The sequence below is a fragment of the Larus michahellis genome, chromosome 2, assembly GCF_964199755.1.
Source record: "Larus michahellis chromosome 2, bLarMic1.1, whole genome shotgun sequence".
Lineage (NCBI taxonomy): Eukaryota > Metazoa > Chordata > Aves > Charadriiformes > Laridae > Larus > Larus michahellis.
In genome coordinates this window covers 70,133,000-70,205,088 of record NC_133897.1, presented here as the reverse complement: position 1 = coordinate 70,205,088, position 72,089 = coordinate 70,133,000, and the positions used below count along the sequence as shown (strand labels likewise).

The 72,089-nt window shown below is 41.2% G+C and overlaps 1 long non-coding RNA gene across 3 annotated transcripts; it reads right to left on the bottom strand.

Annotated features, from left to right (window-relative positions):
- Window positions 1-19,749: 19,749 nt before the first annotated feature.
- On the bottom strand, window positions 19,750-51,099 carry LOC141739129 (uncharacterized). Of its 3 annotated transcripts, none has more exons than XR_012585592.1 (5): window positions 37,212-51,099; window positions 35,784-35,834; window positions 31,326-31,483; window positions 30,556-30,654; window positions 19,750-23,386 (listed from the first exon to the last, which is right to left on the bottom strand). It is a non-coding gene; the product is annotated as an uncharacterized LOC141739129 (long non-coding RNA). The 3 variants fall into 3 exon arrangements; XR_012585591.1 differs by lacking the exon at window positions 19,750-23,386 and adding an exon at window positions 26,050-28,827; XR_012585590.1 differs by lacking the exon at window positions 19,750-23,386 and having other exon boundaries at window positions 26,050-30,654.
- Window positions 51,100-72,089: the final 20,990 nt, after the last annotated feature.

Genomic DNA, 72,089 nt, shown 5'->3' with positions numbered 1-72,089 from the left:
CAAGCCGTCTTTGAATCTGGTGCTTTCTTCCTGCAGTTGTTTACTTCCAAAGATACTGCTTACAAGATGTGTAAACTGGAGGGAATTACATTAGCAAACTGAGAAATCCATACAGTTAGCAGTGTTGTGGTTGACTGGTTTGTCGTCTTGGCTTACAGCATAATGATATTCAAACTGTCAGACACATCTAAGTTGGATTTAAATGAAAGTGACTCCAAACTGGCATGTAAAATTCAATTAAATCACCATGTCAGCTCCTGTATTTGCATTCTGAGGGTTGTGACTAAAATAGGTGTTAATGCTATATGTTATTACAGAATAATGAAATTTCTGGGGTCAGTTTCCCGGGGGAAGATAAACAACAAAGATACAAAAGTGATGAAGCCTCATTCTGAAATGCAAAGTAGGTGCTGTATCCAGCAGAAAATTAAGTTAATCAATAAACTAGTTTGATATTTTAAATTCTGAGTAGAGGCTATGCATTGGGCAAATTTAATGCAGTTTGAAAGGTAGCGTAAATTGTTAATAACATAACTGGACTGAGTATCTCTATCCATTCATTCATCCTGAAAGTGGGGGACTTCCTCCTGAATATTTAACAATACTTATAACAACTGGCTTACTTTCTTCCTTTCCAGCCTGTAGGAGGAATAACTTCATTCGTGTCAGTTTTATTTGTGTGTAGAAATGTGTTCAAAGCAATCTAGGCTGGAGAAATACATGTCAGTCATTGCTGTGGCTGCAGCTTGGTGTTGGTCACAGTACTAACAGATAATGCAAGGCAAGCCCGGAGTCTGTATAGGCCCTCTCTGCTGCATAGCCTACGTTTGGTGATGGGTTTGTTTTTATAGTGAAGCACAAGTGGTGCGGGAGACCGTGGCCACACAGTGGTGGTCCTTCAGGTAGACCTGGCACAAAATATCAGTGTTGAAACCCCATTACAGTGATGGAGAGCAGAGAGAAGGGAGCTCGCAAGGTAGGTGGAGGTGGTTCCTCGAGGTATGTGGCTTCATATAATGAGCAAGATCCTAAGTAGAGACGAGCGTGGATCAAACTGCCTTCCTACTGCTTTTGGCATGCCCATTCCTGCTTGTGACCAGGGCAGGCTCAGCTCTCTTGGTTAATGGGAGCATCCACTAAAGTCTATATTTGGTAGCACAAGGTTGCCAGAATTATTGAAGTATCCTTCTTACACCAACGTAGGAGTCAGGAGCAGTTACTAAGCCTCTTCCACCTTCCGGACTTCATGGCAAAGCAGGGTGAAAGATGCTTGGTCCACTGCATTGCAGCAATAAAACCTGGAGTTTACAGATGAGTGAAATGGGTTAGTGTGTGACTTGCAGGCTGAGAATCCATGTCTCTACAGTGGTTAAAGAATTCCTAAACTGAAGAGAGAACGTGGTCCCAATTTCTTTCTTTCTTGTATTTTTTTCTTCGCTCTGTTCTTCTGACCAGCCATTATCTACCTGAGTAGTCTTTTACTTGGCAAATAATTCTGTGTATTTACTATTCTGCAGAAAAACGTTCTTTCTTGTTAATCCCCTTACTCGCTTCTCCTTTCTTTGAAGCATTGGGTTTGTCATCCCACTGGAGTTTGAAGGTCTCAGTCTCTCCTTTCCCCATCTTGCATGTATATATGTCATTCTTTGTAAACTATTCCCAGAATAAACTATTCTGATTGCTGTGATATTTTGGAGTCTAATATCTCAGAAATATACCCAGATGGATGGTAGAAAAAGATTCAGTGAACAGGCCAAAGAATCTGCTAAGAGACAAGGTGAGAGAAAGATTAGTTGAAAAGTGATCCTGTTGGTTCAGTATACATGGGCTAAAGCCCTGAATCTTTGCTGTCATGTCTAAATGCAACTGGCTCTTCTTCTACCATCACTGCTTTTTATATAATCCTCTATTTTTCTGACCTTAGACTATATGAAGAGCACCTTTCAAATTTACCGACTTCGAGAAAATACAAGTCCAGTTTTACCAAGCTTCTCAGCTTCTTACATCATCATATGGGAAGCTGCATTTGTCATAATGTTCCAAGACCCTGTAAAACCGAAGTATTTCATCAGAGCATCATTAAGACAGATTGATCTTGTTGGCTTTTTTTGTCAGGTAAAAACTGTACAAATCTCTGCTTTGGCTCTTATGGTGTTTTTAGCCAGTCAGTCACCATATTAGTTTCTTTCCATGCACGAAATAGTTTGTGCCTCTTTAGGTGCAGAGGTCATTTTGCACACTGGGTGTAGCTCCTAAAATGAGCCAGAGAGGAGGGGATATGAGCATGGGGGAACAGCTTCAGGAACTGCTAGGGAACCACTCCCAGCTAGTTAAAAAATTATTTCCATGTGAGCTAATACTATTCCTAAAGCTCTTAGTGGAAACAGAGTTCAGTATTATCAAGCTACATCTGGAAAGGCTCTTTTACTCAGAGTGAAATTTTTATAGCATTGCTATTCTAGAAGCAAAGTGGAAGCTCTGGTTAGCTTTCAGTCTGGTTCCCAGAATGCTCTTACAGCTCTCAGGGTGTTTTCCCAGCTCCGCTAGCATCTGAATTGTAAGAACAAACCAAAGATTTAGATACATTTGTACATGCCTCGTAATTTTTAATGAATTTTCTGAATAACCATAGTGAATATGTTTCCTGCGTGGACAGTTGGTGTTTACGTGCGTGTGTTATGCTAAATGTGTTTTATGGAAAGCATTAGAGTACTGAATCCACGTATACTTCATATAAAACCCTTTCTCAAGTTGCTTATGACTTCCCAGCAATGCAGCTTGAACTGGCACTGAAAAGTTTATGAATACCTGATAAACAGGGCAAAGATAAATCTGTATCTTTGTTAAAGTGTGTGTGTGTGTGCGTGCGTGCGTGCATGCATGTGTGTGTATAATGTACATAGGCATATTGTTCAGCACAGGCACTGATTTTTGTAGGGAGCTGAGCACAATCAACTTTCACTGGAATCACTGACCACCATGGAAGACTGCTTAAAACTAAGCAGCTTATCCATTCTAAAACTTGTTTTTCTTATATTAGAATGTCTGAAAAGAGGTAAATGACAGGTGGAGAAGCATGTGGGGTTTCTTTGCCTTGTTGGCAATATTATTAATTTTAGAAATATCAGACAAATAAGAATCTGGCTTTTTTTATTTTTCTGGGGGAATTTCAGGAGGTCTGAGTGGGGTTTATTGGGAGCATATTTATCCTTATTTAATCTAATTAAAACATGTACCTTTTTCTCCAAGTCCTTTCGTTCAGTCTCTCTCTAGGTCTCCACATACCGTGGAATTTTCCAGTGCAGACAGGGCTGTTGTTTTGAATGTAAAATAGTCTGGGAAAAACACACCCCATTTTCAGTGGCTTTTCTCCATGATGAATAAATCCATAGAGGGGAACGGGCTTGTGCTTTTCCTTTCCTTACTTTTCTGAAGCATTAAATAAACTTTCAGTGCCAACAGGCAGCCAAAACCCCTGTATCTGGGTAAGTGGGATGCTTAGAAAACAGTTTTTAGAAGTGACCCTTTTGCAAAGACCTCCTGCCATTTCTGTTGTCTAAATAACAGCTATTTTTTTATTGTTCTTATCTTACATCTCTAGTCAGTGAATCTTCCTAAAGAACAGTTTATGTGCTAAACAGCTCATTTACATATATACATACTGTTAGAGTAGACGGCCACTGAACTTGGTGCTTCCAGAAACTTTGTAGGTGGCTCTGCAGAAATAATAGAGCAATAACATCATTTTGAGTAGATGTTAGGCTGAAGTACTGGATGTTTGACCTATAAAATGAGGCAAAGCCACTACTTCAGCTGAAGTTGTGCCCTTGTGTGCTTCTGCCTGAAATCAGTTCAAGCCTTCAAATAAAATAATTGACCCACTGGATGTAAAACACAGAGGGGAATTCATTCTGTGACAAGTGGATACTTCCCGAACACATCAGTAAATCCTTCATTGTTAGTAAACTGGGTTTAGTTAGAAAATGTGGAAGAACTGCATTTGGAAAGCACATGGAAGAGAGAAGCACGTTGCAAGTGTTTATTTATGTTGGTTTTTTTCCTTGCTATGCATAATTTGTAGGAAAATGATAGCAGAGTGTTGTCCTTCCCCCCTTCTCCCCCAAATTGGAGCTGAAGATTTGGTTTTGCTAACCACTAAGCAGCTGTGGTTCTGTGCTTTCCCCTGAGGCTCTGCCCTGGCCCGCGCAGGACTGGCTGGCAGCAGCAGGTACTCATCTCTCACGTACTCCCAGGAGAGAAGCAGATGTGTCATGAAGCTAGCAAACATGGGGGCAAGATCACTCTGCTAGCATTTTCTGGCACTTTTACCAGGTTTCCGAACAGGTGTAGGCTGATCGGAGTCTTAAAAAAACCCCAACAAACAAGCAAAAACCCCAAAACCAACCAAAAACAAAACCCCCCAAACAAACCGTACAGGAGTATGATGGGAGGAACAGGTCTATGTGCTGTTATAGGGGCTAGGCTTAAAACACGGTGTCGGGGAAATCCCTGATCACATTTTGTAAGCAGGGGCTTCAAAGGTGGGGGAGGCGCCAGGGTAGAGTAGTACCAAAAAGGAGTGCCTAATGTTAAAACTAAATTTAATCCTGTCTAAATATTTGGAAACATCAGATTTAATATCTCTTGCTGGCTCTATGTGCCTGCATATGTTGTAATCTCAGGCCAGCACTTGCCTATACTAGAGAGCCCATTGCTCACAGGTGTCTTTCTGTGCATGAAGAGGTACCGTTTCAGTATGTGCAAATGTGATTTTTGAAGATACAGCTTTTGTAGACAAACCTTCAATAAATGTCTTTTGAAGATGGGGCCTTTTTTTCTATGATAAACTTAAGAGAAATAGAGAAGGAAAACTGAGTTTAGCTGTCAGCTATAGACTTCAAAAATACTGTTTCTACATTGGATGTTTAAGGCTGACAGTACGACCCCAGCACTGAGGCTCATTGCTAGAATCCGAACACTGCAAACAGAAAATCAAATTGCACGTTCCATCCTATTTTTCTGCTTTCTCTTAAGCACCTTTGTTTTTTGAGAATCCTGATATGCAAAGTCTAATTCATCGATTGTTATCATGTGTGGGATTTTCTTTAAGCATGTTCTCAACAGTGTCAGGAGCATGGCCCGTTTTCTTTCAGTGTGTTCAGATACTAAGTCAAATAAAGTATGAAGCCTGGTTAAAGTTCTGATTTTGGAAATAGGGTTGGTTTTCTAGACCAAAAAATAAGTGGTTATGCTCTTGTTTCCATGATTGCTTTATGTAACACTTTCAGGTTTGCGCCATTTAAATGTTTTTAAAATTTGAAGAGAAACCAGAATGAGAAAAATTCTGAGTTACATTTTCTTTCAGCACTCTGTTTTTTGTACAAATGTTATGCGGCTGTCTAAACTGCTGTGAAGAAGGCGTGATTTCAAAGGTGGAAGATACCCCAGGAGTTTGGAAGTAGAGAAAACTACGTGGGTTAATTTTTTCCATTTCCCCACAGGAAAGCCTTCTGGAACTCAGGTCTAGACAGAGGACTTCAGTTCAGACAGAAGCTTCAGCAGTAATACAGTAGACTCTGTGTAAACTTTTTACTCCAGTTAAAACCTCCCAGTAGTACAAGTTGTATCTGTACCCAGATTCGTCGCTCAAATTCAGACCGTGGGCCACTGTTAGCCCTCCAGGGTTACACTGCCCAACATTCAGTTTAGACACAACTCCTTTAGAAAGCCTACTACCGAGCTGTGATTTAGTGCTCGGTATCATTTCTTACCCTGGAATACGTGATTAAAAGAGAAACACCTTCACTCTCTAACTAATTGGTATAAAGGATAACTCTTTATGGCCAGGAGTGGAATTTCAGAAAAGGCGAGGGGAAAAACAAGGACTCATTTAGTTTTCCATTAAGAAAACACGTCATTATATTCAGAGGGGAAGACATAACAGTTCCTATAGGCAATGAAAGTAAGAAAAAGCAACAACAAAAACATAGTGTTATGTTTTGTCGCAGCTCTGTCGATACCACCTTTGTTGTGATCTGCAAATACAGACAATGTTATCGTGTAAATGTGCCTTTGCATTATCACCACTCGTTCTGGATCATTTACCTAAAGCGTCTGTGGAGGAGAGGTTCTGCAGGCTTCTGGGCTGGTTTTGGTGTAGCTGGTTTGCATGGATTTTAAGGGGAAGGGATGACGTAAAAAACCCCAGCGTATGCAAAATGCGAATATTTGGAGGAAATGGCAAAGTGTGACTCTGTGGGACATCAGACTCCTTAGGGGAACTGAGTTAGCCCCATCTGTGCAAGCGGGCAGTTCACTAGAAGGTTTGAGCGACAGTAAAGACAGAGGTTTTTCAGGCTGGTGATGGCAGGTTCAACACATCCAGTGTTCCAGTCGATGCTGGTATTTTTCAGCCTGAGAGAAAATGCAGCCTGATGCAAACCGTGTTAGGGTTGAGGCACTCAAACGGGAAGCATTTTTATAATCAGTCTATTTCATGGGATGAAAGGAGAAGACCCACTGTGACATGCTGGGATATATGTTAATTGCTGGTCATAACAACTCTGTTTCTTCAGTAAGATCTCTCTTTTCTCTTACTTCCTCTCCCTATGAAATGATCTTGTCAATACGGAGAAAGCAACCCTAAGGAATCTATAATTTAATGAAAAATTGCTGTTGCCATGGCATAGGAGAGTTCTGATTTTATACTGAAAGAATTTCTCAGTCTTCATTTGCATTCCCTGACTCTCTAAACAGCTCTATCAGCTGTTAGGATTCAAACAATTAAAAATGCTCTTATTATTAGGAAGAAATTAAAAGAAGTAATCAGCTTAACACAATTCCATCTCAAAAACCCCTTCTCTGGCAGCTCACAGGAAAAGCATGTTTGTATGCTGTTAACATCCCAAATTGGCTTAAGTTAAAATACGCTGGGGCAAGATTAAACCAAAGCAAAGACAGTGGAAAAAGAACTAATGTTTTCTTTTCACTGTGAACAATGTGACATTTCATCAGTTGTTGTTGTTAGTATGTCATATGAAAATACTGTGCTGAAGCCTACTATGCAGGCTGTTACAATATCCTAAGTGAGACTCTTTAATATGCATTTCTTGGCATCTACTGAATTCCCCTGTTTATTTGACTGAAATGTTTGTACCAGCCTTGCTCTTGTTCCATCCTCAGTGTTTGAACAAGAGAGAATTTTTCCCGTCCTTTTTTTTAAAATTCCTTGGTTTTGTGGGTGAGTGTAATAAAGTTTTATAATCCTGATGAGCTAATAGTAACTGGATTGAATTTAACACAAGACGAGGCAGATGGTACCTACACCTCCTTTGCTATTCCTAAGACACCTATTGTCATCTTCAGCAGCCTCTGCTGTTATCATCTTGGATGTCTGCAGGATAGGTGCTGCAAACTGCACTGCAGCTCACCAGATGCTTTTGTGGCACATGGGGTGGTGCAATCTGTTGTACAACCACCGAGAGCATTGGCCAGCTTTCGTGCCCCAGGTTAAAAAAGCCTAAAACCGTAAAAGTTTGGCTCCTGCCCCTTTAAATATCTTGAGCCAAACTTCAGGGAAGTGCAGCTCAGGAGTAAGAGTTTGGATTTCCTTTTTATTTCCGTCACTAAAGATTTTAGCTCAGAGTCCCAGACACAGGCAAGAGATCCAGGCCTTCCTGGGATACCCAACTTCAAAGCTTAAAGTCATGCAGGCTCCGTGCCCTACCTCGTGCTTTCTTTGGTGTCCTCTCTCCCTGCTTTCCTGTACGCTAGTAGTATTTCTGTCTTTTCCTCCCTCTTCCCTCCCCTTTCCAGAATATCCATTTCACTCTATATTTGACCCTTGATCATTTTCACATCTGTGGTTGAAATTTACCTCTAGAAGAAAGTCCAAGCGCCAGCTCGGGGACCGAGCGCTTCCAGGCACTCCTAAACTTTAAGAGAAGCTAGTCATGCCTGTGCTTTGTGGTCTGGGGCTGTCCCGAATGACATCATCGACCTTGGTTTGATGATTTCACTCCTGTGTGGGTGAACCTTGAAACCACTGTTTTGAAAATGCAGCTCATTTTGCTCAGAAAGAGGCTTTTCACGCTTAGCACGTGGCATACCACATAGCGTCCATAAACCAGGGTTAACATGGATTTCCTGTTTGGTCCAATAGAAACATAAATTATTCTTGGATTAGCATATACGGACAGCTACAACTAATAACTCTGTGCATGTACGTGTCACATATATATCTCTTGTAGACATATACCAGAGACGAACTTGAGGTTGGATTTTTGGTTCTGGTTAGAGAAAAGAGACTTCCCTAGGGAATCAGCTCCTTGGTGAAAGAAGTCTTTTTGTAGAAGGCATTTTAAGTGGGATTATTGCTGTCCTTTGTAACGCTGATGAAATCCTCCCAGGAATTAGGTGACAATGTTTGGCAGTAAGAACACCCAAGTTGTGTCCAAGACTTTTGATCTCTGAGAATTATCTTCTGAGAGCCCTTCTTGATTACCTCTGCAAAACCAGATTTCACTTTATGTTCTGCCTCCAAAGTCCTTCCCACCTTCTGCTATATGAGTAAATAAAATGATTTTAGATAGGAAAATAGCACCCTTTAATAATAACAAGAAAAAAAAAAAAGCAGACTGTTGTGAGCGTCTGACCCTCCTTTTAGTCTTTTTTCCATTTCTCAGTGAAGCAAACAAAACCATGTGAATCTCAAATACTCATGGGAGGGGAGAAAGAGGGAGAGGCTGTTGCTTCTTTTTTTTGGATCAAGGAGTATGCCCAGAGACACTGAACAGAAAGAGGCTCCCATTGTGCACAAGCTGCACAGACATGTAAAAAAAAGGCAGTCTGTTCTTTTAATATTACTCTAATAAATATGTGCATATATTTGGTAAGTCTATAATATGCTGCTGTAAATTTGTTGTTTGTCTCCCAGAAGCCTTCCAGGAAATGTGTTAGTGCATTTGCATCTCTTGTGCACATCGCTCAAGCTCAGAGCTGTTGCCTTATTAAGTAGAGGAACATGAGGGTGAGCTTAGATTTGTTTGGGAAGTTGACTCCGATGTGTCTTCCTCCTGTTTGTCTGATATCATTTCTTGCTGACAGCGTTCTGAAGGGAATTTCCCTTAGGAAGTAAGGTTTTTATTGGACTAGTGCTTCTCTGAAGTATGTCTAGAGGAAAATAACACTGGTACAGACAGGCAGGAAAAAATAACTCCTTAAGAGCTCCAGCAGGCCACCCTAAATATTATCACATGTTGTATAATACAAGGAACAATAAAAGTAAGTAGTGATTATAGAGAAACACATTTTATATACGCTTTTGTTATCCACAAAGCCAGTATTATATTTGAAAAAAAGACCCTTGCATGCAAAGTCAATTTTATCTTTGTACCTTTTATACGAGAGCACCAAATTTCATAGCTGTGTAATGCAGAAATGTGGTACTCAGCTGCTTAAATATTTAAATAACAGAAAGCTATTGATAACATGTCAAGCAATGTTCAAATACTATATGAAAAGTAGCAGAAAATCTGCAGGAAATGTATAATTACACAATTTGTTAAACCATTGTATTTTGCATTGACGAGACATCATCTTGTGTATATATATGTTTGCAAACGAAATCAGATGTTCATCATTTGATGCTTCATTTGCTAATTGTAATGTGGGATCCAATACAGCAGTAAGCCTCTACAGTGAATAGAGGCTGACTGTAGCTCAAGAGTAAGCTTTTTCCATGTGTGAATCTCACTTCTAGGTGGACACGCTCCCATTTTTCTTTATTCTCTCTCCAAAATTTTTGACTCCCTGTTAGAGTTCCAGCTGTCGGCCAAGCAATCGTTCTTAACTCTTGTAGCAAGCAATCGTTCTTAACTCTTGTAGCTTAGATCTGAAACTTACCCCCTTAGGAGTGTCAGGCTCTATCCTAGCTGTTAAGCCACAGTCTATTTTAGTGAGATGTGGAGGGTGAAAGTTGGAAGGGTACTTCAGATCTCCTGCTTCAGATTTTGACTGATAGGGACAGGCAATAAGGAGAGAAATCTCCCTCTCACCTTCTGTCTCTGCTCGTGGATTAGCTCCATACAAAACTCCATCCCTTGGGCTGCCTATGCCTTTTCTCTGTACTTCCTCTGAAGGGCTCTTCCCTCTGCCATCCTTAATGTTGTTTTTCAGTCCCTGCATTTAGAAAGGTTAGCAGCCCAGATATTGTTTTTTATCCTGTTAGCAGGGATGCAAAGGGAAGGAAACATTCATTTTTTCATTCTCTTACCTCCTTCAAAGTCCATTTAAAATGATGTTTGTAATGTGGGGGTGCTACACTTTTTTTCTTCTTTCCCCTGTCATTTCCTCACTAATTTTTTAATGTAACAAGCCTCCTGCAGGTATTTCTTCTTCGTGTTTTCAGCGGGGAGGTTCCAGTACTCCTGGAAATGGAGGTACCCATGTTAATATGAAAGTGACTGAACAACTATCCACACATTCGGATTCCTGGACTGCTGTGGAGAATTTGGTCAAACTTGTGGCTTTGTAAGCAAAAGAACAGTTACTTTAGCCGGACAATCCAATGCAGGGGGGAGAGTAGAGCGAACTTTTGGTTATTTTATTAACATGCTCTCAGTTTAGGTCCTCAGGAAACCTCTGACCACTATTTATTTCAACATGTCTCTGTCCAGGATACTGTGATTAGAAACAAAGGAAGCAGGAAAAAAAAAAAAAAAGAGGTTTTCTTACTAAAACAAAGTGTAGGACACTTTTTATTTCCCCAGCCTAAAGAATCTCTGGAAGAGTAACCCAAGATAGGTCTTGGCAAGTACTTATTATGCCCTCTGCCAAATAATGGCTAGAGATCTAGCAAATCTAGTTATTAAATGAGCTGAGCAGGAAGAGCCTGTTTAAAACTGCTTAGAAATACTAGCACTATGTTCGTCAGAGGACAAAAGACACGGGGATTATGAACTGCGGTCGCCGAGGCCTCATGTCAACTGAGTACGATCAGAGTCAACAGTGGGCAGAGCGGTGCGGGAGAAGCAGGAGAGGGGAGGCGGGTGCTGCTCAGGATCGTATGCTGCTCTTGGCACTCGACCTACTCTCATTATTGTTACTTTGCTTTGCTTTTAGCTGATAAATAAAATATGGAGTAGTGTCTAGAAACACAGACGGAAGAGAGCCCAACTACTGCCTAACTGCTCTGTGGTGCGGTTGCCGCATAAGAGCTATCTTTTTGGAATTAAAACGGGAACTGGTGGCATTTTATGGCATTTTATTAGACTGGGACTAGTAGTAATGCTTTACAGTAATAGGCCATGAATATGGTGGTTGAGGGAAGTATAAAGGCTTTATTCCTAGGCAAATCCAGGGAATGGAATTTAGACAGTCCAGAGAGTCTGGTCTGCAGCTAGACTGAACTGGCACCAGTTGCTAGAGCAGATTGCATAAGTGACCCAAAAGGGATGGCGGAGAATAACTTTCCAAATCCCAAGAGCAGAGGGATCCTATTCAGGGAAGCTGTCTCAGCTGTCAGGGCAGTGCTTCCCTGTCAGTCGACTGAAAAATATCCATATTTTTCCCTTCGCAACAGAAAGCAAAAGCTAGCTTTTGGAAGACTATTTTAAAAGTAGAAGAGCTTCAGGCTTCCGAGGGCTTAATCTTCCAAAATTTTAATGATGGTTCATAAAAGCTAGTATTCTGCAAAGAGACACTGTACAATTTCTGTCTTGTATCCTTCTCAAAGGTGAATGCTGAACTTGATACGGAGGGCAAATCGCTCACTATTTTAAAGCTGGGGAAGGTGCAACTTCATTTTATTCTGTAACCGTATCATCTCTCTCTTTCAGTACTGAGGGGGAAGTGTTGCTTCTTCATGTGGAAATCCTGGATAGGTGCGACGGCCGGAAAGCTTTACCAGGAGCAGTGTGGCTGGGCTTCTCTGGGTAGGTGTTCAGCAGCTTCTCTACCAGGTCTTCCCAGAAGACATTAATTTTCTGGCAGCGTGCTTGGCAAAGGGGGTGAGCCCTGACTGACTCAGCTGTGCTGTGGCTTGAAGAAAAGAGGGGAGAGGAGCAGCTTGTATTCTTTATGGTTTCTGGGGCAGTAGACCAGGAGAGGTCTCCCATATCTTTTTACAGCCTGCCTTGGCTTCCCTTTCTTGCCTGGTGAAGGAGGGCCTCCACGTGCTTGGGGCTTGACTGCAAGCTCAGAGGCTGGGTTTGCGAATGGCTTTCAAACGTTAGCCAAGAATATTCGTCTGTGCATGTGTATGTGGAGGCGTGGGGGAGGGAGCGTTGCTCCCTTGTGCAGTCGCACAGAACAAGCCACAATCTGGCGTGCTCTTGGTTATTAATAGCTAGAATATGGAAGTAGGGCAAATATCCATCCTGATTTATCCTGACCTGAATAATCCATATAGTCTCCAGGCCATAGACTAGCGACTCTGTCTCTAGCTGTCACATTCCTGAATTTTAGGAAGTGATATCTGTGACCATTTTGTGTCATGATGATCAATGTCACATTAAAGAGAGAAGCCTGCAGGCAGGCGTGTGAGCTGTGCGAGCGCTGCTTGATTAGGGAAGCGCTGAGGTAGGGATGCTGCTCGCTGTCACTCCGCGCTGTCAGGGGTGGCCAGACAAAAGGTTCCGAGGGAGATGTCACCCTGGCCTGGGGCTGGTCTGCTGGGGAGGGGGAAGCACGAAAGATGCTCCAGGAGGCAGGCCACAGGCAGAGGAGAGGAGTGGAAGAGCCGTGAAGCAACACTGACGGAGGCAGGAGATGTTTGATTCAGGAGCGGGGAGGAGGGGGAGAGAAAGAGGGAGAGATGTGCAAAACCCTGTATCCCTGTGGCTAACCATTCCTAAGCAGGATCAGGGTGTTCTGCAGCAGTGCAAGTTGATCCAGAAATATCAGGCTGTTGAGATTCAAGGAATTAAAATTGAAATAGAGAGTGATGAGACTTAGGAAAGGCTCCGCGTTGTTGCTGAAAGTTGGGCTTTTTTTCTCCTTTCTCTTTCTAAAAATCACCAATACACCGAATCCTGAATTTTTATTCTCCTCTCAGCTTGCAATATGGTGTTTTTCACACCTATTTTTGAAATCACAGCAGCTTTTTTGACCAAATGTGCAGATTTGCCATTGTAGCCTACTTACATTCCTAGAATGTGAAGAGACACAAACAAAAGGGCATTAGCTGTGATAAATCCAGCAAAAAGATGCCTAGGACACAAATCCGAAGTCCTCATTTGGTCAGGTTTCCCACTGACTTCCACACAAACTGGCATGATTCTGAAGTAAAGCATGCAAGCTGGAAGAACAGGGCGCACATTTTCGTCCTGTTATTGTTCTGAGTGTTATTCTGGTAACAATTTTCTTTTTCTGGATGGGCACACAAAAAAGCAATAAATATTACTGCTGATTGCATTTTAGAAACTGCAAGCATTAGTTGGAATGTAGGCCTATTTACTAGGAGTAGAACAAGTATACAGGGAAACAAATCTTTGCCCAGAAGTATTTAAAGCCTAATATTAAATCAAGGCACAATGTAAGAAACAAGAGTAGCATGAAATGAAGATGGCTGTGCTAACAGTCTGCTGTTATTTAAGCTAGCTAATGAACAATTTGATAGCTTCAAATCATCTGACATTTTGTACATGTTGTGATATGTTTCTGTTCTGCTTTAACACAGATAAGTAAATACGAGAGTGGTTTCTAGCAAGCTTATTTCTGCAATTGCGGTGTTTGAGTAGTACCTAGGGCTGATCAGTCCATTTGTAAATGCTGTGTTTCAGTGTGGCAATGCTTTTTTTGGACCATAAATGTCAGTATGAAGCCTCCCTCCATGCTACAGTGAAGACGCTGCGGTTACACGCCTCCTCCTTGTGCCTCCCTTCCTGAGCCACAGCGGGTGAGGAAGCACTGCAGGTCCCCTGGCTCTTGCCTCCAGATCTCACGCTCTTCCCCCACCAAGCACGAGCCTCCATTCACCCCCGCTGCCTCGCAGAAAGCTCTCAGCCAGAACCAATGCGGCACAGCAAGACGAACATCCATCTCCTAGCGCCAACGACCACCTTGGTGCTCCCGCAGAAGGGAATGGCACCCTCACGTTGCCAGAGAGACGAAGGTGGGCAGGTGACGGCAGCCCCAGACACCCTCTCCTCTCTCCAGTGCCCAGCCCTTGCCTGGGGGCAGAGGGCAGCTACGGCAGCGTTCCCTGTCCTCTCACCCCCGAGGAAACCGCAGGGCCCCAGGTCCTCACCCGGACAGGGAGGCTGAGATTCCCACAAGTGGGGAAGAGAGAGCATGCCGGGATTGTCCTGTTTGCTTTTGAAACACGGAGGCCGGGTGTCTCCGTGTGTGTCTGATGGGAAGCGTGAGCCAGCACTCGGAGCTCTGTGGCTTGGACTTGTGGCGTTTGTGAGCCCAGTTTGTCAGCGGCAAGTTATTCTTGTCAGATTTCCAAGTAAACAGCAGACAGATACTCACCCCTTTGAGCTATTAGAGTTTGCCAAGAAAACTGTCTGAACTTTGAAATTTCTCCTTTTATTTTCTGCCTTCCTGACCCTGCCTCCGCCGACAGCGGGTCCCTCTTGTCAGGGGAGTGTCCTCCAGGCACAACACAGGGAAATGGAGGAGGGGAATTTTCACCTCCAGGAATCCTGTTTGGCAAGACGAGGGTGTCTGGGTCTGGGAGAGGGACTGCAGCAGGCAGCTCGGTGCAGCTAGGACTCGTCTGAGAGACTCTCGAAGATCGTTTCTCTGGAGAGGGGGGGCAGGGTAGGAGCGTGCACACAGTACCAGTGACTGGGTTGACGGGTGATAGCTCATTAAGCTGTCACAGCTCTGTGGTAACAGCGTGCATGGCATCCACATCTAAAGCAAGCACAGGGGCTTTGATCAAGTTTGCTCTTATTACACCAGTGGAGTTCAGCCCAGCCTGGGTTCCTCGGGAGCTGGGGACTGTGCAGCTTGCAGAACGAGCCCTGTCTCGGCCCCTACAGGGACGCTTCCATCAGGTTTCTTGTCGCTGTGCCCAGCCCCTATCCAAGGGCTAACGCGAAGGGTCAGCTTCGCCATCCTCTGAAGCTATGTGCAGGCAGCAGCCTGGGCTTTCGGTTGCCTTTTCTGCCACAACCCCCTGAATGAGGTTGCTATATGCACCTGAACACGCAGCGAGGCCTCTCTGGTCTATGGGAAGAGCAAGGTTTTAACAGCTTCCGCTGAGTTATTTTTGCACGATCCATACATGCCTTGGGCTTACGTGGGGTCTGTTTATGACTGGGGTAAAACATAAAAAAATGCTGAAGTATCTGGTACCTGTGCTTCTTTTCCTCTTTAAGATATGAAATAAATTGCATAAAGCTAATAGTCTGAATTCTGGAAGAATACAGAGCACTAGCCACGCTCCAGAGCGTACCCCCTTTTTGCTTTGTGAAATGAACAACTCTGGAATTGGTGTTTGATGCTAGTTGTGTATCATACACTTGTGATGCTGAAAGCAAGGTGTTTATTAATTACAAAATACAGTTGTTCAGTTCTGGTCTTTGGAAGGGGACAGGATTTCTGGCCTTTAGGCATTTCCTTGGGGAAGAAATGATCCAGCTCTGCTGAATCAACGGGGTTTCTTCCATTGACTTTATACATTTTGGCTAATTTCCAATCTGACCTCCCTCAGCTTCTGTCTGGGTGTCTGAACTGTTAGGTCATCTTTGGCAGCTAGTAATGTATTTTTGCATTTTTTTTTCTTTTTTTTTTTTTTATACCAAAGTGAATGTCAAAGTTCATCAGGTTATCAAAGCACAAGCTTACATTACTGCAAAGAAAGCATTGCTTTTTACTTTTCAAAGCCCAGTCTTGAATTTCTTCCTGTCTTGGGGAACAGCGCAGTAAACGATGCAGGGGAACAGAGGCATGGTTCAAATACATCCTGACAGTGAGCAGGTCTGTAAATACAGGTGTTTTAGGAAAGAATCTTTGCGAAGGATCTGTTTCACATAGGCTTCCCAAATGTTGCAGGGGTTTGAATCTTTTATATGCCATGCGGGTCACATCCTTAATAAAAGTACCGTTTTTCTTGGAATTTGTAAAACTTACAACTTCTTCCCCAAACACACGCTTTCCCTTCTTCCTGCAACCTCCTTCACCCAGGTGTATGAGGTCTCTGTGCCACAGGGGTCTTCTGCTCATGGAGCAATTCCTACTGGCTCCAAGTTAGACTTCGGTTCTGGTGCTGTCCATCTCCTGCCCTTGTCTTTTTCCTTGGCAGATGACCACGTGAGGAAGTCAGCGTGCAGCTGAAGGCCCGTAAGTGGTTGTTAGAGCTGCAGTTGCAGGCTTTAGAGTGGTTTGTCGAAGCGGGACTCAGCCAGCCTAAAGAGTGTGCTGAGCTGAACGCCTCCCAGTTCCCTGTCGTAACGTATAGTGTATACCATGCTGACAGTCATTTGGTTTTTGGCATGGGCAATCACTGATATGTTCTTTTAAGTGAGATTCATAGATGCTGATTACATTTGCTGCATAAATTACTTCATTATTAAAATCAGGTCATTTGAGCCCCAAAACCATTAACATGCGAACTATTAGCATAATTTCATAAGCTAATAAATCAAGCACAGGAAAAGAATTAAGCGGTTCCTAGTGATAAGTGTTTCTTCAGAGATTAAGAAACACAATTTTCTTATGCATATATTAACATTTTAAAAGTGAATTCATGCAAAAGCAATTTTTCTGCATATATAAAACTTATGTTTAATAATCTTTATACTCAGCCTGCAGAGCTGTTTCAAAATTAATGTTTTTTTTCTCAGATCACTGTACAGGAATGTGATGTTGAACCAGCTAGCCTGTTTTGATATACTCTACCTGTAAAATTCTTTATGCCTTTACTAAACAGTCAAAGTTAAGAAATAAAACAAGCCAAGATATGATTTAGAAGAAAAATAGCTTGGGTTCATCTTAGATAATGAACTGTTCATCCAAGGTAAATTTCGTGTTCTTAATCTTAAGCAGTACCGGTGAAATTGTAATTATCTCCATAATTGCAATCTAGAACTGTGGTTGTCGTCTTATTAAAGTGCTGCATTAAAATTGATTTAATTCCCATTTCTTATGTAATAGAATGTAATATTGGCCAGAATAATGCAGAGATAAGCTCCTCTATTCATTTTACTGACTAGATTTAAAATAATACAGTAATACAACTGTAATTATTTGGATACACAAAAGTTGCAGGGAAACAAAGAAAATTCCAATGTAAATGAAACTGTAATAAGCAACAGATGACAATGCCGAAGAATTTTACTATGTTACTAGACGTCCATGATTTATTTATGTTTAGCTGCTTTTGTTTTCCAGCTCCTAACCTACTGTTTTCGTTTGTTTAGTATATTTCTTTTTCAATATGAGGCACCCAATGATTTGCTCCAAGGAATAAGAGAATATAATGTTTTCGGAATGGTGCTCACCATAGTGGGTATTTGGGGTCTCTTGGTTCCTACAGCAATACCACAGCCTCTTTCTTTTCTAGCCCACCTGTGAAGAAACCACTCAGAGAGCTTTTAGCGATTGCTTGGGCTTGCTGCTGTTTAATGACTGACTTGGCTAAGATGACACCACCCTGAGAACTGCGTCTTGGGGGAGGGTTGGCCTGTTGTTGTCCGTCTCCCTGAACCGACTCACCCGACCACCGCCGGCACGAGGGAGGTGATGACGACAACACGCAAGAGGGGACGTGTGGGGACAGCCCTTTTCATGGCAGCCGGGCTGCTATCAGTTTCACTGCAGTTTGAAGCCCACAGCCTCAGCCGCGGGAGAACCAGTGCTGTCCCAAGCGCAGTGGTAGCGGTCACCCAAGCACAAGCGAGGTAGAAGGACAGTCAGCAGACAGCCTGTGCAGAAGAAGAGGAAAAAAAGGAACGTATTACGGTCACTGTTTTTATAGTAGTGTAGCTCATGGGGTGGATGAGTGGGGCCAGTGGCTCAGAAGACCAAGTATTAATTACCGCAATAAGGAAACGGCAGAGCACTGTTGCTGTGCAGCTTTCCACATCTGTTGTCCAAATCGTTCTTGTTCCATGCTCCTTCCTCACCTTTTTGCACATTAGGAAGTACAGGGACGTTGTAAATCCCCCAAATTACTAGTGTTCTCCTTACCTCTCCCCGGTTGGAGGATTCAGTGCCTCATTCCTCAGTCAGTCTCTTTTGCATTCTTCCTTTTAAAGCTGATATTGAGTTACTGCTCCTCCTGGCAGGTCTTCAGCTTATTTGGAGGCTGTGTGTTGCTTGTATACACATAAATCATTCGTATCTGTTGAGGATTCTCATGGGTTGTGTTTCAGGTATGTGTTGAGAAGGGTTTATCACAACTCCATTCCAGGTCATAAACTGATTTTTCAATGTTTGTATAACTAATTGCAGGGAGGAGATGATGTATCTAACACAGGGCAGGTGACAGCACCCTGTGAAATGATATTTATGGGAATTTTCTAATAAAAATGTGAGTAATTGCAATAGAATGGTTATGGAATATTTGGCAGCATTGCTTTCCATATTGCTGAAGCTGAATATTGAAATGGAGATTTGAAATCTTGTCTGGACAAATTGGCATGATTTGGAAGTTTTTACAACATAACAATCCCACTTGAAGTCAAATGGAGGGTGCTGTGCAAATGCAAAACCTGACCTGATTGCTTTGTATTGTAGAAGCCTGTTGAAGTCAAAGGCAGATTACTCACCTGAATAAAATTTCTGGGTCAGGTTCCACATTTGCATGAATGAATATGTGTAAGAAGAAGAATTTGAATTTCCAGGATTCTGTAATAATTATTCTCAGGTAACATTGATATCTTCCCTTTTAAAATGGTAACGAATCTTTTTAATGTGGAACACCCAACATGAAGTACTTCGCTTAGCCAGGCAGCATCCTAATTTTCAACAGTGTGTGAAGAGGAAGGTTCCTCCAGGCAGTGTTCGTCACACCTACCCCAGGCTTCTGCTCTCACTGCCTCTCAGAGGACTCTGTTCCTCTCCACGTGCTAGAGGGGAAACTTCAGAAGACATTTAGCGGGCAAAACCAAAGGCATCTCTGCCCAGGTTCAATGAGTCCTCCTCCAAGAGAACAGAGTAATTAATTTGAACCACAGAATTTGTGTTTCATAGGTGTTTTTTTTCCCCACTGTTGTTGTTCACACTGCCATCTTTTCTCTTTCAACCTATTTATCTGCTTTCTCTGTAAACTGCGACTCCCTGATGATGAAGTCGTAAATTCAGCTTGGAAGTAATTTCTAGTATAAACTAGTTTCTGGTATGCCTGTTTATCAAGGCTCACTGAGTACTGGAAAAGGCTATTTTTAAAAAAACAGTCTTTGAATGATGTCTTATTCATTGCATTAAAAGCCTATTCATTCACCAATCTGACCACTTCTAAACTAGCACATTATACGCACTTTCGGACTCATGAAGGAAGAAAATGGAGACAAGTGTTGTCTGTGCCTGGCAATTACAGTGCTCATCAGAGGCAGGAGGATGAATGAAAGTTCAAATCCACCTCTAATGGAGTCCCTCCGTTCAAAAAACTGCTCTATATGAAAGTGCATATAGGGCTGCACTTCACACCCACAGTTCAGAGATGGGAAGGCCAGGAAGAGCCTGGCTGAGGCATTCAGTTGGAGATGTACCCAGTTTTCTTTCTGCATGTCCGCAGCAGCTGCTGTGCTACCATGTACCTCTGTAGCCCATCCCAGGAAACGTGCCTGTCCTCCATGGCTGCTTCTCAAGCACCACTAGCAGAAGGGGGACAGGCCGCCAACTGGCTTCTTGCTCCCTGTCTCCTCTGCAAGTGCATGGGAGGGAATATTCTCCTGCGTTTGAAGAAGGGTGCTAGGAAATCAGCGTTCCTGCTCTGAGATACTTGTAACCATAACAAACCCAACAACTTTCCCCCTTCTTTCCCAGGAATCCAAAATGCTTACGGAAATCCTGAGCTATTGCAGATTTTCTTCCAGGAAAATGATATTGTCACCAAGATCTTTCCGATGGCAAGAATGGCTGCTGTTTTGGTTTGGGTTTTTTTGGGTTTGGGTTTGGTTTGTTTTTTTTTTTAAAAAAAGGTCTCTGTCTACAACACAAAATGAATTATTTTCCTCCAGCACAGAAAATTCTGGTGAGAAGGGAATGCTGTGTAATAAGCAGTGCTATACTACTCCCCTGAGACGTTCCAAAGTAGGCTCAAAATTGCAATTTGCCTCTTTTTAAGATTATTATTCTCCCAGTTAACCACCACATACAGCTTTTTATTTAGAAGTAAGTAACTTTAGATGGTTGAGGTGGAAACTGGACGATTCACCAGTCTCTGTGGCCATTTTGGTGACTTTGTTACCAAATCCACTCATTTATTAAACTACCTACCCAGCTCAACCATTGCTCCATTTCAGAATTGGCAAATATTTCTTTAAGAACAAAACAGATCATAGAGTCATAGAATGATTTGGGTTGGAAGGGACCTTAAAGATCGTCTAGTTCCAACCCATCATCTGTATCATCTAGTTCCAAGAATATGTATAGTACCTGTCCCTTAAAAAAAAAATAAAAATCTACAAACACCAGGTGAACGTTTGCTGAGCACCAAAGCTTCTGTGTCATAAAAGGGTTCAAGAAAACGAGGGTACACATAGTACTCTTGCTTTGTCGTAGGTCCTCTGCTGCAAATTTGAAATTACAGCGTTGAAGGTGACTGTGGAGTTTGTGTAAGTGCCTGCTGAAGGTCTCTGATCTGATGTAAATGGTTTTGGATTATCAAAATCTGACCCTCATGCATTGCGTTGCTCCCGTTTTCATTATTGAGAGTATATGAACTGTGTGCACTGTTGAAGAATAAGAACCAGTTCATGCAAATGGTTCTCCCTTAGTTTCACATCAAGAGTCATGTTTTTTCTCCATTTTCTTATATAACCTTAGATGGGGCAATCAACTTCAAATTTTTATGAATGTATTTGAACTTCTCAGTGGTGGGAGGGGTGTCTTAAATGTCAAGATATCTGAAAAATTATGAGACTAAGAACATAGTTGGGTTTTTTGAGGTTGATTTTATTTAAATGGAATTCAGATGCTTACTCGAGACCTTAAGAATTTCTGTGAAAATTTATGCAGAACAATGCGATTCAATATTTTTAAGGTATCATAACAGTCTGCTTGTGCTTTATTTGCTGTTCTGTGAACCACTCACTGCGGCTGGTGGAAAACCTTTTTCCTTTTTATTGCAGATGACCTGTGATTCCAGGTTCTTCCTCAAGAAAAAATTTAAGTTGTTAATTGGAAGATTTTAAGGTAAACTGCAAAGGACAAAGAGATTTGTTCCACTAAGGCCAGAAATTGAGCCCATGGGAATTATCTGAATGGCTGTAATATATCTCCCACAGAAGACTGGCAGTGTTGGTTATTCTTCATTTTTATGTGATGCATGTTAGGTCCCATTTGTTTATTCATCCGTCGTGAACACTGTAGAGGGGAATTATGCATAACAGTATATATTTAGGACATTCTGGAAGTATGATTTCCTTTCAGAAATGAGCCTCCAAAACTTATATAAAAATCTGTATGTGGCTTGTATTTCAAATAAACAGATCCTTTGAAATTACTCTGACACTGCAGAATGTTTATAAACTGACCAAAGTTTACAATTAGCTCATTTGTTAGCATGCCATCCTCTTGTTTCAGCTGGCTCTCCGAGCAGTTCGGGCCCATTTTTGAACCAAGGCACGTCCTCCTCACTTTCCCAACACCGCTGGAATATTCCAGGGGTGTCATCCAGAATGTGGCGACGGTCAGGTCTTAACACTGTGGCTTGGCTCGGTGCTGGCTGACCCTGGTCACTGAACTGTTTCGGTGTGCTAAGCCGACAGGAATGTGACCCAGCAGAGAGAGACCTGGTGGTTTTCTGGTAGGCAACCATGCAGAAATGTCTCGATGGCGAATGTCGAAGGTGGTGCAAAGATGAAGGCAGGACAACTCTACCAGCGGGGTGGAGGGAGCTGGCTTGTCACCTGGCAGTTAAGTCACCTGAAGAGGGACATGGAACTGCAACCTTGTGGGGGTAGCTACTGCATGGTTTTCCACACCCAGCTTAGGTATGTACTGCTGGTAATATGAGCTTCATGCTGTCTGTTGAGAAACTTGTTTATCAGCACGGGATATCAACTTTGAAAGATTTAATGCTTAAATGAAAATATTAGATGTCTTTGTCATGACATCTTATGATGGCATTACCATGACAGGGAAAGTCTGGTTTTGCACTATGGGCAAATATTACTGCAACATAGAACTACATTTTAGGAAATCTGAAGAGAAGATAAGAGTGATGAGCTTATTATAACTGACGTGTATGCAGTTTTACACTTCTGATTACATAGATTTTGTTAAAGTGGACCAACACTGGCTAAGTTTGTTTACCAGTATGACACGTCCTTTCCTTCTCTTTGTCTTACACATGGAGAACTGCAGCACAGAACATAAAGCATTTAGTTCCAGGCACTTCTAAATAAGGACAGTCAAGAAAGTTAAGGCAAATCAAGTTAAGGATGTGAGTCCAACTTCCATAAATTAAAGTGCATTAAAAGGCTTCTGTGTGGTTTAGTTCCTCCAGGTGTAGTGCAGCTGTAGGAAGGACTGAGCTCACTCGTTGTTATTGATTGCTCTTAAATTTCATGAACTTTAGAGAAACTCCAAGAGTGAGATAACACAGGTTGAAATGTGTGTGTCTATTCTAATTAAAGACTTAAGTGAAGAGGAGAATGTCTTACCAAATGACTTACCTAGGTATCGTTTGAAACTATGCAACATTGCTGAAGTACGGTGTCCTGCTGCAGTTGATGAAACTCCTAACAACAGCAGCACTTACCTAAAAAGTGTCTTGGGAACTGTATTCAATGTGGAAACCATGGACAAATTAGGGAAGATGCTTCTCAAGTGCTTCCAAAGTAAGTAAACATATTTTAAAATATTTTATTAATGTTTTACTGATATTTATTAATATATTGCCCTCAAAAAGAGAAGACTTAGGGGGGATCTTATACGTGTGTATAAATACCTGACAGAAGGCAGCAAAGACGACAGAGACAGTCTCTTCTCACTGGTATCCAGGGAAGGGATAAGAGGCAATGGGCACAAAATGAAACAAAAGAAATTCCATATAAACAGAAGAACAAACTTTTTACCCATGAGGCTGGTCAAACAGTGGAACAGGATGCCCAGGGGGGTTGTGGAGTCTGTGTCTTTGGAGATAATTCAGAATGCAACTGGCCATGGCCCTGTGCGACCTCCTGCCTTGCGGACCCCACTTTGAGCAGGGGATTGGGCCTGTCGATCGCCAGAGGTCCCTTCCCACCTCAGCCCTTCTGTGATCCTGCATATACAAGATGTTGTTAGCAAACTGCTAGTGAAAATTTCAATCTCTAAAATTTCCTCTGACATCATCTTCTTTACAGAACTGAATATGTTAAGATGGGGTGTTAATTACTGAATTATCCTTTCTGTAATACAGTGAAAAGGGATGATTCAAAAGTAAGCGGTCCTTTTGAATAGCAATTGGAAATTAAAATGTTATGCCAGCAGTTCTTTTATAGAATTCCGGTTCAATTGTCGATGATCTGGACATTGATTTTATTTGTGGTCTGCAAGAAACATTCTTTCCAGATCTTCACTGATTTTTCATTTTGGATGATTTATGACATATTCCTTTTGACAATACTTACTCTCATCTTCTTTTTTGCCCCTTGCTAGTTCCAGTGTACTGCAATATGTTAAAAATGGAATATAACCATAAATGACTTCAGCATTTTCAGTAGTCTCAGCATTTTGCCCAAACTGGCTTGTTTGACATCTCCATTCAAATATTCTGAATTTGCTGTCTTGCTAAATAATCCAGATGTTCAAACACCAGTTTAAGAGGAGCTGTATCCACTTAATGGAAGCATGTAAAGATCCAGAACACTGGAAAGCAGCAGAACTTCTCCTGATTTTGTCAACTGTCTATATTTATCGCTGTTCATTCGTCTATGTGCCTTCCCTCCCACCCCAGCTGCCACCACGCAGATGGCATTCCCAGCAAAATAAACAGTTCGCATTCAGCACTCTATTTGTTGTCTGGAAATGTTAGCAGATGACAGGGAGAGGGGAGGAAGAGGAGGGCTAGCTCGACATTTTTCAGGTCAATTTTTGCCCTCAATTCTACTCAGTCACTGCAGTGAAGTCCTGGGGATTACCGGGGGCGGGGGGGAAGGGAGTGAGAAAGAGTTTGATACTGTGCATATAGTGACCTTTGATGCATTCTGAGGCTTGTTGGATCTAAGTTTCCATACTGTGCAGTTATTTACTTCTAACTCTGTAACAGCTTCAATTTATTAAAGGGCTGAAAAAAAAAGGTTTTGTTTGCCTTAGAAACCAAGTGAAAACAATGAGGAAGAAGAAGGCATCCCCGCAAAGTTGTTACTATTAAACCCAGACACCAAGTGGAACGTTTGCAGTGTCTATGAACAGATGTCTAACGACAAGCAAACAAAACAATTATTCTTCAGTAATGATTTATTTCTGGTTTATTTTTTAAATGCCTTGTATTCAGCCCTTTCATATTAGTAATTTCTATACGATGCTTTTAGCGTTGTATGCTGTCCTGAGTGAAAAATATGGTGGTCTGGGGTTTGATCCAAGAACCGAGGAAAGGAGAGACATGGTAACTTTTTAGACCGAAGTATAATATAGCCACAGGTGTCCAGTGTTTGCCTTCAGGAATTCAACTTTCTGATACCATTAACTATGCTGAACTTTCATTCCGGGGGCTGAAATCTCCAAAACTATTGTGTACCTCAGAGTGAAAAGTTTCAGATAGAATTATTTTGTCGATCAAGGCTAAGGGTTGCTGGTTTTGGCATCTTAAAAGTATTTTTGCAACTGTTTTGCTGAGGAGCTGTAGTACCTCTGCGTGTTGCAACAAGGACTTGATAGTCAGCACATCTGACAGCAGGAGGTTTTCTGGCTGCCTTGTGAAAATTCATTCACAATACCACTTGGAGCACAAGCTTCTGAAAAATACCCGTTCATAAACACCCAGAAGAGTTCTTGCTGCCCAGCTGTGGTGGGGTCACTGAGGCACCCGGTCTGAGAGCAGAGACAGATGTCCTTTTCAGTGACTCGAGCTAGAGCACTTTAAGCAGGTACTGGCCCATCTGCTTCGTACCACTCCCATATCTCGGATGTCGTGGCTGATTATCCAAACGCTCAAGCCCTGTTTCAGTGAAAATTCAGGGAAGCAGTGCCATTCACTGACAATGCCATCTTAACAGCCCCCAGCTGCTCATTCCCAGCCTATGCCCTCCTTCAGTTGTTCTTGTAAAATTGTTTATGGGGCCTTACAACAACCTGGATCCAAACCCTGCCCCTCCATACCCCCAAATAAGCTCTGATTATTTTTAACCTGAGCTGACCCTCCCAACCAGTTCAATGCAGGGATGACTGCGGCTAGCTTTGCTGGAGGACAGCTAGCTGTCTGTGCCCTGCGATCAGGAAGGTGGTCTTTTCCAAGCACTGAATTTTCCACTCGTTTTTTATGTGCGGGTGTCATAAGGAGACCCAACCGCGTTTGTACATGCCCTGCAGTCAGGAGAGCCACGGGAGCAGCTGAGGGCTGGCATCCCCCCCCGCAGAAGGCAGACAGCTGCGGCTGGTAATCCCCTGAACCACCACTGTAAGGTTCAATAAAGCACCTCATGCTCTATGCTTTCCTACCACCTTAAAAGGTAACTAAGTCTTAATAAGGCTTATGTATAAAGTCAGAGCCTCTGGTGATGCCATGAGCACTTCATTAGGCCCAAGAAATGTAGTAACATTTCTATTTTGTGCCACAAGCACAATTCTTTACTGAGCATGAGGGAAATTTTCTCCAGCTGGTTGGGTAAAATCACCTGAATTAGAACCAGAAAACACAGGACTATGGGACTATATAATCAGCTTTGTAATGAGCGTCCATAGATCTCCTGTTGTCACCTGGGCAAGTCACTTACAAACACACATCTGTGTTTGTAACTGGAAATTAGTTGAACTTGAAGAAGATGGGTTTTCTGGAAGCGGTATAAAGGTACGCATAGCCTTTGTGCACTATAAAGAGTTTCTACGTGGGAACAAGTTTGGAGCGCTGGTGCTGCTTTCCACGCATAGTCTGGAGGTCTGTGAGCTTTTTATAAGCGGTCTGTGATAATTTACCTGTGAAGAGTCAGGGAGCTTTGATTTGCTTCATAAAGGTCTGTACTTCCACTGGGAAGAAGAAGAAAACTAGGAGCCTGCAGATTGGTATAGACTGAAAGGCACTGATTTGGTGAAGTATGCATCTGTACCGTAGGTGACTGCATGCTAATTATTTCCCATGCAGGCAAGCATGTGTGTTTGTCCATGGTGATTTTACTCACCTCATGGGTTCTCAAGTTGGTTTCTCTGCAATTTGGATTCTTGGGATGCCAATAAAACAGAAATCTAGGTGAATTTAGGTAGTACATGACAAACCTTGTAAGCAATTGTGGAGCAATCTGTGATTAGGTGAATAGATGGGGTTTACATAGATATGCAAAGTGAAAAAAATTGAATGATGATTAAAAAAAAAAAGCAGGCTCTGTTTCTTTCTCCTGTCTAATTAAATTTTAAGACCTCCCTTTTTAAACAGCATATGGGACACAGATTTCCTAGTCATCTGGGGATCAGTTAGATACGTGTCTGCGTGTTATTCAAGTTTCAGCTGATTAAGCCATTGCATATACCAGAAGTTTCCTGTGATATTTGTATGGACTGCCATGGACAGCAAAGCCAGCTTGGAGCTTTTTGACAAAATGAGTTTCATCCAAAAATGCCTCTATTTGTCTAAGCCAAAACTTTGTAGGAAATAGGTCAAATCAGATTTCAACGCCCTGAAAAATTAAATTTGATAAAACATGGTTTTGACGCTTCAAATCAAAGATTTAGGTTTTCGGTAAAATGGCTTTTAGTTACAAACATAAGCTAATTCTAGCATAATCCAACTGTTTTAAAATCACCTAAATGAAATAATTCCATTGACATTTTGGACACTATTATTATTTTTAGTTCATAAACTTCATCAGAGTTTTAATTATTTTTTTTTGTCACAGTTCAAGAAAGAGAGCTTTCTACAAGATGGTAAAGAGTCCAAATCCAGTCCTACTTCAGTCCATTTTATTGTAGATATCTCAAAGCAAAACTCAGTAGAAGAGAATGAAGCATCCCCGGAAAAAAACAAATGAGGTATGGTTGTTCTACTTTCCCTTCACGTCTGCTTCCTAGGCTTTAATCATTCATTAGCAGCTATAGTTCTCGTACAATTCTTATCAGGTATCTATTCCAACACGTAAAGCATAATGGTGGTGAATGCAAAATGTTTTCTCTTCCTTCTAGCCAGGGCTATTTAATCCAGATATACTATAGATAAATGCTTACAGAAGTCTTTCCTTAAAACTTATAACAACAGGAAGCATTTGCATGTTTATATATCTCTTCATAGCATAATGAAATACCTTTTGGATTTTTTTCAAGATTACACAGAAAGCAACCTAGTACATTAACTATGGTTCATTAGGGAATTCCATTACAATGGAAAAATTCTCTCTAGCTGTATGTCCTGGAAAAAAAAATGGGTTAACTTCAAGTTATGATGTTTGCTAAATGACTACAATTCTCCTTCAGTGGTTGAAAATGCAAAGATTTTATTTCAAAGCATACGTTTTCCTATAAATTATAGAGTTGAAATTATTTTATTCAGTTATTTAACCTAGAAATGAGAATGAAGGGAAATTTAGGCAGAGAACTGGAAGTGAGTTAAGTCTCAGGGGTTTCACTGGGAGGAAATATAGAAGAAGCATATATGGTCAGGGGTATTTTCTGGAGTGTACGGGAAAAAGGGAACAGAAGGTTTCTGTCCTTCTCGGGAAAGCACTGTCAGAATTTTTGCTAGCAGGAGTTGAAAGAAGCAGAAATATGGGGGTTGAGATCAACAAGATTACTGAATGTGGCCAAGGAGTTCATACAGAAGTTGCAAATCCTTGGCGAAACTGAGAATGATAATTAGAGGACAGATTTCTTAGGGGGCTCTAAAATTGCTACGGGCCTGAGGTCTGGTTACTTCAAAGAAAATGATGAATCTCATGAGAGCATCCTGTCGCTGGAGCAGTTTGTCAGGTGGCAGAACCTCTGAAGGTACTTGAGAGGGAAAGTCACTGGACAGCAGCTCAGCCCTATCTTTGCTGTTGGCTGAGATAATGATGACAGTCAATTTAGAAAACATCTGGATTCAACTGTGAATAAATCTTGCAGCGTTTCATCAAGGCCGGGGTTGACAACTGGGCTTTACAATGTTCATTCATAGGTGCTGGTAGTGGGAGAAACTCCTCCCTTCCTAGCTTAGGTTCAGAGCGGCTTTGGGTTACTTCAGCCCCAAGACAGTGGGGGCTGAGTAGTGTGCTGCTGGCCATGAACACGAAAGCTGCCGATCCCACAGCTGCACTGGCTTACTTTGTTGCCTTATTGTGTAGGTCTTTGAGCAAAGGGCTGCAGGGAAGGGAAACTGCAGGCTCTGCACCATTGCTTCTCTCTTCTCCTTCCCTTCTGCTGGTAGAGGTTGGTGCATGAGAATCTCAGTAAATGGTCAGTTAACAGTCTCACGTGCAATTGAAAAACCGTGATTTTTGTCAAGGCTGGATTTACGGCTTTGCTGTGTCAGCCAACATGGTACACACCGGGCACATCCTCAGCTGCTGTGACTTGTCATAGTTCTCTGGAAGTCGGTGAACCCTGAGCGATTCATACTATGTGAGGATTTCACTTATAGAACGAATATGAAAGAACATTTTATATCCAATTATTTTTAGTGACAGAGGACTGACATGACCGAGGCCATTTTTAGATGGGTTATATAGCTATGGGATTACTTCAGTTAGTTTAAAACAAAAAATAGATAACGGTGAGCTTCTATGATTTTTGCACTTATTTATATCAATTTATTCTTCATTTGCTATGCGTACTTACTCATGCACTTCCAGAGCTCTTTTTTTTTTTTTTTTTTAAATTGTGTTGATATAGATTTGATCTGAGAATTAAGCTTCTTTCAGTTTAAGGACACATTGCAATTTTCTTGTCATTTCACCTGCTGGGAGGAAAAGAGTATTTTTTTTTCTTTTACAAGGATGGAGAATTATTTTCTGTCATCTCATGTGTAATGCCACTTTTTACTTTAAGACTTAAAGACTATATGCAAGTTTAATTCTGCTTTATCTTTTCTTTACATTACTTGCTGATCCTGCTCTCTTAGTTACCTCTTCCTATATTTTCAGTCTTAATTCTGTTTGGAGTCTTGTTGTTTAGGTTGAGTATCTGACTCTTGTTGTTCAGGTTGACTCAAATGAATCCACAGAGGGTTCTCCACAAACTGCAGGAGCTACTTAATAGCAGGATGTAAGAAGGGCTGTCCCAGGTCAGGCTAAAAAAGATCCATCTAGCCCAGTGCCCGGGCTCCAAAAGTGATGAAAAGTGGTGAAAAGTGGAGGATGATTACTAAAGATTATTATAAAATGACAAGCATGTAGTGATAGCTACCTGCCTAATATTCCCAGCTTCTAGTGATGTGACTTCCGAAGTTGGAGGTAGAGTCTTTCTGTTTGGTCCTGATGTACGAGTTTGTCTGAGAGATCTTTAACTCATCTCAAATTCTGTAAACCACAACATTTTGTGGCCAGGAAATTCAAAGTTACCAACATGCTATATGAGTAAATACTTCTGGTTTTATTTGTTTTGAATCAACTAATGATTTGATGCATAGTTGTTTACTGCCTTTCATGACATGAAAATTTCCATTCCGGATTTGACCTGTCTTTGCTACTCATGATTTTAGAGAGCTGTCTTCTTTATCTTCCCTTTTCCACGCACATTAATCCCAGTTTTGGTAGTTCTTTGAAATTGTTGCTGCTTAGTTTCTCTATTTCTTAGAAACCTACTGGTATGTAATTTTCAGTGATCTCTCCAATTTACGCTTGTCGTGGTTTAACCGCAGCCGGCAGCTAGGACCACGCAGCCGCTCTCTCAATTCCCTCCCTCCGTCTTCTAAGGTAAGAGGAATGTGTTCAAGTTCTTCCACACAACTGGCAGCTGGCGAGTGTCAGTAAGGTAACCCGCGGGGCAGAGACTTGTGCATCACCTGGCAATGCCCCAGCAGCTGCCGTGTCGTGTGGGACCACGCTGGAGTTTTTTGCCTGCTGCAAAAATTTTGGAGAGGCCGGGGTTTAGTTTCCCTCTGACCAAACTCTCTGGGACAAGAACCATCCCGAACTCCTTTGTGAAACTGCAGTACGCATTAGTAATGACCTGGAGACATACGGGAATTGGGCAGGCTGTTGCATGCGGCGTGCTAATTGCAAAAAAGCCAAATTCAGGGAAGTAACTTGTGAGACTGCTACCAAAACGTATTTGTCATTTTAAAATGTATTTCCCTACTGCTTTTGCACTTGATTAATGGATTTACCTTACCTGAAATCTACCCTGAAAGGCTCTGGCAGTTCAGCAGGCAAGAAAACTTCAGCCAAAAGATGCGTACTCGTAGCTGTATCTGCAGCGGTGAGAGCTAACCTGAAGGAGAGGAAAAAGCAGCATTATTATATGCTTCTGGAGGAAATTAAAACTTGAAAAAATACTTTTTTTCTAAATTCACCTATTGGAGATGCCAGGGGAAATGTATTTAGAAGCAAACTTGCATCCCTGGTATAATTACGATATCGTTAGTGTGGTGGTTGGGGCTGGGCCCTGCTAACAAAATGTGCCATCTATTTTGTTATCAACTTTTACATCGAAGCTGTTACAACAGCAGTAAGTAGGCAAAACGCAGGAAATGTCCTCATTTTTCCTTGAGATGTGCCCTACACTGTCAAGTACAAGTAGAGGGCTACAAAGGAGCCATTACGGTGCCCACCGAATTGCCTCAGACAGCTTTAATAGATGGAAGGGCTCAGCTCTGTCTTGGGGCAGTGCAAGGTTCTACTGTTCCCCTTATGAAACATACTGGGGAGGTCACAAGCACCATCAACCTCAGAGCACTGAAGACAGTAATTTAAGACACTAGTATCATTACAGTAATGCACAAATGAATAAAATTCTTGTTTTAAAAGCCTTCCTTGTCTTCCCCCGTGCTCCATTTTAGTGAAAGAGGCTTTAAGTCTAGACAGGCAAAGACTTGAAACCTAGCTTTATCCTCATCTATTTGCTTGTCTTGCCCCTTGAGGACTTTAAGAAATCCTTGAAACCTTCAAGGGATCCAAACAAATTGTTGCAGAATCAAGATATTTTTTTTTTTCTTCCTTGTAAGTCTTCAGTGTTGGGCTGTCCTGGAATCTGTGCAGAAATAATCCTCTGCCAAGGTGTGGGATCCAATACGCCTGTAACCACTCAAGCTTCAGGTTACCTGGAAATTGAGAAAGACGTTCTTAAATGGTCTTAAACACGATGAAAACACCCTTTCTGTTTCAGCAGAAATTAAAGCTTGCAGTCAGAGACGGAGCTGGAGAGAGAACATTCCCTGTGCACGTTTTGAATCGAATATTCTCAGTGCGGGAAGTGTCTCTGCCTAAGCCTAGAGCTTTAGGTGACAGCTTTTTGTCTCTTCGAAATGCCAGTGTCCCTGTCTCCTGCCAGAGGCCATCTCTCCTCATTTGCCAAGGGCTGGACCTGAGTTGCCATTTGCTGATCCTTCTCCAGTCTGCCTCGTGAGATGAGGACCAAAGGCACGTGGGTGAGAGCCCAGACTTTTGAGGTAGTTTGCATCTTTAGCTCCCAGTGACATCAGACTAAAAACACACCTAAATATCTGCTTTAATGTCTTTTTTAGGAGTTTCAAAGCACTTCTTCAGTGGCACAGTCCAGAGCACCTGCAATCATTTGTAGTCAGTAAGAGAATTAAATTGTATATAATAGCCTAAAACAGCTTTATTGCAACACTGCAGTGATACCATCCAAACTGAGGTCTTTATAAAAAGTGAGGTATTGTTTGCCAGACTGATGTTAACATGCATGATTTAAATGATGACAGAAGCAAAACTTCTGCTCTAAAATGGAGAAATTAAAGATACCAAAATATTATCTTTCCTCTTGCCAATGAGAACAGCTGGCAAGATAGGTTTACTGAACAAAAACTTTGGCCAGCAGACATAGGTTATCATTTTCACAGGCTTTCCCTCTGAAATACAGGATTAACAAAATATGCTATTTTTTTTTATTTCAGAATTGGAGGGTTTGCGTCTTTCATCTGGTCAAATTTAGCGTAAAAGTGAAAATAATATCGAAGTTACAGGCACCATAGGGAGGCTGTTAATGTGGTAACAAAGGGCATTTGGCCAGTTAAAATAATAAAAGACTATACAGCTTTCCCAGTGATGGCTGAAGCCCAATTAGTACTTTCCAAGTAGAGCCACAATATTCCTTTCCAGATTATGCGGTTTGGCACGGTTCAGAATGAGTAAACTTACTTTCCTACAAGGGAAAAATATAATTAACAGAAAAAACAAGGTCATGCAGTATTATGCTTTAAGTAAGCAATAATACACCACGGGGTGTACATTAAACAGTCAATATTCATACACCTTGGACAGGCTGAGGCAGAGGCAAAGCAATGGCTCAGCATACAAAAAGATAGATACATTATCTTAATAAACCGATGTGCAAGGGTAAAATGCAAATGGATATTTTAATTCCTTACTGGGTGATTCTAAGGGAATGGGTATTCAACATTTGTGTGCCTAATATGCACACGTACTACTTTAAAAGTATCCTTTCTGTTAACATTTAGTGTTTTTAAGTACTAAGGGGTTTTGCTGTTTTCCTTTTGCTTGAGCACCTGGGGGATTTTGTGCTGCTACTAAAGGCAGAACGGTTTGAAGATTCTTTTTTTCTTAATTAAACTGATTAAATTAGTTAAAAGGACTTTCAACCTGGATACTCACACTGAAAGCCTCTAAGAGTCTATTCTTATTTATAGTAATCCACTTTCCTAGACTCTGGAAGCGACACAAAGCTTGCAGAGGCTCAACAAAGCTGAAAACAGAGTAGCAGGACTGAAAGAAAGAAAGAAATGGCAACTTCCAATTTGGAGGTGGACTTGCAAGTGATTTGTAAGGGTAAGTTTTTTCTTCTCTTTTGTTTTTGATAATGTTTTTAAGATGAACAGACTGTTCAGCTGAAGCTCAGATAGCCGGGAAAACATATAATGCAAAAGAAAGCATGATGGGTGAGCCAGGGTAAGCGTATAGCGTGGTAGCAAAGTGAAAACAGCCCTGCTGAGACATCTGGTTGTTGCTCTACTAGTGACACTGTTCATGAGAAAGCGGAGTGATACGCCAGGAGGAAGATGAAAAAAGAAGAAAAAGTAAAACTTCAAAAAACGTGGAACCACTCCCATCACCTGAAGCTTAGACCACACACCTGAAAGGGAGTAACCCACATCCAGCTCGAGCACAGAGTACGAACATCCTTATCTCCCTTCCAACTCCACCATTTTGCAGATGTCTTGCATACTTATATAAAGTGCTTGTAAGGGAGGAATTGCTTATTTATTTCCTGTTTCTTTAACAATCACAGTGATCTAAGATATTATAAACCTTCACGAGCTGCAGCATTTCCCCGTAGCTCCTGCATTACTGCTCTCTGGCTCCCGGTTGGTAGAGTTTCCTTCGCTTCCCAGCTCCACCTGGGACTACTTGCCCCGCTAAGATCCTGAACAGCCTCCTAACCCGCTTCCTAAACCAGCCCTGCTTATTGTAGTTCTGTGTGTGAAAAAGCAGGAAACGTGTAGCTAGTGGATGTGGGAGTGTGTTTGTGATCTGCTGTATCATTTCCAGTCACGTACGTGAACCGTGCACAATACACATACTGCCTTCTCTTCAGCTAATCCACAAGTCAACAACTAATCACATGCAACAATCCAGCCGTCTCCACAAGTTAAGATATGCCCTGGAACACCTGATTTTAAGGAGTTACTTGAAAGACAGGAAAATCCTCCCCAGCTACAGAGTAGTGCTAAGTATTAAGCTACTTTGAAGCAGGAACAAATTGCCGAAAGCCTTATATTGTAGACTCCTATTATCTTAAACCACCCCCATCTCGGAGCGAAGGGGAAGCAGAAGCCAGCGTTGGAGCAAGGCGCAGGGGGGCTGTCCCACCAGCTGCCACCTGCCCACATTAGCCTGAGTGGCACAGCAGCATCCCTGAGTGGAATTTTTTTCCACTTTTGTTCTTAAATCAACATGGCGCTCCTTACAACATGAAATGGAGGCTTGTCATATCCTTCTTTTATCCTTATCCCTCTTTTCTTAAAACATATTAGTCTCACCGATGTTACGATACTGAGGTACCTAATTAGGTGGTCTAACAGATTTATGTGACTTGAGTGTATAAAGAAATGGAAACAGTATAAAAATACGCAGAAGAGGACCAAAAATTTCTATGCCTAAACACAACTTTTTCTCTGTATCTCCATACTAATAAATCTTCTTTTAGGAAACAACAGATCTATGTCACCCTGAGTCAGAGCTCCAAGAAATCTAATTGAAAGGAACCCAACACAAGAAACGGAGACAAAATAACTGAGAAAAAAAGCTCTTTCCATTTTACATAGAAAATATTTTCTGAATGCTTCTTCATGTAGATGCCAAACAATATTTTATATTAGCATATTGATGAGGCCAGCTTCTCATAGAAACAAAAATGTTCTTAGCTTGGGAAAAATGTTATTGATTTTCATTTTAAAATGGCACCCCAAGGTACTGCACAAGAGGAAAAATAATTATTTTATATCAAGAGAATAATGCAAACATTTTCCATATAAATAACTGCTGAAGGGTGATTCCCTGCTCTTCACTGACCATCACCCCCAAGCTATTTTAAATAACAACAAATATTTTCTATATAGAACCTGTATTAATGGCAAAATTATACTGCGTAAAAGAACATCTTGTCAAACAAGTATACCATGTTTACCTGCATAACCCACTGTAAATGCATGCAGCAACTGTATTTTATTTCTTTTCTATGTATGCTCTTGCAATGGTTTCATCACCCCTGCGGTTCTATGTATCCTCCAGCAACATATTAAGCAATGTGACTGCTATCCATCATATGTTGTTTAATTGTTTCTTAATTAGCCTAACACCTCTACCAGATGAAAGTCAGTAGGATAGTATTGCCATCCACCGCATAGTTTACTCTCTGTGACATGTTGCATTTTGTAAGGTACTTTGCAAATCCCTTTCCTTTAGCAGCGTAAGTCTATCATTGTCTAAAGAGAAAAGACTGATGACAAAGCTTTGTCCCATTTGACAAATAGTCTTACTGACTACAACTAGCAAAACAGAAAGAGGCAAGTTAGGGGAGAGAAGAACTTTAAAATTAATCTTGTCAAGTCAGAATGATCATTTGGTTGCATCCCGCTGCAGTGGAGGCCTGCAAGTTTCTGATGTCTGAACTCGCCTCAACTGTTTCAAAAAAGATAGCGAATTATGGGTCAAGAGAAATAAACTGTTCTGACAGAAATATGAATTCATTTACTTTTTGAAGCCACTATTTGCATATGCTGGGTTTACTTACGTCGCGGATTTTGGGATTTATAAAATCAAAGCCTTCCAAACTCGGCTTAACAAAATAAAAAGTATCAAGACTTCTTCCTCCTTTGATGAAAGTCATTGTGTTACCACTGAAAGATGTTCAAAGCTTACCTGCTTAGTATACCGGTCAGTAGTCCACAGCTATCAGCTCCACAGGGATGCCTTAAACAGAATACAACATATTAAACATTATTAATAATGCAGCAAGAAGTTAATACGCTCATTTAACCACTTCAACATCAAAGAAGGTATTATATACTAACAGTCAAGGAGGGCACGTTAAATAAACTGCCTTTTAATAACTTGATAAAATAATCCTGAATAGATACTGATTCCCCTCCCAATAAGCAGATTCCCATCACATTTAAAACTGACAAAAAGATTTTTCAAGAATTCTATAAAGCTGCATGCCCTAGCAGATAACTCTCTTGGATAAATGTTCTTGTTCCATCACTCTGGTGCACAATAACATTTAAAACATCTATCACATGATTTTTAAAAGATTAATCTTTCTCCATCTAAAAAAAATCCCTCAAAAACCTAGTTAATCTTTCTAATAAATGGTGAAGCTCTTGCTAGTAAGAGTGGGAATACACTAGACTTCTGCTCTCTATAATTGTACAACTTAAGGTGTTTTATAAATTGCTGGCTTCCGTGACAAAATAAGGACATTTAAATCCTTTCTTAAAGGATTCAAAGTTTCCAAATTCCTAGCTAGTGGAACATGCAGTCCTAAATCTTTAAGATTCTTCTGAAAATCTCAATGTCTTTTGAACCCTAATAGGTGCATATATGTATTCTTCAATCTAAAGGGTATGGCCCTTAAGGTGGAACCTTTACAGCCGGGTAGCATCAAAGCTTTTTTACTGTGAACAACTCCAGAAGTATTGATGTAATAATCCTAATTATTTTGAAACACTCATGTAAAGAAAATATTGCACTGCTACTTCAAAGATACAGATTCTGTAAAGTCTCAAGTCACTAATTGTTATGATAACTTCAAAAAATATGCAAAACCAAGTAAAAAGGCAGATCTGTGGTGGTGTGATTTCTAAGAACTGGCCTGTGAATGATACTACCAGTACAGAGCACTCTAATACAGAGATTCTCCAAATTAATTTGCTTTAGATGCCACCATCAATTTCTTTTCTATTACTGTGGTAGAAGCAATAGCTGCCAGCTGCGTGCTGAGCTTCAGATACACACCGGAAAAGACATTCAGCTGCTTGGGCCGCACATGCAATCCAGAAGCCTTTTCCCCAGCTTCTCTGGGGAGGAGGTGGTGGGCTGCGTGTTCCCCCGCGCTCCTTTCATGCCATTTTGGAAGGTTCTGTAGGTACCTTTTGGGAGCTCCTGCTCTAATGCATCCAAGAAACTTTTTCCCCAACTAAAATGCAATATTCAAGCAGCTATCAGTATGCAGGACCAAAAAAGAATCTCCCGAGGTACTGCTCACACCATGCCACGCTCAAACCATTACGCTCTAGCGTATTACACTGAAGCACTTGTGAAAATTTCTTATTGCTTACTACATCACACCTGGTATTGTCAGTGTGCTGAGTGCCTCCCTTTGTCTCCCAACATTATTCCTTTTGACTTTTCTGTTATCTTCGGCATCAATTGATCCAAAAGATTTGTTACCCTTGGAAAAAGAAGATTAAAATACACGTGTTGGCAGTGGAGACATGCACTTGAAGATTAACAAAAATATTGATATGCTATAAACTAGGAGCATATCAGTTGTAAATAACATAGGAAGCAGATTTAGGTAGGCATATTAGCTGACTGCAGAGTTATTAAGCTGCCAGTGAGATGGAACCATGAAAAAGCAAATGCCATCCAAGGACAAACCAGTTAAACTATTTCTTAGCATCGAAAAGGAAAATATGTGTGCCATCGCTTAAGGTAGCTGCGAGATCTCACACAGGGTTTTTTTTCATCATGTTCACAGAAGGTGAAACAGGTAAAGAGGAGACCTGCTGAGTTTGCCAGAGAGAATTCATTTTAAGAGCCAGGCTGCAAATGTTTTTCTTGTTTAGTCTAGCAGAAACAAAAGCTGATACAGGAAATAATTATTCTCTAAAAACACAATAGGATGGTAAACAGTAGGCAAGGGAAAGAACTATTTACTCTAGCAGACAATGTTGGCACAAGAACAAATGGGTGTAATTTGGCCATGAATAAATTTCGGCTGGAAATTGAAGGTTTCTGACCATAAAAGTGGTGAGGTTCTAGAGTAGTTTTTTAATACAAATAGCAGGGACAAAAAAATAACAACTTGAGCTATTTAATGATGAGGATAGTTCGGTTCATAGAAAATGCTATAGGCACAGTTCCCCATGTAAGTGAAGGACTGCGTTTTGATCATCCAGGAGACAGTTTCCATCATTATGTTTGCCTATTTTCTGAAAGCATGGGGTAAAAAAAAGAAAAAATTGAAATTAAATCATATTTATGCATAAAGCATTAGAAATACTGCTTAAGCAAATGCCATCCATATGTAAATGATCTAGGTAATTAAGTTTGTGCTTTGGAACAAGAAAACAATTTAACTTGATAAATAGGTATCGCATTGTACTTCAGTGGTTGGAAGCTAATTCTTTCTAACAGAAAGATGCAATTTGTCACATGCTAATTTTCTTGGGGTTTGTAGTCTATCTTTCTACTACTTTTATTTTGTTTTGTCGTCTTCTGTTAGTCTTTAAAGTTCTAGACAACAGTTTTATCAGTCTGTGTGGACAGCAATGGGAGCCAGCTGGAGAATAATGTCTGCCTATTTATTTATACCAGTCGTGGCCAAATCTGGCCACTGAGTTCCTCAGATGAGCATTTGCTGTTAGTCTAAAACACTATTAGGAAAAACAAAAAAAACGATGATCACCATGGAAAGATGGAATCTGGATATCAGAAAGAAAGAAGCAAACATAAAATAAACATATTTGAGTTAGAAGAATAACTTACAATTCAGGAAGTGTGTCCAAAGAAAATAAGGAAAATGTTATGAAACTAATTTCCACAAACACAGAAAGAATTTGCTGAGATTGCAGTCAGGAGTTTAGCCTAAAGACCTGACATTACAGTACTTCTGAAGGTTTTCTTGTGCAGCCTCTGATGCCTTTAATAGTCTCTCTATTAATAGCTAATAAATATGGTTCACCCAACACTGTAGTGGCTCTTGAAATTTAGATCTGTGGTATACCACTATGCCATCTGGAGAATTACAAGTATTTATAAGATAATCTACGTTTTCTCATCAGCAAAGCCAAGCAGTAGAAAGAAAAACAAAACATTACAAAGGCAAAACAGAGGTATTCCCCTACCGGTGTCAAAACACAAACAAGTGACAGAACCCTGTTGAAAACAAAGGGAAATGGTTCCATATGCGTAGTTTAAAATCATGCTAAAAATTCTTATTTGCAAGTGCATGTGCACACATATGTATATAATTATAAATGTATTTTTTATCATAAATTTTTCAGCATTTATATTCTCTGTAAGCCCACTTACTTACAAAAGATTTATTATGGAAGAAACTTCATTATCAACTGCAGTATGCATAGCTTATAGTTGGTACTTGCTCATCAAATGTTATGATAATACGTCGAAACATAATAATGTATGAGAAATCACATAGGTGAGTGTACTTGACCAGATACTGGAGGAATCTGGCTGTACCACATTAGAGGAAAAGGGCACATACAACCTCCCTGCCTTGCTCATCAAGGAGAAGCGCCGTTATGTGGGCTGGCTGTAACGGACCTCACTCCATTTGCTGAAAAAGTATGAATCCGAATGGCCACAGAACCAAATTAGAGAAATTTAGATAAACAGGCAAGCGTAGCCATTTCCGTATTTTTCCAGTTCTGTGCCTGACCAAAATCAAGTTATGCTATGACGATGTGAAAATAATGCAAAATAATCAAAAGTATGAAACTCAATTTTTGGTTCACTTTAATTCACCTTTGTGTGAAGCTTTTTTCTCTTCTTCCTGTTCAGCCCCTTCTTACTTGTAGTTCCAAACTACTGTATTCAGCAGCTTTCACAACTAACAGCTGACTGAAGCTACAAGCCTGGAGGCCTCAGGAAGTTTTTAAGAACAAAAGGAACTCACATCATTCATAATGCGATCTCAAATTCTTTACATCTGAAGCTGCTGCTCAGATACTAGCCACGACACTTAGGAGACAGCTGCCAATTTGCACTTTTGTTTTCATTACTTTTTTACTTCTGCTCGGGGAGTACAAGTGAGTTTTTTAGCAGTGCTGTGCTCTGGTTTAGGAGGACACATTTCGGATGAGGAATTGTTATTGCTCCCCGTATGTAGCTCTTAGGAGGACGCTATTTCTTGTCTGTTGAACAAGTGACAAGGGGCTGCTGAGGAATGCGCTTCCCCACTGTGAAGTCTGGGCTGCCCATCCCAATAGCACCCAGTCAGCGGGTGGGACTTTGTAAAGTTTTATTATGGCTTGTAAATGAATAGCTCTTGATTTAGCTTTTGAAAGCGAAAGTACAATTTCCAAGGAGGAGAAACAGAGAAAAGCTACTCTAAGCGCCAGGTTATTGTATCTTTCTGAGGGTTGAGCACAATGAAAATGCAGCTACAACATGGGAAGAAATCTAACACATTGGGTACAACCAGTGCTCGGTGGAGCTCAGGTAGATGAAAGCAAAGGCGTCTCTCAGTTACGTTTTACACCTTTGCTGATGGCGAAGGGCTCATGAACAGAAACTAGAAGATTGGGAGGGATTCAAAGGGATGATTTGGCTTATACTAGGTACAGGACTCTGCCACGGATTATTCTTAACAAGCAATGAAGAAGATCAGATTTTGGTCCCACTCATTCTGCCTCACGTCTCAATCCTGCACCCCATGCTCCCCTCCTAGTGTTCTCTTTACTATAGTTAGATTTTATCTAAATTTATAATCTCTAGGTTTTACTTAAGACCTTTTCATGTCTCTGCTGTGAAGCAAAGGGACAGGCGAGATCCAAAGTTTTGCTTCAGTTGGTTTTCCAGGCCTAAAAGGATTCATGATTTAACTAGCAAATTGAGCTTCAAAGAATGAAATTACTCAGTAGCAAGGCTCTAGTGGTCATCAACATTGAACAGCATGAAAAAGAGGCGATAACCCGTGATTTCTGATTTATCTTTGTGTCAGACTAGTTTGAATTTCTGGCAGGTCCTTCTTCTGTCTCTGCCATTTGGATGGGCTGATCTTTTCCCAATAGACTACACTTTAACCCAACAGGAAAATTTAATATTTGAGAAGCTATTAAATACAGTTTCAATAGCCTCCGTAGTGTCAGTATAGATTAATTGTCAGAAAACTGAATAAATGTCTTTGATATTAGGGAAGACTATTAAATAAAAGTACTTTGCGAATGGCAATAGATCTTTAAGGATGGGGAAAAAGAGTAAACGTATCATATTATTAAGAAACTTGGTGACAGGCACTTTAAAATAACTAGATATTTGTCCATCATCAATGAAAATTACTTTCTTAATTGTGCAAAAGCCACCATGTTCCTTCATCTAACTTCAGTTTCAACTCACTCATTTACGTAGTTTTCTCATGCAGATACAGCAATATTGACTAAACCTGGACTGTGAAAGAATTTAAATGAGCTCACAGCCCTGATGCAGTTCATCATCACATTAAAAAAAAAAACACCAAAAAAACCTCCAAAACCAACCAACTAAACAAAACTAAAAACCCCCAAACAAACAAGAAACCAGCCTAACCTTTACAGTTAAAATAATTTAAAAAAAACAAACGTACCTGATGGGAATATCCACGAACTCTTATGGTGCAAATTGTATGTCTGTCTAAACCAACAAGTTTCTCTACTTATGATATCCCAGATACATTAGTTTATTTCCTAGATTTTCTTCTTTCAAATCTGCCTCTTAACAATGCAGTGTTCTGTCTGTGTGTAATGAAAATGAGCAATTTACTGTGCGTTGTTTAAATGAAAATCCAGAAACTTCTCTGTCTACATGGTAGGTTGTGAAAGATCTGTTTGCATTATACTTAAGTGACTGCAGATAAATACACAGAATATTTCTAGGAGTCACTCCAACCCAGGCCTGATAAGTTCTTAACCTTTGTAGAAGACACAAGGAGCTTTAAAAACTGCTGCTTGCAGATGGGAATCCGTTCGAGACTTATATGCAAATTACATTACATTCTGCTACATGACAATTTATGAGTCCTCCAAGAGTGATTGGTTAGGGTTTTTATTATTATTATTATTTAAATCTTTATTTTTTATAAAACCTAATCAGGGCCTGAAACCACAGTTATTTTTCTGGGGACAGGGGGAGTCACACTTTCTTTTAAATGCAATTATCAATTCATCACTACAAGTACCTTTGCATTTTTGATAAAAATAGATAAGAGAATTGCAATGAGGTTGTTCAAAAAACTGGGTTGCATATATAATGTGAATCTTTCAGCTCATAGTTTATAGCTTTATTTTTATTTTTTTCTGTGTTTTCTAAAAATCGTCTTCTCTGAATAGCTCAAAATGGCACATTGCTTTCTCAAACGGTTAGTGACTCTTCTTCAGTCACATAAAACTCAAAGTGTAGATCTTTTGTTTTCCATTCATACAGTGCTTTGCACAATGACGTTGATTTTTCTTGGTAGGTATTGTGACTAAAAATATAGTAACGCAAATATTTTCCAGCCTATTGTTATGAATGCGCAGAAATTGTAGAAGAATGTGGACAACTTGTCTACAGAGAAGATACACTATCTGTTTAGAAGTATATAGCTGCCAAGAGTCGCTGGACCACTGCTGTAGTGGAAAATGAAAGAACCTCCGCCAATACAGAAGGAAGGTTGGGAATTTTTCAGTACCAAATGAAGACAACATTTTAATGCTTTATAGATAAACAAAAATTATTATTATGGTTAGGTACCCAGTCTTTTTCACAACTGTACGATACCCTTTAACAACTATATTTTATTTTTTGCCCTTACCATTCCTGAAGTGCCACCAAAACTTAAAACTCTTTGGAGTAGTCAATTTATAACCTTTGTATATTAGATAGTGATTAAAATTCCCCCAAGTTATATATACATATATTTCCCAAATACAGAATTGGGAAGTTCTTACTGCTCTTGAAGAAGCAATATGCATAATGAAGTAGTTCTTTTCCCAGATATATGAAGGTATACGCATAGAAATCTGCATGTGGCATAGGCATAGGAAGTTTATGCAGGTAACTCAGTTAAAGCTCCTCAGCACTTCTCATTTACGTGGCCCTGTTCTCTGATGCTTACCATCCTGCCAGGCTTTAACCATTCAGCTGCTATTTTCCACACAGGGAATTTGCATCAGATTTTTTTCCTCCTTGTTTCTATTGTTTTTATTAATTACTGTTATTATTCCATTGTTTGTAAGCTTTTGGCCTTACCCCTGTTTAAAAACACATGAAATGTTCTTGTGCCTGCATGCCTCGGAGAACTCCGTAGAGATGGAGAATGACGAAAGAGGCATTCTCCCTGGGACACGTGCCTATTGCTCTCTCTGTGGAAATCCACCCAGATTTGGGTGCTTGGAGCTGCCTATACTTTGGAAAGACAGGCTGAAACAGTAAAGAACCAGCCTGATGCCAAGGAGCTGGAAACAAAAGCTCAACTAGAGGGCAGGAAGGGGAGTGTAAAGTGGGACAGCAAAGGAAAGTCTATTTGGAGAGGATTAGGATCGACTAGACAAAGAGTGGGACCTAGGGCGGGAAGTGGTAGGGATGCAAAGCTGTTAGGAAAGGAATGGGAAGCCTCGGGAAAGGTGGCTTGAGTGGGCAGAGAGATCCTGACAAGAAGGTTGCTTTCCAAAATGGGAAAATGCTGGGATGAGCAGAAGAACCAACAGCATTGAGTGCAAAACTTTCTCTGTGCTCGAGACAAATTCTCAGTGAGCAGCAATTCAGTCTTTTTGTCCTCATTTCCTGAAGATCCTGCTCCTAATTTACCACACACAGCACTGATGATGGGAGCACTAATTTCCAGCCGGCTTTTCCCCTAACACTTATCTATTCATTATCTGACTCACATTTGTTAATGAAATTATTTTCATGAAGTGCACTATAGGGTGAAAGAATTGTGTTTAGGGAGTCTTATTTACAAAAATAAAATAAAGACCCAGAGATTATTGTCAGAGGTATTGTCTAAATTGGGGCAAACAACCTGAAGCACCAGAAAGTTACACTTTTTATTCCTTTACAGAGAAATCCATCCTACGCATACTGCTACATCCTACAGATACTGCTGCGAGAGCTCAATAATTGAGCAAGTCACACACAACTGTTGGGCATTCAGAAGATGAAGCGCATATCATTAAAAAGCTTGTTTTAAGTAATTGCCTAGCATCAAGTTCTGTGGCAGAGGAAAGGATGCACTCCAGCTTCTAAATATAATTTTAAAAGCATAGAGTACCAAAAAAGCTGAAACTGTAAGCAATTCATAATCAGATCAAGCTCATCAACCTTGACAAAGGCTGCCCCTCATGAAAAGGTAGGTGACAAGTTTAGTACAGAACAGATTTGAAGAAAATAATTCCCTTTTAGAAAAGAAATTGCAATAATCCATCCTAATTCTATGCACAATACAGTCTATGCCATATCACTCAAAGGAAAAGCAAAAAAAAACATTACCAAAAATGCCATTTTAAATGGGATGTAACTGCTTAAGCTACATGAGATATATGGTCAACTTATAGCTATTACAGGTGCGGTGGCATAGGTAGCTACATTTACACGCAAAAATAAAAAAGACCTTAAAGCTGGTTTTGAAGAGTAATGCTGGGACTGTGTATATGTATATGAATAAACATTATTGAAGTGTATTGGGTTAGGAAAACTGTTTTTCCTCAGTCACAATATTGATTGACAAGTTAAATTTTCTGGGTGACTTGGAGTTTCGGTACATGGTGCTCATGCTAGGGGTAAACATGACAAGTTTACAGAAAACACGAAAACTAAAGATGTTCCTACTCCTCTTTAATTACTTTATAATGACATTTTTCCACTTGTGCTTTAGTATAAGAGAGAGAAGTATGTAGCACATAAATAGTCTCCCTTCCTCGAGGTCCCTCTGCATACATCCCTCTCCCCAGCCCCGCCAACCAGGGAATTGCTTTTAGGAGCAGAGGATGAGGGATCTCATCAGTTTCCCATTCTCAGTGAAGTCTCTTGCCATCACTTACTACCTGCAGGTCAGAGGAGTGGCAGGGCGCTGTGACTGCTGTGCCACTGGAGACGGGTTTTGAATGAACGTAGGAGGCAGAAGAAACAGAAATGAGTGAGTATGAGAAAAGGCTTTTCTATTGAATGTTTTGCTGTGTATAACCGAGTATAGTTTAACTGTACATTCACTTCTGCACAATCTCTGTGAAACGCTTTGTATAAGCGAACAGTTCAATGGCAATCCTACAGTCATTATTTTATTTTTTTTTTTCATTTTAACAGCATTTCCCAATTTCGCATTTTCCACAGGTGTTAATTCATTGTGTGTGCTTGGCTATGTAGGACTAGCTATGGACGAGCTATACTGTTCCAAGGATACTTTCGGATACAATTCCCTGCTAAACTTTGAGACAAGAGCTGTGGCAGAAATAGCATCAAATGTAGTTTAAGGAAAAAAAAAAAAGAGGGCAAGTTTTCAGGTACGAATGGGGCCATATTTTGAATTCACACTCATTTTTAACTTTGTGTTTGTTAAGACAAGTTCTGACGCAATGAGGAGTTTAACCTGATCTAGAAAACCCACAACAAGAAGCTCTGTTGGCATGAGACCTGGGAAACCCATTGCCTGTGCTGCAATTCCCATTTCGGAATTCACTTCCCGCTTTTGGTCAGTTAGAAATTATTCAATTTTCAGAACTTTTGGTTACGTTACAGTTGTGCAGCTAAAAGCGCAGAGCAGACGTACATTTATAATCCATACAGAAATTGAATCGATACTGTGAAATGTGATGCAAATACTTCTAAAGCCAGAGGTGTTTTTTGATCATATCTATGTTAACACTAACTGAAATGGCAAAATTGTTTACCTTTATCACATCCTGCAGTTATCACAAGGCATCAAAAAGGGAGTAAGCTGCTTAGCTATTTTAATTGCATTTATGAACCCATTTGGATTTTCTTCTGTTTAAATCTGAATTTCCTGCATCGAAACGGATGGTTTGGAAATGCTGCTGTTATCCTTTCAGGTTACTTCAGCCTTACTTTCCTCCTAACATTTTTGCCCAGGAATAATGGTGTGAAATTCACGTCAGCCAGAGTGCAGAGGAATCTAGAGATACTTCATACATACTTATCAATAATGCATTTCTTTACATTCTTAGGGGATCATATTTCCATAGGCAGTTACAATTAATTCAAAGCAACTGTAAGGTGAAAAAAAACCCAAACCCAAACCCACAACAAACCCTTGTATCCTCAGGGCTCTTGTCCAAATAGGTACAACCATTACAGATCAGAACTTGTGTGTTTTGTAGCAGCTGATAAGAATGCAGAATTGTCAAGCTAGTGAGCACAAATATTATCAACAAAACTACAGTCGAGAAAGTCCTTTCAATTTGCAAATAAACCTATCCTGAGTTGCTGGTTTCAGTGTATGTTTATCCCAGGTCATGTGTCCTGGTGAACAGAAAGCATTTTCTGTTCAAAGTTAACGTCACCTATACTGGACTCTTACAATCAAGAAGAAGAAAAAAAGAAAAAAAAAGAAAAAAAAAAAAGCCAAAACCAAACCAGGAACAACTTTCACAGGAGGGCTGTAATGGAAGGACATTAATTAATCCATCTTTTATGTTGAAGGCACAGGGAGACTTGCTATTAATGTCAGTGGTAGTAGAATGGACTTCAGTATGTTTTTCACATGCAGAACTGCATCACGCATCTGTCTAGCTGCAGATGAGGGCATGGGTCCATCGAATGTATAGAGGGAATTTGACTCCATTGGATAATTCCATTTAACTGGGAACTCATGTAAAGAATTTGTTTGGCCCTTATTTTGCCATTGCAGATTCATTTACAGACAGGTGTAACACAGCGAAAACATAAGCACAAACCCAGACTAATACATCGTGTAATATAATGGAGATTAACTGTTGAATCACTATTGCTAAAATTAGCGGCTTTATGGTACAAATTGAATATTGCACAGTCTGCCATTTGCTTCAGTATGTACAATTATACAGCTTAAACAGTTCAACTGTAGCTGCACCTGATTACCTATAGCCGTATGAGAAAATACATTGATGATACAGTTGACTATATTTTAATGCTTTTTATGAGGTAATATTGCTAATATTCACTTCATGATCCCACGGCTGAAAAGGTTTTAATGCTTTTTCCCTCATTCGCATGTGCAGTCTATCCTGCTGGCAGACTGCGATCCTGCCTTCTTTGAAACACACACCACCCAAAAGGCAGGGTTTACTTCCTGAGATTTTCGAACTTTTTCAGAGTGCTTTGCAACAGAGCCTCCCAGACAGATACCCTCATCTCCTGAGGGCACTGCCATAACATCCTCTGGCAACTACTGCGGTGACGTACACAGAGAAACAGTGTTGGGCCTGACCGGCATTACGTATTTTGAAATGTGAGGCCGGTGTGGAGCAGTGGGAGAAAGCCCCCTGCCAAAGAAAGCGGCACATTAAAAACTGAATAATACAAACACAAAGTAAGTTAGAGGACTCCAGAGTGGATCCAGTGTATGATTTGGATCAGGCCCTTAAATGAAACCACGAAGAGCATTTAAACTGCATATTAGATCTGCTCCGCAGTTGTTTGTTAATGAGGACATCTAGCACCCCATGACCAGCCGCTCTCTACAGGCTGTTGTGGCAGGTAACGCTGGTAAAAAAAAAATCTGACTGCAAATACTCAACAGAATCAAAACGGTTAACAGACCACAATTTCAAAACAGTGTATGATACTAGAAGATTATGGTAGTAATAGCAATAATAATAATAATGTAAATGCTGGCAGCTATTCGTATGGTATTTTACAAAACATTCACATTCCTGTTTGCATGATCCTCGCAGTACAGTAGTTATATCAGTATATGTTATATTTGTGTACAGAAAACCATAGAATGCTCATCATAAAACAGTTAAACCAAAAGACCCAATTCTCTTCAGAAAAGTTTGATCTTAATCTCTTGATTTTATTACCACAATAACAGAATGTAGGTTTTACACTTTCACCAGAGTTTCAGTCTTTGTCCTGTATAAGGATTTTTCTTTGTTAAGTTTTGAATACCGTGTGAAAATGAAGAATATAAATATAGCACTGAATGGACTAATTAATTCCAGATAGTGTAGTAACTTGAGAGTATGCTGTTTAAGAAAAACAGTTTGCTAAATCATGTTACTGAGTAATTTAAAATCCAAGATTTTTGTATAATCATATTTTGTACCCTTTCAAATTCCTTTGTTATCACAGCTCAAGCTGTAAAATCTTTTGCCTCTTTTACCTCTAGAGAACAGTCTCCATTCATATACAGGAAATTTAGAAGTACAGTAAATTGTGTTTTCAGAAGACAAAATATCTAAAATCCAAAGGTTTCAAGAACATTATTATTTAGGTAGAATAGGCTCTTATTTAATAACATTAAAGAGTCAAAGCTGAATGCAAACCCGATCTTTACATTCTTTTTTGCGTAGCACTTCTACAAGTGTATTTTGAATAAAAAGACATATTTTAAATATGCCTTCTTGCCCGGTTTTAACATGAACAAATACTGAAACACTTAAAAGGATGTCATGAGATCATGCTATACTATATGACTATGTGCTATAAACATGCATTTTCCCCAAAAGAAATACGACACAGTCATATAAATAAGGAGAAATACTGCTTACCTTCCCTCCTTAGAAAATATTCCCTGAAGGCAGATTAAATCTGGTTATAAAATGAAAAACAAGCCTGAAATGTACAACACGCATACAGACAGCAGATAGAGTCGTCTCCATGAAGAATGCCTGTTTCTAGCCTTCTGTATATGTTTCTCACTTCTCCACATTGTAGTGAGGACTCAAGGACTCAAACTATGCTTAAAATAGTATTCTGTATCGTAGCTATAGGCACCAAGCGCATTGCTTAAATGGTACTTACTGCTCCAGAAGTCGTGCATCATCCTATAGGAAATTTACACCTCCAAAACAGGGATTTGTTACAACCGAGCAGATTGTGGCAAAGCACTGCGCCTGGCTTGTCAGAAAAAGTTGTTACTTTCAGTGATCGGCACACATTCACAAAGCACAGTATCTTTACATTTGTGTATGTGCATGCGTACCTACATACACACCTCTACAGAAGGAGCCGCAGCCTGTCTCTTGCAACCACATGCTAATTGCTGAATAGGGGAGGGGGGGGGAAAAATCTCGTTAGTGTTACACACGATCGTTTTCCTTGACCATGGCTTTAACATACATTTTTCACGTAGTACCACCAAGACCGGGGATGCTAGAAAGCGTGCGTAACTCAGACACGAGTAATTATTCACATAAGGCACCGAACTCGTTCTGGCTTCCCCTGCAAGAGCGCTGCTACTGCAGCAGCAGTGCAGGGTCTCTCTGCTGGTACTCGTTTGGCTGCAGCCTTTGTGCATGAGTATACGTTATAAACAAAATCAGTAACACAATGACATCCAATACCCAGGAAGTAAAGAAAATCATGGAGAATCAATCGGATCCTACAGCAGGCATGTAGATTGGCTGTAAAAACATTTTAACAGTAGATAGATTTTTTTAATTTTTTTTTCCCCTGTGCTGTCAAAGGTAGCAAAAGGGAGCACACACTAAGGCATTTTTGTTCCACTGTGATATTGATCCAATGCCAGTCGTAGTGAAACACAATGGGCACACAGTCAGCCTTGGTAAATTAGGTAAATTAGAGATCATTTGATGGTATTCTATTGTTGCTATTGTAATCACAGTAATTTTCACTGGTAATGGTGCTTCGTGATGAAGTGCGGTTCTCACAGGATAATTGTGAAAGGTATCGAAAGATTCAGGGTGTAGCATCTGGTTTTAAAAGCTCTTCAGATTCAAATTGGCATTTTACTTTATCTTGAAAATTTATTAGAGATTCAGATCATGCCGGTTTAAATGGAAAGGTGAAAGCAGGGTAATTTCAATCTATGAATTATTCAGATTCAGACTGGTGAAATTGCCATCCATGAACTGATTCTCTGACAGTCTCTTTTGCAGAGCCTCCATTACGCTTGTCATTTTTATTTCTTTATCTACAATCTCTTTCTCAGTTACTGAGCTCGTCCCTTAGGGCTGTGCTTCACAAACCAAGTATTTCAAATTGGCAATAACCTAAATGTGTTGCTGTCTCAAATCGCAGTCTCCACAGGCTGTCTTTTCCAAATCATTAAAAAACCACATCCACGATGGTGTCTGTTAGGCTTTTCGATTAGATGAATTAAAGGAGGAGGAAAAAAAAAAAAAAAAAAAAAGCCAGCAAAGAGACCAGGGCGTCATATCGAAGAAGAGTTATGTTCCTGTAACAGTCCAGCAAAGAAAGTGGTGCTTTGTGCTTGTTCCTTTGTTGTCAGTGTAACCCATTCTAGTTGCATAGCATCACGCAGAAAGAAACAACTGTTAAAGCAGGCTGACTTCGTGCCCTGATTTCCAGCAGGAGCAGATAAGGGCTGCGTTATAGACAGGCTAATCCACGCAAATACACACTCAGAGACAAAGCACAATTAATAGCTTCTTACAGGCAAGAAAACCAGAAGTAGTAGTAGTTGTAGTAATTGCAGTATTAGAAGAAGGAGAAGCGACTGGATAACCGAAAGGGTTTCATTCTCTCAGCCTCCAACTGATACAGATTGCAATCCCAGAGACTCTCCACTTGATGGCTGGTTGTGTCATTGCTAGTCGACTGCTGCCCTGTATCCAGAAGGACTGGCATTGATTTAGGTCAGAGAGTCTGGTTTCTTGTTTGAGCTTTGCTCTAACTGATGTAAGAAATTGCGGCAATCGGTATTACCAATCTATACGACCCTGGGATGCTGGCACGGCTTCGGCAGTGGAGCACCTGCAAAGGCCCCAGTCGGACAAACGGTGACAAGTGCCATCTCCTTTGTCCTATCGCTGCAGGTATATCACCGTAGCGTAAAAAAAAAAAAAAAGCAAACCCTCTTAGTACACAAAGTGGGAAAGCAGGCGTTCTTCCGCAGAGGCAATTTGGGTACAGAGCTCCGCGCAGTCCCTGCTCAGCTGAAAACGCTGCCAGGCTGAAGCCAACACATCCAGGCTGCGTGTCTGTTCCTACGCTAACACCAGGAAAATTCCCCTCGTATGAAAAAGGCAAGGATATAAAAAAACCCCTATGCTGCTTTGTGCCTGGTTCTATGCGTCTGCTTTGCCGCACTGCGACTAGAAAACTGCAGCAGTAAGAGCTCTGGCAGTTGCGATAATGTAGAAAGCAGCAGCTCTGTGACACAGCAGTCAGCTGACTCGCAGTGTTATCATTCAATGTCCTCTATAGAATAAGGCCAGTTTCTAAGGTAGCACCAGGAGGATGACCTTGCATACAAAAATTGGGCTAGAAGGAGTGGCGGAACTCGTGTACACCTGCAAGCGATTTTGGGGCGATGTATAGCATTATCGTCAAGGTCTTTAACGGTCTCTTTTCCCTTCCTCCTTTCCTTCTTCTTTGCAAAACAGAACTTGTCGTTTATCGAGCAGTTTTCCTTCTATCACGAAATAGTCAATATGGTCATGTGCCGCTGATGACAACAGTTACCATTATAAGAGTGGTTAGGTAAAAAGTATTGCTTGTAAACCGCATTTCTGCAAGAAAACCTGGTGGGTTTTGGTTAACGCCCCTCCTCCCCCTGACTACAGACGTGCTCCAGGATAGAGAAAGTGATCAGGTGAACACCCCGAAAGGCAAGTCCTAATTGGCAAGAGCACGTTTCTGAGTTCTCATCGAGGCATCTAACTACCTAGACTGATTTTCACAGTTCTCTGTAGCTCCCAGCTAAATTCACTGGGAGCATTTGGCTGCTCACGCCTCTGGGAAATCGGAGGGGAGAACTTTACTCTTACAGCTGGCAAATACGGGAACTGATTAAAGTTCGGAATCAAGAGAAGTCAAGTGCCCCACTGCCACTGGGGACTTTGAATGTTCCCTTGGGGAATGTCAGGCACGCTCTTCAAAAACCTCACCACGTGTCTACCTACTTAAGTTATACCTAAAGATAGAGCAGGTCCACCAGAAATTGCCATAAATCAACTTGCCAATCACTTACTGAAAGAATTTATGTTATATAGCGTTACCCTTGGCCTAGGACCTAGATCAGCTTCCACTCATCTCAGTGGACTTGCTGTACTTGCTCAGGCCAGAACTAAATTGGCTCTCACAGTTACTACTGTAGGCTGTGCATTTCAGTGAGACGCGTTATAAGTTCATTGTAAAGTATTCAGAAAGTCTTAGCCTGATATTTAGCAACAGTCAAGTAAGCAAGCAATCATTATACACCAAGTTGGTATTCCCTGCAGTATCTCTACTCATGCTGTTACATCAGCCCTAAAGTGGACATAATACAGAATTCTGTTATAACACAGCAGTTTGCACCAAAACCCAAACAAATTGTAGTAAAGCCATAAAAATGGTAAAAGCTGTGCTGTATCTTTAAGGTGCGATTCTCTTAGACAACACAAAGAGCAGAGCGCCTATGCAAAGACTGTATGTCCATTGCTATATTGCTTCAGGGGGAGAAATGTCTGTTCTCATGCGTAGCCGGTTAATGGATGAGTAATATAGCCCCAGTCCTGTCTCTTCCTTAATCATTTTTTATTAAATGCCCCTAAGGCCACTGTTCCTGCCATCAGGAAAATCGGCACAGACATCTTGCAGGGCGATGCCTCCTCCTCCCCCATACAACCCACCGACCACACTCCTCAATTACAGACTGTGCCTCCAACAGCCCCATAGACTTGTTATTCAGGAATATCTTTTTATTTGCTATTCTGGGATCTCTGATAAAAGCTAGGCAGAAGCATGAAGTCTAGGCAAACTCCAGGAAGCTAAGAATGCCAGTTTTCCTGCCTTAAAGGACTTGCTGGATGGCTAGCATTGTCTTGACTGTACTAATGAAGCCCACTTTTCTGCTGAGCTCCTCTCCGCGGCCTCACTTTCTGGCCTCAAGATAAGCTGGATGGCTGCTCCTGCAACAGGGATCTTTCAAGCAGCAGCTCTTCCTAAATGAAAGATGGTCTGTAGATGGCAGAAGATGCGTTTCCGCCAACCATTACAGCCGTGGGAGGGGAGAGGGCGGGAGGGAACATTTCTCTCCTGTTCCCCGACCACCACTTCACCCAACCCACCAACCGCTGTGGGGCCAGCGACAGCTATAACAATCACAGACCGAAAATTTATCCCAAGTTTTTTTTCCCTGTAATCCCATTGTCTCTTTGGGGCTAGGCAGAGGTATTTTATTCCCCCAAAGCCCTGCAAGGCCGGAGCATACATCTTGCAACCTTTGCTGAGGAGAGGGTGAGGGAGGCCAGCTGGCTCTGGCAGAGGTGCCCTGGGGGGTCAGTGATGTGTGAAATGAAGGACGAGGCGTATCCACTGACAACAGTTCAGGAGCTTTCCTGAAACCCACATAAGGGTTTGGTTTCGAGATTGACTTTGCACTTTAGTTTTCTGGTGTTGATGAAGGCTAATGCAATTTCCTGAAATGTGTGCAGAGCTCCTTTTCTTGTCATTAACACACACACACACACACCTCCCCCCGTGAACAAGATCCTAATTTGGTTTTTTTAAAGTCTGTCGCAGGAAGTTGAAGTTGAGTGTTTTGATTAGTTCTTGGCTATGTAAGCATGTGTATGTATTATATTACACTGCATTAAAATTATGTTTAGGGTAAGTAAGCAACACGTGGACAAATTTGGGAAAAGTGAAATATTGAAAACTTTTATCTCATTTACCACTTAATAACTCTGGGAACAGAACAGATTAAAATTTTGCCTCTTTTCTCCCCTTTTCTTTTTTACTGAAATTAAAATTGCATCCAAGTCCGTAAGCTGTATGCCAAGTTTTAGCTGAACACAATTAGAAACAGCTTAAATATTAAACTGAAAGCTGAAGGGCGAATGACATTAAAGGGACGTTCTCTCACAGGCTCTTAACAGTAGCACTGCTGACAGGATGCTGTATTAGAGCTGAATTTTTAAGGCATCACCAAATATATCCCATGTATTATGTTAAATTACAAACTCAAGGCGTTTTACAAGTCCTTTGGATGTTGTGTTCCCCCTTCCTAAACATGTGCAACACCATATTCATTCAGCTGATGTTATTTTAAAATCTCAGAGCGTCACTGCAAATTAATAAGGCTGGTTTATGTTCTATGCTTTTTCTCTGTTTCTTCTGTTGGTTATAGTTTTTAGTCAATGCGTATACTTAAATGCTATTTTTTTAATCAACTAATATTTATTTCAAATGGACCTTTTCAGATTTTTTCTTGCTACTTGTCAGATAATCCAATTGCTTTGATTTTAATGATGCTGTTGTGTAAATAAGTAACAGGGAATACATTAATCTACAGGTTTTTCCTGTCCACTTTTAGTTGACCTAGTTTTTCACTCCTTCCCAGTGTACAAACTTTGGGCCTTCAGGTATTTAAAATAATATACACATATTGTATAAGAACTTCCCAACAGCTGGTTCTCTTAAGATTTCAGTGAAGGAGTGTATTGACCACCACCCCCTGCTCCCTACGTCTTCAACAAGCTTCATGTAAGTCAAGTCTACTGGGAGAAAAGCAAATCCAAAATTCTTACTTTTCTTCAACAGAATTTGCGAAGGAACTGACTTTTCTGAAGACATGAAAACGCTTTCAGAACTGGTCCCTAAATACAAATAAAAAATGGCCTTATCAAGTGGGACTCAAACTTGGGATAGAGAATTAAACTTTTACAAGCTGCCCTCGCAAGACTAGCAGGGGCTAATTAAAAATACAAGTCTTGACACAGAAGTGAAAGACAATCCTATGTATTTCCCAATCCTGCTTCTGCAAATCCTTCCTGCCGAAACAGCTGAATCAGAACAAATTGCTTGTGTGCGAGTTACTTCAGCCATATGGTGAAAGAAAAAAGAGCCGTGTGCCTCCTCGGCTGTGTAGTAAATAGGAACTACCTCTGTGTGGTTTTACACATTTATAGCTAAAGTGGAGACCTAAATGTGAAATCAGGGAAATGAAGTGAATTTGTGAGTCTCCCTCTGGGACTTAGAGCTTATAGCTGATTAAAAAGATGATATTCAACCAAGTACAGATATATATATATGTGTGTGTGTGTATGTATATATATATCGCAATGCTGATTGTTCTGCTGTGAATAACCTTTTTCATTCAAGTGTTTAAAATACAAGCAAAACTAACTGTGAAAACCAGAACAAAATGGCAGTATGCATAAACCACTAACAATAACATGGAAATTTTTTGATCCAAAGCACGAGAGGATCACTGCACGAGATTGGTGAACAGGATGCGACAGGAATGTCAGTAAAGGACAGGCACAAAAGAGACATCTTGTTGTCTGTGGCACATCATTGGTGTCAGTCACTAATGGTCTCCTTGACATGTGGAGTACATAGCTCAGGGTGTATCAACATTACTTCTTTTTTCTATCGTTATTAATGGGAGTCAGTTTAAACTTTCTGTGATAGAAAGCAAGGCTTGTGCAAAGGGGTGGTTGCGTGTCTTGAGGAAGATTAAAATTACATGTTTGACCTTATTTGGATGTGGCATTTGATAAATCTGGGATAATTAATCATGGAATAATCTACGAGATTATCCACTGGGGGCCTCTGTTTTTTCAGCTTTTGTTTGTGCTTCAGTTGGTATTTCTGTTTGCTAAGACGGCAGTAGTGCCAGGGATGAATGAGGAAACAATCCTGGAGAGAAATAAAAAGCAAAAAATAAGTCATAAAGTAGGGGAACCTCTATAAAAGGACAAAACTGAGTGAGTGCGCTGAGCTTATTGGCCAAATGCAACAGTCTGCAGATAAGCCATCAATCTGCTACAGCCCACCCAGAAACCTGAAATTCCCCTCAAACTTTCAGGACCCTAATCCTCTAATCAAAACAATTCACACCTATATCCAGAACCCCAAGCTCTCATCAGTGGTTACATGGTCGTGTATTTTTGCATGTTTGGTATGTAATGAATTTATTTCAAATTGCCCTGCTCCTAATAGATGCAGTTTTAATGATCGCTATTGCTTGCAATTAGAAAATAAATCAATTTGTTCATTTAAGCCATTAAAATCCACTCGGCTAAAAATAAAAATTGGAATTAAACATTGCAAATAGAAACAAACAGGCAGGGAAGTGCTAAAGTGAATGCAATCAGTTCCAGATTTAAAACAGCCTCCCCACACTCACACACCCCCCCTTTCCACTGCTGGGTGGTCACGGACTTATGGCTGTTACTAGTGGTTTTCTTTAGAGTCATTCCAGGCTTCTATTTTCACTCACTTAAAAATGGGAAGAAACAGAGGTATTGACTTAATTTTCTACACGCTCTGTACGAGGTTTCAAAATCTGTCCCCAAGGAAGCAGGCTCCTGAAATGGTGGCGGAGTGTTCCTAATCAGTGGAGCAGTCGGAGTCTGGAAGAGGCTTGCAGTCAGGAGAACTTGGGATAAAAGAACCCCAAAACCCTATTAGCCCTCAGGGTGGAACTTGCTATAGAGGGCAGTATATGACACACAGGCTGTGATGGGCCGAGGCTGGGCTCCCAGGCATTAGCGAGTGATGCAGCCGAGTCATAGAGCAAAACACTTCACAGAATCACAGAATGATGGGCGTTGGAAGGGACCTTCGGAGATCATCTAGTCCAACCCCCCCCTACCTAAGCAGGGTCACCTAGACCAGGCTGGACGGGAATGCGTCCAGGCAGGTTTTGAATATCTCCGGGGAAGGAGACTCCACCACCTCTCTGGGCAGCCTGTTGCAGTGCTCTGACACCCTCAAAGTAAAGACGTTTTTCCTCAGGTTCATGCCAAGCACCCAATATTGGCCCTGTACAAATTTCTGGGGCTTTACTTGTTACTAGCACGAGTCTGGCCCCACAAGCAGGTGGATGTTAGGTGTGCTTTTGGAGAACATCTTTCAGGTCAGGGTAATCCAAAAGGAAGCCATGTGCGCGCTCCACGCTGTGAACATCAGCAATGTAAATGGAAACAACTGAAAGATGTGCTTCAAAAGTATCCTCCTCATCCAGGCTGAAGTGATAGTAGAGCCACGGACAAAAACTCTCCTCCCATCTTACGGTCAGTAGTAAAACTGAACTATTTCAATAAAACAGACGCTGAGGATCTGCTGTTCAGACCTCTGTTCCCGTGCCAGCCCTCATCTGCAGTGAGTCCACAATCAGACCCTGTATGATACAAAACTACTTAATATTGTATCCAATACCCAAAAGAATATCAGCATCAGGGTTTTTGTGTAAAATTTAAAAAAAAAAAATCTGTGGAGGAATATTTGGATAATATTACATGGGCTGGTGTAACATAACTAAATAATCAATTTACACAGTTATTTAATTATTCTTCTGTTCCCATTCAGTTATTAAACGAACACTTTAAAAGCTATTATATTTCTTCTCATTTTAACTTACATATTTCTTACCTTTCCCTTCTTCCTCATGCTATAACTCTGGCGGCCACATGGCCTGTTTCATTTTCCCATTCTCAACTGCAGCTTGGTCTGACCTCTCCTACCTAGAGAGGCAAAAGCTCAGCTTTTTGTCCCACCCATCCAGGTGTGTTGATTTGGCAAGTCCCAGCTTGACGTTCTACATGTATGCAGTGCAAGGTCTAAATACCCTGCCTTGCAGAGCATCAAAAGAAGCACCTATCCGCGAGGCAACAAGGAGCTAATCCACATCTCCTCCAAGGAAAAGACCAAAAGGTCAAAAGAAAATGTCCTGAGAGCCAGGCTTGGCTGCAGGCAAACCTGTTAAAGCCTCCTGCACAATCGTCCTCTCTGGACACAGGGCTTCCCATACCCTGGGTTTCAGGTTAGCTTTCCTAACGCTAAAATATGTATTTTTAATGAGCTTTAGCAAGCTTTCTCTGCAAATAATCTTTCTGACGTTCTAGAATAAGTAGGGCAATAAATCAAAATGTAATGCAGGTTTCGTGTTTGGTCTTCTGGGATCTGTGAAGCTGTGGCAATGCAGTCGCTTAGTTAGAATTAACCAAATCGTCAGTTCGTTCACTAGCTTAATGGAAACCATTTTACATGCAGATTTGTAACTTGTTTTACTGTTGAACTGTAAGAGTGCTCACACTTGTGTACCACTTTTATACTTCATACAGCATGCTTCACTCTTCTGAATTAATAAGATGATTAAAACTGGTTGTTTCAATATAGCTGCTGAAGGCAACCACTATGATTTAGCTTTTAAATTGGATATGTTTAAGAGAAGGTGGTACGCATAAGCTCCTGTATAAAGGAATAAACATTTTCCCAACACTCGAGCAAATCTGCTTTGATCAGAGTTACTAATCAATTACTAGTATAAATGTTTACTGCTGTGTAGTGCCAATTTAACTGCTGTCTTTTGTGTAATGGTTATATCTATCGATACAGTAGCTTAGAAGAAGAGCCCAACCAAACTGTTATAATCCTTAAAGGTCTTTTGTGCAAGTGCAGCAGAAGGTAACGTCTGGAGGACCATCTTCCGTAGGTGTACGTGGAGTTTTGGTAGGCCCATCCCATGCGCAGTTCATGGGTAAGTGCACACATGCAAACAAGTTCAGACTTGAGGCTGCTGTGCAGATAAGGACCACACACCCAATGACCTTCACTCTCTATTTCATCCTTCACCCAGGAACCTTCCACTTTTTTTTTGGTGGAGGTAAACCACATTGACATTGTGTACTAAGACACAAACGCAAGCAGGCAAAGTCACCGCTCTCCATGTAGGACAAGCAAACTGCTGATTACTAGGTCTAGGGAGATGTCTCTGTGGAAATTCCACCCTAGACTTACCCAGTTTCTTGTGCTTTGGTTTTCATTGGCATCTGCTGTTGGGAAACAGGAAACCCTGCATGATGGACTCTCACCCACTCAGAGGAATTCTAACGCAATTATATTAAGTACATAGCAAGCACACATCACTTAGCAGATGTGCATTTAAATCCAGAGCTCTCTCACAAGCCATGTGAAAGTGCTTCACAGTGACACACAGCTTATGGACTTCTTTGCTTTAAATTTTCAATAGCGTTCTATTTAATGATTTCTGTAGTTTTATACGGCCCTTGAAAATGGCTTGTTTCTCCCTCTATCTGTAAATCAAATACAGTTCAATCAAAAAGAAAACAAGATTTAAATCTCTTTATTGTGGGAAATAAAAATGTGCTGGTCTGTTTTGAAACCTAGAAAGAATGATATCTTTTCCCATTGGTTTAACAAGGCCAGGATTTTATGGGCAGTATTTCTGTTGCTCTACGGTCTGAGGGTGGGAATTGTGCTTCTGTGTGTCTTTGACGCAGCGCAAAATGCAGTGTATCTCTGATCTTATCTGAAACTATAAAGTGCTGTTATGCTAAACAACAATATAATGAATGATTTTTTAAAAAAATCAGCAAATGAAGCTCAACTGGTTCTTCTAGTTGAGCTATTAGATGCAATTAACGTTCATCTTGAATTTATCTTGAATTTATCCCCTTTTCTTTTCTGGAATAGTTTAAAAACTGAATTAAATGGCTTCAAAAGCCTCATTTCACAAATGTTTTAAAAAAATCCTTTTAAGATGTTTAACTATATGCTTAAAATATGTCTTAAAACACTCTTCTGGAAAGCGGTTTCTCTGAGCTCTGTTAACCATTTTCCGAAAGTCCATTCACGTTTCTCCATCTTATTATTCATAAACCACATGATCTTGTTTCTGCTATCAATGGTCTAATTCCCCAATGGCTGAAACACGGCACATCCGCATAGCCCAGGGTTCCCAGAGAGGCAGCGGTTGCTGATGCAAGACTTTGAACATGTGAAAACGGAATGGGTTATTTGTTTTCCATTTTGATGTGCATCTATGAAAGTATGAACAAAATTGTGTGTATTTACCATACCATGAAATTAATCATAATTGATACAAAAATGTGATACCAATGCCTCTGAATGGTATTATGAAATGAATCTTCATCTGTGTAAAAATAAGTGATTCTAAAACTTATGAATGAACAACTCTTCCTACTGAGAGACATTGTTTTTCTTGATTTTATTGTTGCAAAACTTAAAACTACTTAGGCGGAAGTGTTTCATGGCACACGTCTAGCTAAGGCTAGCATTTTATTGAAAAGTTTTGGTTATGTCCATTTTGATATTGTGACCAAGAAGAACGTGCCTTGTCCACATTGGCAGCACCACCACGTTTTACAGGTGGCTCTGTTGGGAAGCTGCTTTGCTGAGGCATGGACCGGAAACCTGATACCCCAAAGAACTGCATCGCTGTGAGAATTTGCCATAATGTGACCACGTTACGAATTTCTGAAGTATTGAAGTTCACATGTGTTTGGGGTTTAAGGTCTGGCATTCAATGTTGCGGAAAATTAGGAGCTGCCCGCCAGGCTCTGCCTGTTCCACCTCCAGGGTGGCTGATGGTGTTGCATCCTCTTGCAGCTTTGGGTATGTGGCTGGCCAATGCACACACCATGCCGAGGAAGCACCGTCCAGCCTGGGGCTACAGCGTTTCCCTGTACTTGCACTTCTCGACCACCGAAAGCTGCTGCAATACCGAGAACAGTGTCATACTGTCTGGCAAGGGAATTTTTTTTTTTCTTATGTATTAAAAATATGTATTTTAAGTAAATATGTGCAAAAAGTGTTTTTACAGAATGCCAAGCTTATGGTTAAAATGAAAGAAATGCTTTGCTAATGTAGTCTAAAGACTGCTGGGCTGAAATTTTAAATTATGTTTTAAATAGTCCTGCTGTCTCCACATAATTTCATTGTATGGAACTTTGGATGTAATAATTACTTCTCAATTTGCTCGTAGCTGTTTTATAGCCATTTAATCTTTCAATATCTCCATTCTTAGCGTAGCTGTTTTAGAACTGTTTTCCCTATTCGATGTTTATTTTAATTAGGCAGAAGTCCAATCCCCTCTCCACCTTTAGTCTGCCAAAATAAGGAAGCCAATCTTTTTTAGCCTCCATACATACACCAGATTTCTCCACTCCCTTGGAGAGTAACTATTCTCTAAACCTATTCTAGTCTGAATTCATCTTTCCAGAAAACGGATTACTAGTATCCCAGGTTTTTCACTAGTATGTTACCAGGGCCTTGTATAACAGTATTAATGGTTTCCACAACCTCTCTTGAAAAAAAAAAAATTGTTCTTAGAATCACTGTGATTTATGAAATGATTAAATTTATGGCTTTCTGTGGCTGCAGCACCTTGATAGATGATTATCGTGCTGTGACAGACTTGTATACCCAGACTGCTCCATCTTCCTTTGTCATTTATAACCACTGCGTATTTACCTCACAGTAACACTGATTATTGGTAATCTGTACCAGCTTGGACTTGCACTTTGTACTTCCTTATCCCGTTTCTCCTGCCCCATTCGCATGGTAATCCACTTCTCCTTGTATGTTATCCCAGTCCTCCTCTCTATTAGCAGGGCCTCTTTGTGTTATGAGCAGATTACCTCAATGTGCTTCCAAATCATTAATGAAAATACTACGTAAAAACAGCGCCAAGAACAATCCAATCCTTGCACAACTTCACTGCGAGCTTCCCTCTGGACCAAACCTTCCCTTCACAGCAGCCCCAAAAGCTGATCTCCCTGACCCTGTGCCTCACCAACACTACAAAGTTCCACCTCTATTCCAGTTTAATTAATAATTTCCTGTGCGGCACTGTATCAAATGCTTAACTGACCTCTAAATACTTTTTTATTTTTCTAGAGAATTTTTTTATCTTATCTAATGCAGCTTTTGAGTTACTCGGCCACAATACACCTTTTGTAAAGCCAAGAGTGTATTTGTCCCATCTACCATTTACTTCCCTCTGTGCATTATACTGCCCGAACTGATGAGGATCAAAGACATTTCTCTTTGAAGATCACTCTGATCTAATTTTGTTTGGAAAACTCTGTTGTTATTATTAATAGTAGCAAAGGTACCAATGGTATCATCTGTCCCTTCAGTGTGTCACGGGTTTAGACCTGGAAGTGCCAAAACTGAACGTCGTTTCCTGGCTCCAATGGCTCATCTTGTCTTTCTCTCTCTGAGCCTATTTCCAGCAGAGGACTTTCGCAGACAAGGTGAAGTCTGAAATCTGAGCTCAAACAGAATTGTCCCTGCTGTGGGATATGTGTGAGGTTTGTTATGTTTTGCAGACCAGAGAGAGAGCCACATTTTCTCTTACATGCTACCTTGGGCAACAAGAGGTGCGGAGTCCAGGAGGAACGGTCTTTCTCAAACAGGTTTGCCATGAACGGAAAGTGAAGTTCCTGCATCCTTCAAATGACAGCACTCGCTTCCCTCAGTGGAGGCTAATGCTCAGTGCATGCCCATTTGCTTCAGAGGCAGCATCTGAGACTTGTAACATTCTTTTTACGGCTCGAAATCTAGGTGTCTCCTAATAGATTAAGGCAGGAAAGATCTTTTCTTACCCCTCCTCATAAACCTCCCCCCCCACCCCCAAGCCGAAAGACAGAAGATTACCTCTCAAATTTAAATGCTCTACTTCAACAAAATGGTCCTTAATAAAAAAAAATATTCTGTGAGGGTAAAAAAAGTCAGCGGTGTTTGCTTGCTCCAAAGTCTGCCAGAACACAAGTTTAGTAATGTATTCTGAACTGGGTATGCTCACCTGTACGCTGTCAGGAATAATCACCACTTGGGTGCCTGAACTGTCATTATTAAAATAATAGCGTGCTTAGTCATTAAAAAGCAAAATTAATCCAATTCCATTTCAAGTTCTGACAAACTCCCTGGACCAAAACACCCCTGTGTAGCTATGGTAAAAGGGCAAAAGCCAGCAGTCTCCTGGCACAGGAAAGCCAGGTGGGTTCGAGGTCACTGCTACCATTACAATGGAGCATGGGCTTTGAGGATTGACACTGTGACATTAGGAGTCAGACCATGCTCTGCACTACAAAAGACAGAAGAAAATAAAACACTCCCTAGAGAATACATCAGATTGGGCAGTCTTGTGAAGTATTGTCTCACATTAGGAAGCTGCCCACATTCAAGTAGTAAAAGAACTGATAGACACGAAGGGGATGGTAAGCACTGTAGTGCCTGGTGGTTTGTTCTGCGCTCAGCACCGGCATGGGGGGAGAAAGAGCAGCACTTCTCTCCAACGTTGCACCCATTTCAGCTGTGCACTCACCTGTGTTTCTAAAGAAAAGTGTACGAACTCTGGACTTCCTAAGACTAAATCTCCTTTCAGTAGATTACTTTTTACTAAGTCTTTGGACCACTGAGGTAAAAAATAGTAATATAATAAGCAAGCGCATAGAATCCCAATTCCCAGAGTCCTGTGATGGCACCTGAAGCTCAGCGTTTTCTTGGCAAACAGCCGAAAAGTTCTTGCTCTCCTTGCTTTGGGAGAAGAAAGAAAAAAAGTGAAAACACGACCTGAGTGTTAAAGGTGCTGAGAAGCGTGCCTCGGTCAGCAAGCAGATGTCACGACAATTGGGAGACTCCAACATCCCGGCCCCCAGAGAAGAGGTGGATCCCCAGTGGAGAACAGCCTGTCTGGGAGTCATAGCGCTCCTGCGCTCTTCCAGTTGGTTTGCCTTCAGTGTATGGCTGATGGAAACCTCCGACGCCCTCAGCTTCTCCCTGGCGATGGAACCTCCAGTGCCCTCAGCTGCTTCTCCGCTCCACAGGCTGACCTGGGCAGAGAACGGCAGCATTTGCCTAAAGGTGCTCCTGCCACAGCACCGAAATGGGACGCTGCTCCTATACTTCCTTCTTCTTTGCTTTGCTCAGCAGTAAAACCGTTATTAGTATCAACGCTGAAATCACATCAATGGGCACTGGAGATAGAGCTGGAGATAAAAAAAATGCATTCTAGCCCTCACTGCTGACAAGAGCAGGCTTCACTAAAGAGAAGATTCAGGTTTTTTTCCCTCCAGCCTTTCAGAGTTTTCTTTAAAACCTTTAAAAATGGGACTACACCCATTTCCCCCCTTTTAAATTAATAAAACAGGCTGAAAGGCTGCTAAAGCTGTCTCGTTCAGACCCCCAAGGGCAGCGCCATCCAGAAGGGTCAGCTGGGGCTTAGTGGGTTACTGTGGCCTCAGTACACACAGGCACAGCAAAAAAATCATTATTGTCACTAACGCATGGCTATTGAAAGTTTATTTCAAATGTTTCTGCTATTCTACAGGTCCTGTGTAGAAAGCATCTGTAGAAGAAACGTCTCGACAAAAGACGTGAAAAGAGGTGCCACAAGAGCCACTCCAAACGCTTTCCTCCATGGACCAGAAGGGGCAATTGTCATTCTTGAGGACACCTTCGCCCTCACTAGGGCTGGGGTCAGCAGTGGTCCCCGGCGCAGCGCTCGGTCCCGCTGCGCGAGTATTTCTGAGCAGTGCCGCTGCAGCTGGCACCGAGCCCTGGGCCGGCTACCCAGGGGTCAAGCCCCACGCCAGCCATGTGAGGCCAAACGCAGCCCCGTCCCCGCACGGTGGCGCGGAGCGTGAGTGCGCTCACTGGGTATGAAGTATGAAACGTTACAACCAGCAGACGTGCATACACACACCGGCGTCTTCTGCTTTAGACTGTAATTAGCATGTGTAACCAAGCACAAGCAGCCGACTATTCAAATATTCAATCTCTGGAAAGTTAAGTTCAGATTTAGCAAGTAAATCAGGTAAGGCAGTAGGTTCACCTTCCAACAACAAAAGCTCCTTAAGCTGGAAGCTTAAAAATTGCTCTTATGGCCTTATTTGCCTAACTGTAAGTTCATACATTTTTATAATGTATTAATCAATCTGGATAATCCTGTCTCCAACCCCAGTGACGGCGTAACTGATGTAGATGTATCTGGAAAGATTTTAGCCTTACCTGGAGAAGTCTTCCCACCTACAATAATGCGATGAGCAGTAAGAAGGAGCGTGAACACCAGTGCCTTCGAAGTCAGGCCAGTGGAGAAAAAAGGCCAATTTGTGCAAAATGTTAGCATGCATCCAGTCATTATTTATATCAAATTACAAAGTGTTTTAAAGCCTTCATCTTAGGCTCCTTAGATGAAGGATTCTTAGATTCCTAATCTATGGAGAACTCCTAATATGCTTTTTAAACAAAGATCTTACTCTCAATGTTTTGCACAGCAATGCAAAAATAGTGCTAGGGTTAAGTATCATATCAACAAAATTGTGTTAAAAAGTGAAAATGTAATTCAGAATAAAAAGCCAAATGGAATTCCAATCCACCTCGAAACAACATGTGCAGAGAAAGGGGCTAACCTGAACAGGCAAATTATTCCCTGCAATTATTTGTTCAGGTCCATTAAATTCATACATATAACAATTGCCAATTACTATGCATATATGCTGCTCTATGCCAGTGATAAGACACCGCTGGTCATGCATTTTAAAACCATAATCAGGATCAAAATCTGAGATTCTTTTCTGTTCTTTGTTAAACTCACGCGTGCAACTTCATTACTTTCGAGAATACCGGGTTTACACACATTGACATGTGCTAATAGCTGTACTCTGCTGTTAAAACTCATTTCGTTGGGAAGCAGATTTGAAAGTACGTGTAAGCAAAAGTTATATAAGCATGTAAGTTATAGAGGAATTGTTACTGTACCACTCTTTATCTAACACACTTGTCTTGATGTAAGTGAAAGCAAAAAAACTACACAACCGAGGCTGTCACTCCATTACAAAAACTGGAAGAGACTCACTGGTAAGGAGTAAATACATTTATTATAAACAGGCTCTTTAATTTTGTACCAGAACATGGAGAGCTTTGGAGGTTATATGGTTGGTTTACTGCTGTATATACATCTATACATCCCAGTGTCCACAGTGTGAGCTGTAAAGCTAAGAAGAGAATTTAATACTCATTTTTTTAATGACCACTATTTAAAATTCAGCTTATACAGATTGTGTCTGATTATTTGGAAGGGCTGATAGTGAATGACTTGATGGAACCAAACAGGCAAAACCAAGCCCTTATCAATGATAGATCATTCTTTAAAAAAAAAAAACGAAACCAGCTTGCGTTCTACTTTAGATTAGAAACCCAGAGAGCTAACACATGCTTTTAAAGTTTCTAAATCCCTAGCAAAATAAATAGATCAGATGAAAACAAAATGGATTTTCTGGAAGACATTTTCATTTTCTTCCTAAGTGGCACAAACTACATAACAAAAAAGCCACGCACACAAAAATTAAATGTAAATTCAACAGCTAGGACAGCTTACAAATCACTTCTGTAGCCCCGAAGCAGGATAAAAGGAAAGAAATATACTTCATGGTTGGTAACCTATTAACTGACACCAACTGTTGCAGCTGCGAATAAAACAAATGCATGATAAGATTAGATATGTTGATTGCACCTGGCCATCTGTAAATTGCTGCCTACCATAAGAATCACATGCTTTCTACTAGTCACTGTGATAAATGCAGAGTAACTGCTGCGGGTGGGTTGTTGGTTTTTTTTCCTTCGGTAAGTTACAGAGGAAATAATAAGGAAAAGCTTGTATGCAGCGGATTTGTTTTTCCAGTTTGTACAAAGTTTGCACTGGTGTTTTCCTGCTTTGAAAGAGAGGAGGAGTAAGTTGAAAAATGAGACACTGTCTCACCAGTGTGGACAGACGAAGTCATCTAAACGGGTTTGCTCCAGGTGGGGAGAGAGAGAGGAAAAGCACTCTGTAATGAAATTGCCTTCAGGACTGCAAAGGCCTCGCAAGACTTCCTATGGTTTAAAACAAAAATACAGTATGAATATAAGTTAACATACCAACAGCTACAGCAGTTACTTTTTTCCCCTCGGGGGAGTTGCCAACAGCTCCTCAGCAACAGCTCCCCTTATTTTTAGGCTAGAAAAAACACACAAAAAAAAGGTTTGTCGCACGTGCAACGTTCGGACCCTGCTTTGCCGACCCGTGAGTGGGTGTCGAATCGCTGGGAAGCAGAGGGTGGCTCTGGAGAGTGGTGTGGGGCTGTCACACAGACCAAGGCATGCAAAACTTCTGGTACACCCCACCCCCAAAAAGCATCAGCCACCCGTCCCCGGAGCTGCTGTCCCGTTCCCCACATCGCTGCTGGGTTTGGCGTCTCCCCAGGGAGGGCGGCTGAGCCCCTCGTGGGGCAGCAAACATGTTTTCCACCGAGGGCTGGGAAGCCCCTGGCAAGCGCCCGCTCCTCTGTGGCAAGGCAGTGCCGGGAGCCGGTGGGCGACCGGCCGGCATTCCCGGGTGCAGGACAGCGGGGTACCGCTCCCCAGACCAGCAGGAGGTTTTCCTGCTTTATCCTGGGAAAATGCAAGTGAGCGCTGCTGCCTGAGAGGCACCTGAAGGATCGCCAGCCCTGGGCAGACTTTCCAAATGGGCAACCGGACCACGTACTCGCAAGTCGATTCGAAGAATTTAAAAACCAGAACGGTAGATCAGGAACTCTCTGAATATGGTGGTTTGACTTTTTTTTTTAACTCCAGCTAGATACTATCCTGTACTGTATTAACTAAAGCTGAAAAACTGCTCTACCATCTTGCTGAAAACGTACCTGTGCTATAATTTATCCTCGTTACAAATGACAGTCAGCTACGTAAGTCTCTCATTTAAGTAATGGCGTATCACATGCGGCCAGTTTACGTATGCATGCAATATTACAGTCCTTATTAAACAACAGATTCCGCTGCTTCTGTCAGTGCGTGCTTAATATAGTGCTGTTGCCCTGCGTTCCAAAAGAAGAACAATTGCGGGCAAAAAAAGTTGCAAATACAATCAAATGTCTGAGTTGAAGGCTCACCATGGCTGAGTGATAGTCGGGTGTCAGATATCCTTTCATGGCTGGATTTGCTTAGAAATCTGTGAACAATCCAAAGCGCAGTCAGACACCACTTCTGCTCCCCTAGTTTGCAATAATTTTGGCATTAGATGTTGAGCTTTTCTGAGAAGCAGCTTCAAGCCTGTTTAACACCAGGATGTACAGCAGCAAGCATTTTGAAATCTCAGTTACTGAATATAGATGTGAAGTATATAAGATTACAAAATACATCAGCATATATCTATGTAAGAACAGCAGAGCTTCTTCCATTTATAGCAGTTAAGATGGTATTATATTTCTGGGATAAGAAAATGGAAAAACAAAAATAGACTACTTGGGAAAGTTTAAGTGATGGATGATTTTTATCTTCATCAGTAGGTGGGCAATCTATCTGCTCGCCTTCTCCATGTGATTCTGAAGATGAAATCCATAAACTACCCATAGGTGAGTTTTTGCAAGATTGGGCTGAATGTGAGTTATGTGCTGAGTGGCTGCCGTTTACATTTCCTTTACCCGATCAAAAACAAATTAGTACAGAAGTTGCATTAGAGCAACGCTGAGGCTGAGGGCAGGGAAGCAAAAAGTTGAAGACATGAAAAGCTGTGGTGAAGCTATGCAAAGGAGCCGAAAAGCCTGCTGGCGCCTGCCTTGCCGAGCCTTCACCCCAGGAGGGAGCTGGGAGCAGACAAGCGGTGGTGGCACAAGAGCTGAGGAGCAGGGCACACCTGCACCACGGCCCCTTCCCAGCTGCTGTATAAATACCTCGGAGGACTGGAGCCACCCTTGACTCACAGCTGATGGGTCACCTAAATCAAAGGCGAAAACCTAACAACACCTACTTTTGCTTCTGGTACCTAAGATGGCTCATTTACAGCCAGCTCAGGTATTTTTACACTACGCCACAGTCTGCAGTGTATGTCTATCCTAAAAAGCGAGTATCTCCAGTGTCTATTTCTATAGGAGCTTGATGTTCCTTTGCCTTTTTAGCTCTGTAGTCTAAATATTGTTTTTTTCCTGGTGGTCTCACTACTTGTGTCTGCCAATGATTTTTTTTTCCCTTTTATATATACAGGGAGAAAAGGTGATACACAGAAGTCTCCAGTACGATGCTTGTGCATACGCACGTGCTGGCATCAGCAACATGCTGTGGTGCCTCAGAGATGTTTCGTGACAATCATACACCTCTGGAATGAGCATTACTTGCACACCAGCTGTAAGATACACAAGACACAGTGTTATATCCTGGTTATTTCCACCCCACGCAAAACATTTACCCTGGGAACCACATAACTTCCGCGCCACACTGGCAGAGACACGAGGAGGTACTTTGTGTCCCAGGGGTGAGGGCAGGAGGAAAACCATAAGATCTGCATTGAGACAAAGCGCGTGCCTCAAACCCCTGTGCTGGGGCACACGTGGGCAGCTGCTGTTTATGCCAGCCCTGAGGTTCAAACAGTCGGCGCGTGGGTATGTTGCAGCAACCACCCACCCACCGGCACCGTTACCTTCCAGCTCCGAGTCACCACAAAGACCAGTTTCCAGGATGAGTGCAATGAAGGAGCAAGTCTCAGGCTCCGGGTGCCACAAAGTCAGAGCAAAGCTGGTCCAGATGCCAACTTTCTGTATTGCCTGTGAGATACCTGGGTTGTAAGGCTGTTTTAAAGCATCTTATTTGGTACCTAATTGTGTAACTTATTAGGTACCTAATTGTGTAACTTATTAATAGTTCTGAGCAGACCGTTAACTTGGGGAAGTCATCCCACAGTCAGGCATTAAAATAAGGATTTTTTTCTTGGAATGAAATGGGAGTAAGTATACACTAATTGGATGTGCATAGTCTTTCCTGAATACAGGGATATTTTCTGATATATCAACAAGATTTACACCTCAAACTTCAAAGGCAGTCCCAATAAACCAAACTAAGGGCTATTCAGCTGATAATCTTTCTGTGGAAGAGCTTTGATTAGCAGGAGTGCAATATTTTTCACATTTTTCAGCTACTATATTTATAATGTACAACATATACACTGTATAGTAATACACTAGCACTCACTTATACAGTATTTGATATATCAGTGGTTTTATAAAGCAAAATTCAACAGTTCCGTTTTTTTAAATTCATTTCTAATACTTAGATAAGACACCGGACTTTGTGTACGGGTGAAACACAAGAGCTGACGATTAAAATTTTGGAAAAATACATGGAAAATGCCTGATTCTTGTACTATGAAACAGCGTATAATATTCTAGCTTCCTGAGGTTGCATACAGACAATCTGTTATTTCTGATAGCAATTAATCAAACTGAAATACACACTCTATAAAGCAATGCAAATTCAGACATTCTGCCTCACTTGAGCACACCTGCACATTGAGATTACTCATATATACGCTTCTTGAGTGTCACAGCTAGATCAGGACTACATAGGGTAGGGTAGAACTCTACCACCTTTTTCTGACCTTCTGTTCAAAAAGGTACAATTCTCAGAGAAAACAAGCTTTTGAGAATATATTTATTTTTGAAATAAATATTCATACTTAATATCAAACCAGTAACCTTATTCTGCACGAGCAGCATGAGCAAGGTAGGTGACAGAGACAGCTGAACAGCCCCTGACAAGTACAGAATGGTATCATTTGAGCAATCTATTCCGAAAAGAATTAAAAAGAAAAAATCTACTTACTAATTGTCACACCACCGCCATCATTAAGAATAATTATATGTAAAGAAACCAGGAAGAAAGCCAGAATTGTATTTGTCCTGAGCATAAAAGAAAAAAAAAGCTAAGAAAATTACTTTTTTCTCTCATTCATTGTAGATTAAAATGTACTTTCCCTCTTTCCACCAGAACCTGCTGTTGCTTTTTCGACCCATGCATCAGAAACACCAAGTCAGAAAAATTAAGTTAAGTAAAATTTGTTTGACGGAAAATAATCCGTTACATCTGAAGACTACAGGGCTGAATGAAGGGTATGAATTTTTGAGTACAAAGGCAAGTTTATGAGAAAAAATACTAAACGTTGTCTGAAGTTGAAATATCAGAAAATGATAGGCCACTCTTGAGACCAATCTTAATGGCATGACGTTGCTGGTTTTAGTCACAGTTATTTTCGTGCCTCAGGAAATCCTAAAATTAAGGACGTTTGAAATAATCACAGTTATTACCTCCGCCATTCCGTTCTGAACAGTAAACAGTGTTATTTGACGACAGGCTCTTCTGGAGTCTCTGCAGAAAGCCTCCAGAAGGCTCACACGCCAACCCCGCATCTGCCCGGGTGACAGTTTTCTGATGAGTCAAAAGCAGGGTGCTGCCCCAGAGTTCGTCTACCTCTGCCAGAACCACCTTAGATTGCATGGATAACCCCAACCGCCCGCAGGTTGCCGAGGGAATTTTCTTTACTTAGGGTTGGATCCCGTGGGTAAGCATCCATGAATAACCCAGAGTTTACTAAAAAAAAAAGACAATGATCACAAATAAATCCTATGCAAGATTTTTTTTTTATTTTAATTACCTGGAATATGTCACTCAAGAAATGGTATCGCAAGAAACAAGTTAGAAATGCTGAGACTTAAATTTTAGAAGAACCCTGTTTCCTTATTACCTCATGCCTCCTTCCCAGGAGTAGTAGGTATACATAACATTTTGCTTAACACGAGAAGTCATTCACACACTGGATTAAATAACGTGCAACGTCCCGCTAAATCATCTTCAAAACCGACCCAAATGTAATTCAATGCACAGCGGTTTTGTAGCTCCATCTTATCAATGGTGCTAAAGTCTGGGTGACATCATGGTGTTGTGGAAGTGGGCGGCAACATTACTTCATTCTTGGTAGTCTGTGGGCTTCTGCCAAACTGTCTTCTCGCAGCTGTTTGCTTGTTCATAGAGATGGCAGGAAAAGATGAGCGGGAACGTTACGAGAGCGGTAGCGAGGAGAAGGCAGGGGAAGGCGAGAGCAAGCAGGAAGGATGAGTACAGGTGGCTGGGAGGGAGCCTAAGGGACAGATCCAGAGTGGAGGAGCACGTTCAAAAAGTGTGATCGGTGGTCCGAAGGAGCGGGGCACTCCTTCCCTGGTCCTCCTGCAGGGAGAAGGGCTGAGCCTTGCCAGGGGGGCTGGCTGCAGGCACCCACCAGCCGCTGCTTCCCTCCACTGGTTCTCCTCTTGGGCTGCTCTTCCTGGGGTGGCCTTCACAGCAGCTGCAGCTCATGAATATGCAATCTGCTGCTACATATGCAGCAGACCGGTAATTCCTCTTCAACCTTGTGGCTACGCAGCTTTTCACTTTGCAGAAAAGGCTTGCCAAAACAGCTTTAAAAATGAAGTAAAAGCTTTTCTTATACAAAGCTTTTTTTCTTTTTTTTAAAAAAAAAGTTTACTAAATCGTACCGGATTGGAT